At 33.8% G+C, this 61,802-nt stretch overlaps 1 pseudogene; it reads left to right on the top strand.

The window, feature by feature from the left end:
- Positions 1-4,851: 4,851 nt before the first annotated feature.
- LOC124372164 lies at positions 4,852-48,725 on the top strand (annotated as a pseudogene).
- Positions 48,726-61,802: the final 13,077 nt, after the last annotated feature.

The following is a 61,802-nucleotide window of genomic DNA, read 5'->3' as shown; positions in this document are numbered from 1 at the left end:
TTCCTCTTTACCTTCATTTTTGTAACAGGTCATTTTTTCTCTGTGCTCTTGGTCTTGTTTGCCTATTGGCATCATAGGCTATATACACATCAGGGTATTAAATTATCTTTTCCGGTTACGTGATTGATCAGATATTTGCTGTGTAGTAGATTTCATAATAAAGATGTTCTTTGTTTTTGTCACCACCGTTTGCATTTTGTATTCGAGTTTTCTTGAATTTGGTTACAACAATGGGGTTATTTTTTACTTTACCTATGAACAAAATGTATGTTGGGTGCTCTGTTTGATTGTGTTAGAATGAGAAGATATTGTGCCATTTTTAGTTAGACATGGAATTTTATATTTCTTTTCTTTGTGTACCAGTAATAAAAGTGGCGTCCATTGTCATCTATATCCTTCTCCTCATTAGATATTCTTTAAGTTGGACCACTATTTTTTATTTCTATATTAATTTTATTCATATAAATTTTTTGTTTATTTTCTTTGGTTATTTGTTATTTTTAGTTTTATTTTATTTAAATTATGTTTTTATTTCTTGTGTATGCCAGTTGGCCATCAGGTATGTATGCCACTTCTCCAAAGTCAGATCATATTAGACCGAGTGTTCACGTGATCTGAGCTCGAATTTAAGTGCTATCTCGAGGATGTTCTTCTTTTTTGCCAGAAGTGCGGGGATGTGCCAAAGTGCCACCAAACCCCGCTCTGATGGCCAGGGGCATTTCGGATCGTTACTATTTCTGACTTAATTTCAGTTATTATTTAGGCTTTCCTCCCTTTAATATCTATTGCAATACTCCCCTATATACCTTTATGTTTTTATTTTTAAATTAAAATTTTGACAAATAGTGTGAAGTCGCTAAAGTATATAATTATCCGGTCTTTTATAATTTAGTTTCTATAAGTGATTCCCCCCCATCTTCAACATAGTTATCAAAGCATCTGCTTTGTATGGTGCTGTGCTTTGCTCAACAGATGATAATGTGAGTGAGGAAAATAAGGCAATATTATTATATATTATATATATTATAACTCCTACATAGATACAGGGGTAAATAAAATGCCTTGGCATTCCAAATTTAGTCAATTGTCTTTAACCGACCATGTTCAAAAATGTGGGAAGACCCACATGAGAGTGGTGGTGGACTATTGGACAGTATTTATAGCAGTTTTTGGTGGTTTTGAAATGTGTTCAAGTATTAAAATCTTGTTACTTTGGTATTATATGGAGGCCGTTGTAAGACATGTAGTTTTCGTATTAAATCTAATAAAGTCTGTTGTTTCCTAATAATGTAGTTGTTTTTAGTTCCCTTTTGAGAAAACTACTAAAATACTGGCCATACCAAATGCTAACAAGTTTTCTTTTGAGAAGAAATTTGTAATATTTTAGCTACTTATTATTTTCCTAATTCAAAATTTTTATTATTTATTTATTACATGTTATTTATTAGTCAACCCTAGTATTTGATCAGGAATATGTATTCACATGTAAAAATTGTATTTGCTAAAGTAACTCGGTTTCGCCTTGGCCTAACTATTTCCTATACTTATAGCATTGAAAAGAAAAACAACTGTGAGTAATTTCATGTACTTTTCACAACTAAGGAAACAGCTACTTGTAAAAAAACTAAGACAGACTAAATATAAATGAGAAAACTATAAGTAGAATGAGTCACCTATGATGGAAAGAGTACTTAAATTCCAATGCTGGTAGTAAATGGTAAGTATTTGAGTCTGACCCAAATCAGATAATGAAAATCTCAATAACAGTTTATCTGAGGTTTTCTGAAGGAATATTTCAACTACGCTTTGAAAAATATTAGCATGATTTTGTCTATGAAATTACTCCAGAAAAGCAGTAGATGCTGTTATAACATTGCAATATGAATAATATATAATTAAGAAGAATGTAACAAATTAAAATCAGCCTGTCAACAAAAAATAATGAAATTCTTCACAAAAACTTTTGCAAGAAGAAACAATTACTAATTTTAAATAGAAATTCTGGACTATGACAATTATAAGTTTTTGAATCAGTATCCAGTGGTCTACTAGGAGACAATTCAGTTGTAGTAATAGTAATTAGTCATTCTTTATTTGCACATTAAGTATTATATGGGTACAAGTTACACAGTATACAGGTGCAACGTCAAAGACATAAACTATCTTAACTAAAGCTAAAATACATTTTGTATATAAATCTACACTTATAACAGCCTATACTATAATACACCAACAGGTAATATAATGTAAATAAACAAAAAGACGAATTAAAATATTAAAATCTATTAAAAACGGGAGGGTATAGTGAATTAGTTCCAGATATCAAGCAGGTACTCATCCAAGGAATAATATGCCTCCTTCACCAACTTATTCTTTACAGCCTTTAAAATTTGTTTTTGATTGCAATATGGGAAGGTGTTTTGTGCAGCAATGACCTATTCAACAGTGATTCATTTCACTATTAATGGAAGTTTAGCACAACCTGTAGAAGTGAAACATTTTCATTGCTTGCTATAGGAACTAAGCACATCTAGATTATCTGATGCCTTTTCCAATTGACAAAAATTCTAACTAAAATAAATTTATAAAGCTCTACCATGATAGAGGTTGACTAGCCAGGGATTTCTCCAAGCAATGTTCATTTGGAGGTAACGAAATGTTTAGTAACAAGTGACTCCATGAGCTGACAATAACCTTAATGCTTATTGCTACTGATAGAGACTACCCAACTTGGAGGTGATAATGTCCAGCTGCTTAGGAGTTAAACATCTAGATACTGATTTCATTGACCAAAGCAAAGCCAAGTACTTTATTTGCAGGAAGAAATGTCTTTGACACTTTTAAGAATAAACATGTAAATAGTTGTAATTCAGTTGTAGTGACTACAATAGCTTCTAATTCTAACCTAGAAGTTATAATTATTCCTTTCAGATACAATAGGTCAGAGGATAATTTTTATGTAAACTGTACAAATAGGAAACTATATAAGACATTATATGTACATGAAAGCCATAATTTCTATTGTTGATACATGTCAATTTGACAAAATATTATATTAGACATAGTTTACATTTTAATAAGTTTGGTGAACTTAAATTGGCAGAGATAATAGGTGAAACTGTCAGTACTGGTCACTATAAAAAAATGTGTGTTGCTGGACAATTTATAGGTTTTTAGCAGATCATTAACAAACCATACATATTGTATCAACTTGAACTCTTTATAACAATATAAGTTCACCACATAAACTAAAAAATACAAATTAAGCACCAAAGTCCAAATCAATTGTAAAAAAAACTTGAAAGATTATTCATGTTCTCAAACTGGTAGAAAGGAAATCAGTAACATCTGTACTACCATAGTATTTAGAGTTATTTACTCACACATAGCGATTTACTGGAACATGTAAGCTATAAAGGTAAAGAAAGGAAATCAGTAACACCTGTACTACCATAGTATTTAGAGTTATTTACTCACACATAGCGATTTACTGGAACATGTAAGCTATAAAGGTAAAGAAAGGAAATCAGTAACACCTGTACTACCATAGTATTTAGAGTTATTTACTCACACATAGCGATTTACTGGAACATGTAAGCTATAAAGGTAAAGAAAGGAAATCAGTAACACCTGTACTACCATAGTATTTAGAGTTATTTACTCACACATAGCGATTTACTGGAACATGTAAGCTATAAAGGTAAAGAAAGGAAATCAGTAACACCTGTACTACCATAGTATTTAGAGTTATTTACTCACACATAGCGATTTACTGGAACATGTAAGCTATAAAGGTAAAGAAAGGAAATCAGTAACACCTGTACTACCATAGTATTTAGAGTTATTTTACTCACACATAGCGATTTACTGGAACATGTAAGCTATAAAGGTAAAGAAAGGAAATCAGTAACACCTGTACTACCATAGTATTTAGAGTTATTTACTCACACATAGCGATTTACTGGAACATGTAAGCTATAAAGGTAAAGAAAGGAAATCAGTAACACCTGTACTACCATAGTATTTAGAGTTATTTACTCACACATAGCGATTTACTGGAACATGTAAGCTATAAAGGTAAAGAAAGGAAATCAGTAACACCTGTACTACCATAGTATTTAGAGTTATTTACTCACACATAGCGATTTACTGGAACATGTAAGCTATAAAGGTAAAGAAAGGAAATCAGTAACACCTGTACTACCATAGTATTTAGAGTTATTTACTCACACATAGCGATTTACTGGAACATGTAAGCTATAAAGGTAAAGAAAGGAAATCAATAACATCTGTACTACCATAGTAACTTATTTAGAGTTATTTACTCACACATAGCGATTTACTGGAACAGGTAAGCTATAAAGGTAAAGAAAGGAAATCAGTAACATCTGTACTACCATAGTATTTAGGGTTATTTACTCACACATAGCAATTTACTGGAACAGGTAAGCTATAAAGGTAAAGAAAGGAAATCAGTAACACCTGTACTACCATAGTATTTAGAGTTATTTACTCACACATACCGATTTACTGGAACATGTAAGCTATAAAGGTAAATTAGTGCTTAAATGACTCATTGAGAGGATCCAGTGTAATCCTTTACTCAATCAGTCTACTTTTAATCAATGCTTCTATTTATAAAAATGTTAGACAAGTTGGAATATAGCATTTTGGCTTAGCCCATTATAGAGGTGAATACTGCCTCCTGTCAGCGGATCTCCTGTGTTTTTATTAACAAATTCTATTACATTTAATGAAAAATTAGGTATATTGAGCAGGATTTTGTTATTTAAGTTCGACTATAAAAATATAACTCAAAATTGGAAATGTCAAAACATTTTTTTGTTTTAGAGAGCAGATAGATTTGGCCTGTGAAGTATTGAAAACTTTCTTTAAAGTACAAGATCCAGCTGCTATCCTCAGTCAGTATGGCATTTCAATGTTGAGAGCTCTGAACCACCCAAATGTTGAAGTCAAGGAACTAGTACTGCAAGAGGTGAGTGTTCATGTTGATAATACAGAACATATCAACCATTCCTGGGAGTACAGTTGGCCAGTCACTGAATCTTCATAAACATTAATACTCTATCATTAACTCAATTTTTCATTTATAAATTTTTATCAATATCAATAACAAAACTAGAGCCATAAACAAAGTAAATAACAACAAAATAATAAATTTTTTATCATTAGTAAATGAATTAAACGTTTTCCAATATTAATTTTTATTTCAAATGCTTTGTGCAATAAAAAACGTATATTTGAAAATGTTGTATTCATTTACTATAAATTAAACTTCTTTTCAATGCTCCAAGATTCTTCAAAATAATAAATACGGTATTAAAAAATAAAAATAAAAATATAAGAATAAAAATTTTATAAGTTTATATGAAATAATTTGTTTTATTTATGGATTACCTTTAATGTTATTTATGTGACTATATTCATTGTACATTATGTATATTATTTGTTTGTGAATAAAGAATTTCTGAATTTAAATCTAATTCTGCTGCATACCAGGAAAACCTTGACGTTCAGTTTTACCACGAGCATATGCTGATTATTTTTGTATATTAAACATTTAACTTTTCTCAAGACCATTTGGAACTGTACAAAATAAAAATATGCTGGAAAATGACGAGGAGTGAAAAGTAACTATAAGAAACATGTTATATTCTTATTAAAATATTAATTAAAATAACTCTTAGTTTGAATTGTGTTGAGTGACTACAATGTTAGTAACTGATGACAGTAACATTCTTACTGTTCTTATTTCTTAGTTTACCAACTTTATATCTAAAGTTAAACTATTTAGTGCCGAATGTCATTAGTAAAGGTTCTTATATGCATTTACCAACTGTATTTATAAAGTAAAACTTGTTAGGGCCTAATATGGTGTATTAAAATAGTAAAGGTTTTGAATTATTCTTTAATTCAAAATAAATGTATCCACAAGCTCAAAAAAAAAGAATGGTTTTATAAGCACACTGCAATGTTTTAGACTTCTAATCACAGTAGAGCAGCCGGGTTTTCTACACATAAACTTAGCTATGGTGGGAAGGGTTTATTAAATATGAATGTTATGTGTAGCTCTAATTCATCGTACTATTAGTACTATAAGTACATTATGTGTAGAAAGTTGGTTGCTCCACTGTATTTTAGAGATTGTGTCTAAAACATCGTAGTGCACACAATTGTGCACATGATGATACAATGAGAGTACCTCTTCACCTTACACTATATTTTGTAGACTAGGTGTCTCTGATGCTGGAACGAAGTATAGAGTTAATTTTAAGCTTCTTTGTTGCCGACTTTTATTGGATCTCTTCAGACGAAAAGACTCCAGTTTCCAGAAGTCAAGTCTGACAAGCATCAACTCAACATTCATGTAAAATCACTAGGGTTTACACTGGCCTCAAGTTGTTGTGGAATACACACACCGGTGGTGCATTAGTTTTTCTCCAGACATCACTATTGCTTTGTAGTAAACTGCTACAGTCTGTAAATATTCTACATATACTAGTTTCATTATCAATTAGATTTATTGACACAATACTACTAGTCAAGGATGAAGTTTTTAAGTATTCAAATATTTGTTAAGCTTCAGCCAATCATGTTAATCCCGTGCCGACTTCAAAATTCTAGTTTAACATCTGTTGACTGAAATATATAAGTTTTGATTGTATTAATAGTGTTTTGATCTTGTGTGAACCGAATACTTGTCTGTTGTACAGTTAAATCGTGCGGCGAGTGAACCCATGCTTACTCCCAGACTCTGTGAGGAGCGAGATCTGTTGTTGTGCGTGGTGACATGTGTGGGTCATGAGGACAATTCGGTTTGCACGACCCAGTGTCCAGTTTCTAGTCAAGCTCGGTAGCACAGTAGAAGGCACCAAGAGCCTCTTCTCCACTTCCATGTTGGAGACTCTCAACCGTGTTGCCCAGTTTAAACGACATCAATCGTTTCCGTGTGTACGAGGTAATGCATTTACTTAATTAGTGCACTGGTGATACGTACTCTGGGAGCTAGGCTACTTACTGGTGACATTTTCATTCCATGGGATCTTATCTTATTTCCTTTCCAAATAATTCCAAATAAATTTCATACCTTTTTACTTTACAAGCCCCCTTTAACTGACTTCTTGTATTTCTGACACTAGAAATTCAAGTTGTCTTTTCATTTTATTTTCTTTCCATTCATAAAATTAAAATTAAAAAATAATTTTATTGCAAAAAAATTACAAATTATTGACAAAGGTACCTTTCATTGACATCTGAGTCAGTTGAAAATAGAACATTATCTCTACTGCTTACAAAACACAGGCAATAAATAACATCAAGGAATTCAAAATAAAATTTGTTCTATAAGATGAGCTCGTCCAGTTAATAAAAAGGGTTATCTAATAGCTATAAGTAGTATTTATTTAATAAGACATTCTTGTACTTCAGCACCAAGGGTCACAAGTGATTGTATTCCCTCAGTGCATCAACAACTGAATCTCACAAATGTTTAATTAATTTTAGCATAATGCTTAACATACTAATTTATCTTCTCTAATGTTTCTTATTAATTTATTTTAGTATAATTTGTTCTCCCCAGCGACTACAGAATAACAGAGACAGGACATTGCGTGCACTCACACATTATGAGATTTGAAGTCCACCATCTTGGATCGGTATAAGAAGCCCGAACAGCTCTAAAGTTACACGGAAATCTCAATACATGTATTTCAATCACACTGTTGTTAAAATACTTAACACTTATCGATCGCTTTGATTTTTCATCCAATGAAAAAGGATTAGTTTAGGATGATAACAGTGTAATATTTATTAATTATAAATAATTTTAAAGTGTAAAAACAATTAAACAAAGTGAATCTTTCCTATTCAGTTTAGGATTGTGACTTTAAAGAATTGTTCTGTGAGGTTTCTTTTTAATTTTTAGGGTACATATGAAGTATAAGTGAGAGAATTTGAACTAAGGAGTTGAATTTTAGAGATCATTTGATTTTTTATTATTTTATTATATTTTTATCATTTCATTTTTTGATTAGCTCAGTTACTTAGAATTTTACAGTAGGTTGAAGATCACTGTAACCACTGTAAGCACTAAATCCCGCTGCTTCCAAGCATTATTGCCTCCTGATGCCAGTTTGCGGCAGTTCTGAAAAGGTTTAAATTGCTTTCTTAAGTTTTTTTTAGTATATTTTTGTAATATTAAACTACAGTAAAGAGTTTGACCTCCATAAGAAAATGAATACCAGCAAGGTAAAATAATGTGAATTGTATTGTCAACGATAAATATTTATTTGAAACTATACACAAAATCTAGTCCCTAAACCATAGAGATATAGCACACAAAACAATTTGTAATCCCCATTCAATGAATACTTGATAAAATAAAATAAGGTGAAATTGTTGTTGAAATATATGTTGGTTTAAAAAAAGTGTTTAGAAAAAAAATACAATAGGCTACATAATTTCATCGTATTAAATCTTTAAAACCTTACTGTCCCTTAAAAAATGACCACTCCTGTTAAGTGATGTCTTCATTTTTTATACAAACCTTCGTTGACAAAATTTGTGTTGTGGTGTAACCTTATAGTAAGATACTTTCTGGAAATAGTCTTATCAGCAGAATCAAATGATTTTGTTCCGGGATCGAAAAAATGATTATCAGAGAACAAATTAATGCCAACACATTTTTCTGACCACACTCAGCATTAGTTTGTTATAAATGTTTTTTTTAAATATGGAACCAGTTGCATCAAATTACTTTACAGCAGATTCACAAAGCAAGCAGAGATTAGTTACACCTTGATATGGTTGAATCAGTTCACTTGTTTTTACAACTAATCAAATTATGTTTCTTATATGGATTAGGCCTACTTGTCATAAGATTGACAGATCGCTCACAGATAATTTTAGACATAAGTGATCTAACTACATAACCTGCTATGTACTTGATTACATCACAGGAAATATTAGATGTTGAGCCTAAAATAAAAGAACATCTACTTCTTTGTCATCTTCATTAGCTACCAAAAATTGCTAGCTCTTCTTGGCTTATGTTCTACATCCTGGTGTAGAAGAGTCTATCTTCTATTTTCATTCTGCCTTATTTTATTCCAAAATGTACCGATTGTATTAAATAATAATTCTAGGGTAACTGGATTACCGGTGGAAGGAGTAGGCCCAGAAGAATGATAAGGACTGGACAGTACAAAAGAGGCTGCTATCAGCGAGCCGCGCATCGCAGATGGCAGTGTTTGATAACGAAATTGAGAGGTTGGGGTGAGGTAGACCTCCCGTCTCAGTTGATCGAAAGTAATAGTAACGAGTAGTGTTTGAAAGTGCTTAGAGTTGTCTTTTTGCTAATCGTCATCGAAACTGCGGGTATGTGAACTTTTTAATTCCAGTCAATATTCATTCTTAGTTATTTTGAATAATTTTGGGGAAAGAAATATTGTAAAAATTAAATTTAATGAAAATTTAGGAACTTGCCCTTTTGATCTGTGCAATATAAAACTTGTAGATGGAGCTTATATTGGTCACTGTTAAATTACATGAAAAACATAAAACCAATATTTAATACTTTTTATTGTTTTGTGAGGCCTTCCGATATCAAGGATATCTTCTTCAGACACATCACAAAAGATATCCTTGATATCAAAAGGCCTCACAAAACAATAAAAAGTATTAAATATTGGTTTTATGTTTTTCATGTAATTTAATATAAAACTTGTTGGTGCAGTGAGCACATGTATATAACATTTTATATAAAAATACCAAAAGAGTTTTGTGGTTGTTCCAGATGCTTTCAGCAATATTTATATAAAAAAATTCTAACACTGAAAAGAAGTAATATTTAAAGTAAAGTAAAGAAAATTAGTAACAAATAAAATTGAATTTTGAAGATAAATTAAAGTGAAGAATTGCCAGATCAGATAGAGTGTGAAAGTTTTGAATTTTGAAAATTGAATAAAAGACAAGCTGTAAGAACTTTATACATTTTTGGAGTGACGAATATATTACAAGTTTGAATTTAAAAGTTATCAAGAAGTTTTTATTTTAATTTTAAATCCAGTAAATATTTTCAAGAAGAAGTTTTATTTTAGTTTGGACTTTATTTATTTCAGAAGATTTTCGTTTTTCTTTTTTTGAACCTTCACAAAAATTTAAATTTCAAAGCTAACCCCTCATGTGCCAGTAAAACGGTACAAAATGATTACCCCACAACACTGGGTGTAAGGCACCGGTCACGGCACAAGGAGCTGGTGCATTTGCCCTGTCTATGTTATTCTATGGTCGCTGATTCCCCCTGACTAGACTCTAGACTCTACTACTAGTATATTACTATATTATATACTAAGTGAATGCTTCAGTAAATAAACTATTGGTTGCCACAGATAGTGTCTGTACAATTATTTATAATTAAATCCCTGTTATTCATATTAAAACTGTTTGTGGGTCCATTTTCTATTGCACTGTTGCTTATGAAAGTATCATTGTCCTCATTAAAATCTTGATAACCCTTCTTTCTTGCTCCCTTCACTCTTTGAGGTGTATGAGCAACTACCACCTGGTGCCCTGTATTCTTAGGATATTTGGAATATTTCTTGTGTGCTCAGTGTTTTTAAAATTTATTTCCTATCTTCCCTTATTGGCTCTATCTCTTATTTCATAAAAAATTATAAAAAAGAAAAAAATTATTAATCATAATAGTGGTATTGGAACACATGAATGTTTTATCATCTAACTGCTGGACTTTATTATTGATTACATAAAATAATAGTATATAAGGGATTTTCATCAAAACAATACAACATAATTCAAAGTTCCCTTCAAATTTAAACTATGTATACATCAAAGATTAAAATTGTCATCTCATTAACTTTTTTTCAGTAAAATGAACAGTTCCAGATAGTCAATAGTCAATCATCTTTATTTACATATCATCAAGATCTGTATTGGCGTCAGCAAAATAAATAAACAAATAAATAACATACATCACTAAATAGCTACAGTTTCTTGCTTTACAATATCTTGACCAGGTCCAGGGATTCTTTAATGGAGTAGACAGGTCTCTCCATAAGCTATTTTTTTAGTTGAGTCTTCAGTTCTGTCCCTTCTAGGTCTTTCAGTGTTGGTGGCAGCATGTTGAACAGTTTACGCCCCATGTAGAAGTTTTTTGGGTTAAGGTCTGCAAGCGCCCTAATCACTATTTGTGTTGTTCCAGATGCTTAAGCATTCTTGAAAGGGCTATTTTTTGAAAAAGTGGAGATAAGTGCGATCGGTCGAAAATTTACCGGTTTTGTTGTGGCTCCATTTTTGTGTTTAGGTAGATTTTTGAAAGTTTCAGTGCAGAAGGAAATTGGCCAAGGCTAAAGGATTTGTTAATTATGCTTACAAATGGCCCTGCTAATTGTTTTGCACAGTGTTTGACAGCCTTTGATGGGATTTCATCTACTCCACAGGATAATTTTGACTTTAGGGACTGTATGGTTTTTAGAACTTCCTCTTCGTTTGTTGGTGTCAATTCCATATGAGGGTGGTTAAAATTTTGTATTCTGTGCTCAGAGAGAAAGGTTAGGTTTTGGAGCTGTTTACGGTTTTTTTCTAGCATTGTTTCTGCAATTTTAGAAAAGAATTGATTCAGGTGCGTTGCAATTTTTAAAGGGGCTTCTTCGATTTTATTGTGTGTTTCTATGCGCATTATGCAATTATACATGATGACAGTACAGTGATGACATCCTGACTATACTCAACACACTTGAATTGTTCCAGATCATAGTAGAGATCAGTACAGTGTTTTCAACCGGGTCTGGAGGCCAGCAGAACGAGTGGTCTGTTGGATGCAGTGCTGGAAGAACTGAAAAGCGATGACATCCTGACTGTACTCAACACACTTGAATTGTTCCAGATCATAGTAGAGATCAGTACAGTGTGTCAACCGGGTCTGGAGGCCAGCAGAACGAGTAGTCTGTTGGATGCAGTGCTGGAAGAACTGAAAAGCGATGACATCCTGACTGTACTCAACACACTTGAATTGTTCCAGATCATAGTAGAGATCAGTACAGTGTGTCAACCGGGTCTGGAGGCCAGCAGAACGAGTGGTCTGTTGGATGCAGTGCTGGAAGAACTGAAAAGCGATGACATCCTGACTGTACTCAACACACTTGAATTGTTCCAGATCATAGTAGAGATCAGTACAGTGTTTCAACCGGGTCTGGAGGCCAGCAGAACGAGTAGTCTGTTGGATGCAGTGCTGGAAGAACTGAAAAGCGATGACATCCTGACTGTACTCAACACACTTGAATTGTTCCAGATCATAGTAGAGATCAGTACAGTGTTTCAACCGGGTCTGGAGGCCAGCAGAACGAGTGGTCTGTTGGATGCAGTGCTGGAAGAACTGAAAAGCGATGACATCCTGACTGTACTCAACACACTTGAATTGTTCCAGATCATAGTAGAGATCAGTACAGTGTTTCAACCGGGTCTGGAGGCCAGCAGAACGAGTGGTCTGTTGGATGCAGTGCTGGAAGAACTGAAAAGCGATGACATCCTGGCTGTACTCAACACACTTGAATTGATCACAAAAACTTGCCTTGACACACCATGGCTTCCAGTATTTGGAGTCCCATGGAGTTGTCAGACACTTGGCAGAAAAACTGTGTGGCAAGGAAGGAGAAGCTTTCTTATCATATTTTTTGCTTGGTACGATCTTATTTTGTAACATATTAGTTAATATTTAGCTGGTCATTTCATACATTATGGGACAGGCATTCCTATATACTGAATGCAGTAGTTTCTATAACACTAACCACTACTGTGGAACATGCATGTGTTTTCTTCTGTTTGTATATCGCTAATTTTCTCTTTGTGTTACAAAATTTAAAGTTCTAGTAAAATATACAGGGTGTCCAGCAACCATTTGAACAAACTTTGCCACATTGTTCAGCAGGCCAAAACTAACAAATAATGCAATATAACAGGTACTCTATTTCGCTTCGTTTAGCGTCTGTCTGTATGTATGTGTGTTTTGGGAAAAAAATTACTACTCAAAAACCACAACATACAGAATTCAAACTTAACAGTTATGTTAACCTAGTGTTGGTCCTTTTCAGTGAAAAAAATAAAACAAATATCTCATTGCATTTCAAAATGGCGGCCGTTCCAAATTTTCAAATTGTATTAGCTTTGAAACGGTTACTTTGACAACAAATTCACCAGAATAACTTTTTTTAGCGTATTTTATTACCAATTCAACAATTTTTGTTTCAAAAAGATTGAATAACAAATAACTGAGTTACAGCACCAAACGTAAAAACAGGTTAAATCCATGCATTGCAAGTAGGCTACATACAACAATGTAGTGGATTTTTACGAATAATCTTTTTAAGGTTCTTTATTAAAATAGTGAACAATATTATAACCTGAAATTTAATATTTATTTTTTAAATTTGTTTTAAGGTAAATTTAAAAAATGTTCTTAACCAATTGTGAATCCTGGTTTTTAAATCTTAAAAAAATGTTAATAGGGCTACATTATGGTTGGGTATAGGGTTTTCTTACATGGCAATTGTGTGAAACAGCGTAATTAATTCAATGTGTTTGAAAAATTTTATTGAACATGATATTTTTTATTAAGAAATCAATGATTACATTACTGTAAAACTTTCATAATCGTTGCTCAAAGTGGCGTCTTTGTAACTCGTTGCAGATTCTGAAGCGTCGTAAGCACGATTCTCTCACCCCTTCAAAAGGATTACTGTCTTGAATAACTGCAGCAGCCTCAACAACTCTAGCTACTAGATCCATTTCATTCTCTATGGGAGTGGTATACACTAATTGCTTCATGTGTCCCCACAAGTAAAAATCAATGGGTGTGAGGTCAGGTGACCGTAGAGGTCAAGGGACGGGACCTCCACGTCCAATCCAACGATCTCCATACACTTCATTCAAATGTTCTCTAGCAATCAGGGAAAAGTGGGCCGGTGCTCCATCGTGTTGGAACCACATTCTTTGTCTAGTTTTCAATAGGAACATGTTCCAACAGCTCAGGTAAGATTTCCCTCAAAAAAACTTCATAAGTTCAGTCTGTTTGGTATAATGTGTGGCCCAATCAAATATCCGTCTACTATTCCAGCCCAGATATTGACAGAAAATTTGTGCTGAAACTTACTTTGCACAATTTCATGAGGGTTCTCTTCAGCCCATAAATGGCTGTTTCGGCTATTAAATATGCCATCTCGAGTAAATGACGCTTCGTCAGTAAAAAGAACATACCTTAAAAAATCGGGTTCATCAACTAATCTGTGAAGGAACCAACGAGAGCAGTCTACCGTGAGAGGAAAATCTGCAGGTTCTAAGGCTTATACTTTCTGATGTAAGGGCACAAACGTTCTTCATTTAACACTTTCCACACAGAACTTTTGCATACATCCAAATTATGAGCAATAGCGCGAACGCTGGTGGAGGGGTTTTCTTCTACAAATAATAAAACCTCTTCTTCAAAATCAACAGTCCGTACGGATTTTACCCGTTCTACAACATTATTTTTCAAATGTCCAGTTTCCCTAAGACGAATATGAACGGCACCGAAGACGCTATGTTTGTAAATTTTTATAGAAATACGTTCTTGATCCCCAAGATAACAAGCTATCCATCATGGATCAACATTTATTGAGTTGTTTTATGTTAATGATGTTTAAGTAATATATGTTGTAAAAATTCATTTCAATTGAGCCATGTGTCCTTCCCAGAAACATTGAAATAATTTGTTACAGGATGGGTAAACAACTGAGACAATAGTAACAACAGTGATAATAAATAAATTTGTTGTATTGCAGGTTTGGTGAAATTTTTTGGAAATGTTGCACAGCTGAGACCCCAGGAAACTTTTCATGACTACCCAGAAGCCATGACAGCTATTTTTAGAACTATCCAGGAAGACGCAGATCAAAATTTGGTGTTAGTGGCACTCGAAACATTTGGATATATAGCAACAACCACCCATGGAAAATGGGTATTACACAAGAAAGGTACATTTAAAATAAGTATTAATTGATAAGAGTTCATCCTAGATGATTTAATTGGTGTGGCTTTTAAAAATCTAAAACTTTAATTTTATTAAGAAATTATTAGAATTTGCATAGACCACTGATTAAAATTGCAGTTATTTATTAAATACAGTAAAACTCCAACAAACCTAAATGTAATTGAGCATAGAACTCAACACTAAATCATGTAAATATTTTGAGTGTTTTTGTTTTGAGGGGTATCGTTATTTCATAATGTAAACATACAATTAACTGTAAGGAGGAGGAGAGTGTGGAGGAGGGGGAGTGGGGGGAGGGAGAGGTAGAAGGAGTGGGGGTTACAGTTGTCAAGAACGGATCAGGAGGAGTGCAGGGTGGTGGTCGGTGACTCTGTCTGCTCGCTTTGGGGTGTTGTCGACAAGGGTAAATTAAATGTTAATCTATGGTCTGCTGGATAAGTGCAGGGGAGTCATTAAGGTGCAGTTGCCAGGAGCAGATTATTAGGAGTGCAGGGTGGTGGTCGGTGACTCTGTCTGCTCGCTTTGGGGTGTTGTCGACAAGGGTAAGTTACATGTTAATCTAAGGTCTGCTGGATAAGTGCAGGGGAGTCATTAAGGTGCAGTTTGCCAGGAGCAGATTATTAGGAGTGCAGGGTGGTGGTCGGTGACTCTGTCTGCTCGCTTTGGGGTGTTGTCGACAAGGGTAAGTTAAATGTTAATCTATGGTCTGCTGGATAAGTGCAGGGGAGTCATTAAGGTGCAGTTGCCAGGAGCAGATTATTAGGAGTGCAGGGTGGTGGTCGGTGACTCTGTCTGCTCGCTTTGGGGTGTTGTTGACAAGGGTAAGTTACATGTTAATCTAAGGTCTGCTGGATAAGTGCAGGGGAGTCATTAAGGTGCAGTTGCCAGGAGCAGATTATTAGGAGTGCAGGGTGGTGGTCGATGACTCTGTCTGCTCGCTTTGGGGTGTTGTCGACAAGGGTAAGTTACATGTTAATCTAAGGTCTGCTGGATAAGTGCAGGGGAGTCATTAAGGTGCAGTTGCCAGGAGCAGATTATTAGGAGTGCAGGGTGGTGGTCGGTGACTCTGTCTGCTCGCTTTGGGGTGTTGTCTACAAGGATAAGTTGTATGTAAATTATTTGTTTATGTTACTATTAGTGTTGGTAATAATAATTGTATGACGTGCTGTGCTATGGAATTTATTTATAATTGTAATATATGGCTGGGGGATAAGGACTGTATTTTTGGTATTTGTTTTATCATCTTTAAATAATGTAGAGCATCAAAAATGATTGGCTGTTCTCTGATCGTTATCCACCTCTCGGTGTACACGCTGGAACTGGCTTTGCCACACACTAGGATGTGTTGTGAATATATTGTTTTCATATCTACCAGTGACATTGCTTCGGTCAATCTACAAATCCGTTTCACAGCACTAACTTTTTGTGTGTTAAATAATTTTGTATTCTTAAGACTATTTAAATGTAAATGTATTTTACATTAGATCAGTGATGTATTTTTCATCATAAGATAATTAGATTGAGATAATTCTACCATGTTCTCAACAGGGAAAGTAAACAACCTACTGATCCAGCTATAAATTTTAATAATCAAGTTTTGACAAAAGTAACTTTCACATAATTTTTAGGTCTAATTGTAGATGAAAACTTGACATGAAATCTACATATTGACCATGTAGTAAATTAAGTTACTTCAGGAGTTTATGCTTTTCATCGAATGTCCAAATTTTGTTCAATTAATACATTGAAAGCACTGTATTATACACTGGTCGAATCATCTGTTGGCTTTGGTATTGCTATATTATGGTGGTACATCAAAGCAGAACTTAGATTGAATTCTTCTTAAAAAAAGAGCTGTACGAACCATGTTGAATCTAAATTTTTGACGTATCAGTTTGCGAACATTTTTCTCAATTAGGCATTATGACTGTCTACAGTCTTTATGTTTTTCATACCACTCTACATGTTAAACAATTATGTAATGATAGTTTAATTCCTAGGTTTGGTGACAGACATACTTATTTTACCAGACAAAGAAACGAAATTGCCATTGACTCCCATAAGCTAGAATTCTTCAACAACAAACCTTCAAGTGCAGGTGCAAAATTTTTATCAAGGCTTCCTGTGGAATTAAGAGGCATTGATAACTGTTTTAAAAAAGCTACAATTGTTTTTAACAGAGAAACCGTTGCATGGGTTAGTTACCTGATCTATAATTAATTTAGTTCTTTCATAATATGCTCTATATACTTCACCAAAATGTACATACACACATATGTTTTTGAATTTAGTTTCAATTTTAAGTTTATTCTAATGACACCTTTCAATGTATAACCGCTGTATACTTTATTAATAAAGTTATTTTCAATTCAATTCAATATGTGAAATAGTGAAAATAACTCACATTATGCCTTTTAACACACACTTTGGTTGGTGTTGATCAGTTCCTCACTGTTCAAATTGAACTTGTTCAAAACCAAGTCCTTCTGTATTTCAGCTATCCTCCAACCTGTGGATTATATAAACAGCGACTTGATCCTACCTGTGTTTAACTTGTTATACATCTATATATATAAAAATGAATGTTTATATGTTTGTCCTTTATGGAATCGTGAACTATTGGACCGATCATGATGAAAATTTGTACGTATATGTATTTTTCCACGGAGAAGGTTTATAAGCTATGCCCATCCCTTTCCCGATTCAGGATTCCCGCCCCACTGGTTACAGAAATACCCATAAGAAATGCATTGCAGCAAACATATGTTAACGTCTTTTCAAATTTTTTAATCAGCTGTTCTTTTGTAAACATATATTACACTTATAGTTTTAAAGCATAGAGTAAGCTTAAGAGAAACGACAAATTTTGTTTAAACTGTTTCTGCAATCACTGTTAAACATAGACTTTACTATCCAGATAATACAATTCAAATTTGACGTAAAAATTCACCTTTAACTGCAATATTTATTTAATATAAACCATGCTCATGCTTGATCAGAAGAGCAATGCAGATATCATAATTACTATCTTACGTTGGCTACAAATATAAAGAATGTTATAAAATCAACCTTAGTTGTTTTTTTTGACAGAAGTATGGTTCTCAAAACTCCGTGTGTACATATTCTCTCGATCGAGACAACAAAGCAAGCTCAATCGTGGCATCGGAGATATAACTAATTTAATCTAAAATTTATTATAGTAAAAAAAAAAAAATTACTAAGTAATATAAGGACTTCGGTTCTTAAGATTTGCGTGCGAAGCCGTGGGTAAACAGCTAGATAGAGGCAGGAATATGGTACATACCTTCATAATACGCCCAAGAGGCTCACGATGGAACGACTATCAATTATCTCAGCAATGTTTAGAATGTGATAGAAAAAGAATAAGTGAATATAGTGTACTGTTTTCAACGGGAAATTGCGTGCGAAGCCGCGGGCAACTTTTGCAAAAAATTATTGAAATGCGCAGCAAAGCGCGCCGGGCCCGCTAGTTTTATATAAATACTAGCTGACCCGGCCATATATATTCGTATTAGTATGTGCGAATGTAATATAATTTATTCTGTATAGATAATTATCATATATGATAAATATGATAATATTACTAATTAATTACAACATCAGTCCCTTAACGCAGTGGATTCTACAATATCTTTTGTTAGCCAATCTTTAGCTAACACAAACAAATTACTAATTACAACATCAGTCTCTTAACGCAGTGGATTCTACAATATCTTTTGTTAGCCAATCTTTAGCTAACACAAACAAATTACTAATTACAACACCAGTCTCTTAACGCAGTGGATTCTACAATATCTTTTGTTAGCCAATCTTTAGCTAACACAAACAAATTACTAATTACAACATCAGTCTCTTAACGCAGTGGATTCTACAATATCTTTTGTTAGCCAATCTTTAGCTAACACAAACAAATTACTAATTACAACATCAGTCTCTTAACACAGTGGATTCCACAATATCTTTTTGTTAGCCAATCTTTAGCTAACACAAACAAATTACTAATTACAACATCAGTCTCTTAACGCAGTGGATTCTACAATATCTTTTGTTAGCCAATCTTTAGCTAACACAAACAAATTACTAATTACAACATCAGTCTCTTAACGCAGTGGATTCCACAATATCTTTTGTTAGCCAATCTTTAGCCAACACAAACAAATTACTAATTACAGCATTAGTCCCTTAACGCAGTGGATTCTACAATATCTTTTGTTAGCCAATCTTTAGCTAACACAAACAAATTACTAATTACAACATCAGTCTCTTAACACAGTGGATTCCACAATATCTTTTGTTAGCCAATCTTTAGCTAACACAAACAAATTACTAATTACAACATCAGTCTCTTAACGCAGTGGATTCTACAATATCTTTTGTTAGCCAATCTTTAGCTAACACAAACAAATTACTAATTACAACATCAGTCTCTTAACGCAGTGGATTCCACAATATCTTTTGTTAGCCAATCTTTAGCTAACACAAACAAATTACTAATTACAACACCAGTCTCTTAACGCAGTGGATTCTACAATATCGTTTGCTAGCCAATCTTTATCTAACACAAACAAATTACTAATTACAACATCAGTCCCTTAACGCAGTGGATTCTACAATATCTTTTGTTAGCCAATCTTTAGCTAACACAAAACAAATTACTAATTACAACACCAGTCTCTTAACGCAGTGGATTCTACAATATCTTTTGCTAGCCAATCTTTAGCTAACACAAACAAATTACTAACCGCACAACTCCACACACTCTACACGGAACCACTAGCTCAAAAACCAACCATGGTGTGTAGAGCTCTCCGAGAAGAAAATTTAAACCAACTCAAACTCCTTCTTTCAAATGAATCATGGGAGAACCTGACTGAAGCCTCAACGGTCGAAGAGGCATACAACATTTTCAATAAAACCTTAACACAGGCTCTACACACTGCATGTCCTAAAAAGAAAAGTAGACCTAAAAAAAAGTACAAGCCAAAGCACTTTATTGATGAAGAAGCAATCAGGCTCAAAAGAGACTATTTAACATCTCAAAGTCGATTTGAAGTGACAGGAAATCAAATGATAAAGCAGAAGCAAACTTAAAAAGAAAAAGAGCTACGATCAAAGATTAAAATTCTTGAGACAGCAAGCAACCACCAACTATATAACCAGAGCTGAAAACAAGTCAAAGGCTGTATGGGAGGTGATAAACAATGCTCGAAACAAAAAGAAAAGCCCATCAGAGCTCAAACTCCACATAAATGGTGAAATAATAACAAGTCCAAAAATAATAGCAAACCAATTTAACACATATTTTGTAAATGTAGCAGAGGACACTCTGCAAAAAATCCCAGCTTCCGAGAGGAAACCAATACATCCCGCAACCCATGAACCGGCTGAAAATCTCAATATCATTACAGACACAAGCACTAAAGAGGTCAGGGCCACTATCACTGAAATGAAAACTAAGAATTCAGCCAGCATTGATGAGATATCCACAAAAATACTGAAGCTCTGTGCAGATGAACTCACATCTCCCCTTACCGTTATTTTCAACAGATCATTCCGAGAAGGGAGGTTTCCCTCAGAACTAAAGATCTCAAAAATCTACCCAAAATTCAAAAATGGTGAAAAAACACAAATTAGCAATTACAGGCCCAATTCCCTTATCTCGACATTTTCAAAAGTGTGTGAAAAAATTGTCCTAAAGAGACTTCTAGACCACTGTGCTAGAAACAACCTGCTTACCGACAACCAGTATGGCTTCTCTACAGGAAAATCAACCACCACAGCCATAATAAAGCTAATTTAAACCGTAGTAGACAACTTAGAAGCAGGAAAACTAACAACCGCTATACTACTTGACTTGAGTAAGGCCTTCGACTGCCTCAGTCACAGTCTTATCGTGAATAAATTAGGACACCTGGGAGTGAGTGACACTGCAAAAAATTGGTTTAAAAGCTACTTAGAGGGACAACAACAACTCGTTGAACTGAAACATACACACAGAGGAATCACAGAACAAATAAGATCAACACCTCTTCCAGTTCAAAGAGGCGTGCCTCAAGGATCGGTTCTAGGACCAGCACTCTTCATCTTGTTTGTAAATGACTTGCCTCACTATATGGGAGAATTTTGCCTACCTCTCATGTACGCGGATGATACAACCCTGCTACTTAAAGGACAAACCACAGACGACCTGGCAGTATCATCCTACGTTGCCCTCAACATGGCATACCAATATTGCAATGGGAATGATCTGGTCGCAAACCCGACTAAAACCAGCCAGATAGCATTTGGAAGAAGAGCGACCGAAGTTCACATCATCCCAGATGTACGCTTGGAGACACATGTTAAGTTCTTAGGCTTGACTATAGATGAAAAACTCTCTTGGACCCCACACATAGACAATCTGAGTAAAAGACTAAATACTAGCCTATACATGATAAAACAAATAATATCTCTTAGCAACTTAGAAACAGCTAAAACAGCTTATTTTTCTCTATTTCAATCACACGTAAGATATGGTCTTTCTGTATGGGGTGGTACATCAAAACTCAACCTACAAAGAATCCTGACACTCCAAAAGAAATGTATTAGGGGCCCTTGCCGGCCTACACCACCTGGATAGCTGCAGAGATGCATTCAGAGCACAGAAAATCATGACTGTTGTCTCACTCTACATCCAAGAGGTAGTGATGTACGTAGATGGAAACGATCTGCAAAGGAAACAAGGACACTCACCATCACAACACCAGAAACGGCGAGCTTTACATCCTGCCAGCACACCACCTAACGCTATTTGAAACTAAACCATCCTACATCGGCAGAAAAATTCACAATTCATTGCCTCAAGAAATGCACACCAAGAGAGGGAACTCGCTGAGATCGGCACTAAAAGCATGGCTCCTGGACCGACCATTTTACAAACTCGAAGAATTCTACCGTGAAACTCTCATCTAAAACTGCTTGAAGACTCAAAACTCACATTTATTGTAAAAGACACTATTTGTAATCTCAATGATTGTAAATAAAGATGATTCTGATTCTGAATTACAACATCAGTCTCTTAACGCAGTGGATTCTACAATATCTTTTGCTAGCCAATCTGTAGCTAACACAAACAAATTGAATGTTTTGCCCATTCGAGAGCATGCCACATATAACTGCAATACTCCTACACGGATGCTTTTCTACATCCTACGGTGCAAACCTGTATGAAGACTTCTGGTTCGTGTGAATTATATAACCGACACTAACGTTGAGTTTCCCTTCTTCTTAAGATGAAGAAAAACATTGTTAAACTGGTTTATATATGGTCATTGTAATTTACTTTGATATTAGTGTTTTTCCATTGCTGATTTTGCCTCTTTCTGATCAAAAAAATGTATGTACATACACAGCTCTGATAACCCCACTTTTGTAAAAAGAAAAATAATTTAGGTTTAATTACAATGTTTAAATTTAAAGTAAATGTCAGTCTACATTGTCTCTTATATCTGCACTTCTAGCAGTTACCCATTCCTTTGCACGCAATTTAGTAGGTGTTGCACGTGTATGATCATTATCGGCTTGAGTGATTTTTTTTCCAAAGCCAATGTTGAGTTTGCCTTGTTGCCACGATCAAAAAAATATGTTAAAAGTTATATTTTATGGCTATTCTAATTTACTTTGTTAGATAGTAACATTATCTTTTAGATGTAATACTTAATTTTTGATTTAAATGCACAGCTAAAAGTACGTTAACAATGACACTACGCGTTTGTTTCCTTTTTAACTGAAAAAAATTGTTAATATTGTAGAACATTTAGAGCTGGAGTTAGTACATTAGTTCAAAAGCACAGTCCAGCGAATTTTCATCTAGCATAGTTCTTGCCGACTGCTTCAAAGGGAGTCTTCGGTATCAAATTCTGACCATCTTATGTTTTGGGAGATTTTGTAAAATAGATAAGTACTTACCTAATCGCTGAAAACCTAAAACGACGTTAAAAATATTTTCACTCACTATAAATGTAAACAAATTTAAAATAATAAACAATGTTTACACAGAACAGTTGATAACATTAGAAATGCTCTTTTACTTAATATTTCAGAACTGATTTCAGGCCTGATCAACTTCTATTTTGTTGTAAACGTCACACCAGGTTACGTTTGACGGTATGATTTTTAGTTGATTGAGGTTTTTCTGATTATTCTGTTGACATGTTGAGGATGGGAGTTTCAAGTCCTGGGGTTGGACGTTGATTGTGCTGATTTACGCTTTGTGATCAGACAGTCCTGTAGTGATGACTTCTACGTTGATGTCTTTAGAGTTTAAGTTAGAGCATACCATGTCAATAGATGTGGCTGAGGTTGAGGTGACTCTAGTTGGGTGTAGCTCTAGTCTTTCGATGTTATGACTGCTTAACATATTTTCTAGTTTGTTTCTGTTTTGGTTTTGTGTCAGCATGTCTATATTTATGTCTCCCATGATGATGGTAGGGCATTTCCATGTAGGTATTTGGTCTAACGTACTTGAGATTATATTCAGGGCATCTTCAAGGTTCGCACTTGGAGGTCTGTAGACGCCAAGAAGGTATACAGTTTTTCTTCTTCACTTTAATATTGACTGCGTATTGTTCACAAATCAGTTCTTCAGAACTTGTGTCTTACCAAACAATACTGCCAACATAATAATCTTGTTCTTAATGACAGCAAAACACAGCAACTTAAATGGAAAGGCCAAAGAACCAGTGACTACTATGGCTTACCAGAAATAGCTCAAGATAACGAAGCAAAGTACCTCGGCATTATAATAGATGACAAGCTATCTTGGAATCCATACATTGACGATCTCTGTAGTAAGCTTAACTCCAGTATTTCTGCTCTTAAACGAGTAAAATGTTCTTGTAACCAAGATACTACCAGAACAGCATATTTCTCTCTAGTTGAGTCTCACCTGAGGTATGGATTATTAACATGGGGCAACTCTTCAGCAAGAAACAGGGACCGTATTCTAGTTCTGCAAAAAAAAGGCTATTCGAATATTAGCAGAAACTAACTCGTCACGAGTCATGCCGTCAGGCCTTTTGAAGAACTTGGAATCCTGACATGTGGTCTCACTCTATATTTGCGAGGCCACCTGCTACACAATAGTTCAGTCACCTGACCACCCCGGTAACAATCATAACTATAACACAAGAAACGCATATGACTATGTCCTGCCAACGCACCACCTCACTCTGTTTGTAAAGAAACCTACCAACATGGGAAGAAAACTTTTCAACCAACTCCCAGAAGATCTGAAGAGATGTAGAGAAGACAAGAACTTCAAGACATCGCTCAAGAAATCTTTTTACACCCAAGAAGCATTTTTCAATGCCTGACTATTTATGGTAACATTTCTGTACCATATATAAACTTAGCTTCATCACCTTTTTTCAACTCTAACTGTTACCTATTTATATCTTCTTGACTGATTTCAACTAAGCTATTATTGTATATACAATTTTAAGATATGAAATGTACAAATGTTTAATAACGACGCCATTACTGTACTCTATGTCCATGTAAATAAAGAATTTTGATTGATTGAACTGCGTTGCTATGGGGTCAGTCAGAATTTGCTTATTTCGTTTTGTTTTTTATTCTCATTTTTGTTATAGGGCATGTCATATCTATTGCGTTAGAAAGAATACCGCTAAAATTGTTGTAAGACTCCTCTGCATTCGTTGAGCTGTAGACTGCTGTCCAGTTTTTCTGGTGAAGGAGAGCTTTTAACTTAAGCAAATTTCTTGTACTCATGTTTCCTGCGTTCAGCCGATGGTGGTGGGGGTAAGTGGTTATCCAAGTTGATGGTAGAGAGCTGTCCTGTGTGGTCTGAGATTGCTTTGTTTAAAAACCTTAACATGTAGCTTTTCTAGCTGCAGGTTAGTGCATACACAGTCTATGGATGTTCTGGAGGTTGGTGTGATTCTACTGTATGGGAGGTCCAGTCTCTGGATGTTGTAACTAGTCAAGATTTCTGTCATTAGAATGTAGTCATTCTTTTTTGTCTTACTGTCAATATTAATGTCACCCATGATTACTACTGGCTTGTTAGTTGGTAAGCATTCTAATGCGTCAGATACAACATCCAAACCCACCTCCAAGTTTCCTTTAGTCCTGTAAACCCCAACTAGGTAGAGACTTGACTTGCCAAGTTCAATCTTAGCAATTGCCACTTCACATATCACTTCTATACTGTATTCATAAGTGTCAATTGTTTCAATTTGACATTTTAAAGTGTCATTTGTGAATATACCAACTCCTCCCTGCTGATGGTGTTTTCTGCAGTATTCTGCTATCAGTGAGTATCCTATTAGCCTTTTGTTTGACAATGTGTCTTTTGTCAGTCCATGTTCCGTCACGATCAGGTCAGGTTTTAAAATGTTAAGGAGGGTGTTCAGGCGTTCGATTTTGTTTGCAATTCTGTCTGTGTTTTGATGTAGTATAGTAAGGGATTTATGTTTCACCTTCTCTGGCACAGGGCTGTGTTGTATTGAAACTGTTTAGGAATTGATTCCTTTGTCCTAATGGCTGCCTTTGTGGTTGATGTAAAACTTCCAAATTGTCATTAATTCCATTTATTGTGTCGTTCTCATCCATCAAATTGAACAATGAAATCTGCTTTTGTAACCAGTTTCGGGCAATGCTCTTTAAATATTTGGCTAAATGACCTGCTTGTCTGTCCTATGTAAAGACTAGGATAAATTAAACAAGTTTGTTTATAAACGCTGGTTGAGCGTTTTTGTCTGAGTTCTGAGATTTACATCTCAAAATGTTCCTGGTGTGGTTTGTTGCCTTGTAGACTAGGTCTACACCATGGGATTTAAGGTCTTTTTTTTGTGCAATGCTGTATTGTCGGACTGTACTAAATGCATATGTAATTTTTGTCCTGTTTTTCATTTCTCGTCTATTAATAAGTAGTGCCTTTTCTTTACTATTTTTTCCACCATAGTGTTGTTATAACCATTACCCTTGGAAATATGTTTTATGACATTTACTTCTTGGTTGTAATTGCTTACATTCAGCGGTACTTTGAAAATTCGGCAAATCATGCAATTATAAGTGGTCATTTTTTGTGTACGGATGATATGAAGTAGAATCATTTGTTGTTGTATGTTTCTAATAAGTACTATATTCAAAATTATTGTTGGTTTATCTAGAGTGAGGTCTAACAATTCAGTTGATTTGATGTTTAGACAATAGACAAATTCTTTATTGACATATCAATTGAGAATAGTACATTGCATCATATAGTACATATCATGTTTCTGTTTCAATAGTGAAAACAGATTAAGGGCAATTTTGTTTTAGTATTTATTGAAGATATCTAACTGGCGGACATTAAAATCAAACAGTATAATGGTGTCATCTACATATCTATGGTAAAACAGTATTTTATTGTATTTATTCTGATCAGACATTAAGTATTAGTTTTCTATATGATTAAGATATAAATCTGATACAAAGTCAGATAATGAGGAGCCCATTGCCAATCCTTCATGTTGGGTCCAAAATTACCATTAACTCAAAATAGTTGTTTTGAAACCCCTTTCAGAATAAATGAATGAATTAGTTTATTTCCAAGAAGAACTTACAATATATACAGTACATAAAAGACACAAATTATAATTTTTACTATAGAAAGGAACAAATAAAAGTAACTAAACAAGTTTCTTATAATAAATTATTATCTTATATGCCTAAGGACAGGCTGCTCTAAGGCAATGGGTTTACATAGGCAATAGTGGCCTCTCCTTGAACTTAAACATAGTCTTATTGAAAATAACTGTTAAGAGAACTCAAGCAGTCAAGAGGAGAAATTAGAAATGGCTGCCTAGCACTAGTAGAAGAAAACAAGCTTTTAAAAGAGGAAACAGTCAGGCTAAAAACCAAAGTTAGCATTATGGGAGAAAAACTTGAGGAAATGGAAAACTCAGAAAAGTTATATATTGACAAAATATAAATCCTGCTACAGCAAAACTCAGATATTCAAGGTCAACTCACTGAGTACAAGAAACTTTACTTAGAAACACAAACTATTTATTTGGGAAATAACTAAAAACTCTGTCTTCTCATTGATAGTTAATGTTAAAAAGATAGCAAAACTATAAAAATCTGTTTCAATGCTTAAAAGGAAAACTGAAAACCAAGACTGAAAAAAAGCATTCTGAAACACACTACGACTCAAACTTCCTCCTCTACTCAAGATAATCAGGTAACTAGAGACAGTTCCATTGAAATAAAAACAAAACTTGAACAAATGGAGATAGCTATTAATAATTTGACCTCAAGATCCAATCCAAGGTTTAGTGAAAAACTAGAAAACACCGATTACATTACCGATGACAAAGCTAATCCAAACATTGACTTCAGGTAATAGTCAAACCTGTAAACAAAAACTGCAAACCACTTTGACAGATTGCAACAATGTTAGAAATGGACAAATCTCTACCACAACTGCTATTATCGACCTAGCTGAATATATAATTGACAATATGGAGATCAGCAAAACCAACACCAACTTATACCTTGATCTCAACATGAACTCATATTGACTAAACTTCAAAACGTCGGTATTCAACAAATATCACTCAGTTGGTTTGAAAGCTATCTCAAAGAACGAAAGCAAATAGTGGAACTGACACAATCAGCACAATCTCATCCCCTACCATCTCAACATGAACTCATATTGACTAAACTTCAAAACGTCGGTATTCAACAAACATCACTCAGTTGGTTTGAAAGCTATCTCAAAGAACGAAAGCAAATAGTGGAACTGACACAATCAGCACAATCTCATCCCCTACCATCTCAACATGAACTCATATTGACTAAACTTCAAAACGTCGGTATTCAACAAATATCACTCAGTTGGTTTGAAAGCTATCTCAAAGAACGAAAGCAAATAGTGGAACTGACACAATCAGCACAATCTCATCCCCTACCATCTCAACATGAACTCATATTGACTAAACTTCAAAACGTCGGTATTCAACAAACATCACTCAGTTGGTTTGAAAGCTATCTCAAAGAACGAAAGCAAATAGTGGAACTGACACAATCAGTACAATCTCATCCCCTACCAGTGAGAACAGGAGTTCCACAAGGCTCGGCCTAAAGTTTTGTTTATTTTATTTATAAATGACTTTCCAGAACACTTGATAGAAATATTTTTAAATGATCATGTACACAGACGCCACAGTTCTGCTTGCAGCAAATATACATACTGAACAACTGGAAATTAACACATACATAGCTTTTCATATGGCTCAAGAATATAGAATGAAAAATGACCTTGTTCTCAATGAGAAAAACATAACAAATGACTCTAGGCAGTAAAAAGGCGCTTTTAACTGAACTACTCAATATCCAAGCAGCTGATGCAGTTAAACATATTGGCATAATACTTGACAAGAACATGTGCTGGAAAAACCATATAGATAGCCTCTGCCAGGAGCTTAACTCAGCATTGTTTGCATAAAAGAGAACCAAGACAACTAGTATTCATGATCCACAATAATAGCATATCACGCGTTATTCAAAACCCACCTTCGTTATGGAAAAGCAGTCTGGGGTGCTTCTTCAGGTGGCAATTTCTACAGAGTTCTGGTAATGCAGATAAAAGCAATAGTTAATGGCTGGAATAGGACCTAGAGAGAGCTGTAGAAACATTTAAAAAACTGGAAAATATTGACAATAACATCCATTTACATCCTAGAAACCATACTTTACCGCATAACTAAGGATCTTCCAAAACAAAGAGATCTACACTGTCATTACACTAGACAAGCAGGGGATTACACTGTACCAGTCCATAGAACAGCATTGTTGGAGAAGAAACCATCATATACTGGAATGAAACTGTTCAACAAGCTACCAGATCATCTGACATACGACCTAGGATATATAAAGAGAAACCTACAGTGTTGGCTGCAAGATCACGCATACTACACAGTCGAGTTCTTATGGAATGATTAATCTTAATTAGACCTCTCATTTAATAATAGAATTTACTTGTAAAAACTGTTTGACTCTAACACGTCGATGATATTGTTAATAAAGCATATTATCTATTGTCTACGTAATTTTTGTTGTAATATAAAACACAGGATTTGTATCCATATGTTAAAGCTTGATGTACTAAGCTTATTTTATCACTAAATTAAATACTGTAAATGCTTTATTTTGTTTATAAATTTGACTATATAGATAAGGCCAGGTGCCATCTGATCTTGATAACTACATTTCTACTGTTTTCATGTGATAGAAGTTTTTAATTAACCGTGCTGCATTACTAATACTTTTGTTATTTATTTTTCATTAATTTCTTTTTAAAATTTTGTTTTTTCTGTTTTAAGGAATTTACATGAAGGAAATAATGAAACCGGATCATGGAAATAATTTTCAAGTGGCCGACAGACAGCAGAGTACGAGGACTTAATGTATTGGCCAATCTCTTGAGACTCAAGGTAAAAAAACTAGTCCTCACTAATCTAATGATATATACAAAATATTTTAAAACTACCATTCTGCTTTATGTCAAAATCAAGATATACTTTATTCAAGGTCATACATAACGAAATATTTGAGTACAGTCAAGACAAATTAATTTAACTACGAGGGCTATCCAGAAATATGTATTACGCTTGATATAAACAAAAAAAAACAATGTACAGGAAAAGGTTGTATTATATACATGTGAAAGTGACCTTACAAGTTTAGGCACTTATCATAGTGGTGATCTAGTTTTGAAATTTACCGCTTAAGACTTGTAGAAGGTAGGTACATCCTCCCATAGTTCCATGTCGTCATCAAAGCGCAGCGTCGCAAGCCAGGTCTTCATTGTTGGAAATGGGTGGTACGGAGTGAAACATAACCTACTTTCTGGTAGCCCTCATATGTTAAGTATAGTACAGAAAAGAACGAAAAATACTTGTGATAACGATACAGAAAAATTTGAAATAACTATAAGTTCTAACCATTTATATTTTTATAATTTCTTGTTGTCTATTCTCAGCATAGAGTGTCTAAAGAAATGTTTAGAATAAATATAGTGCTTTCTCAGTTAAATATTGCTTTAGTTTGTATTTAAATTTATTGTAATTTTTTCCCTCTTAATGTCATTTGGTAACAGTGTGAAGAATGTTTTACTCATGAAACTAATTTTATTTTTTTGAACTCAAATTTATGTTTAACCAAAACCACTTGGTTCCAAGTGTTTGTTTAAAATTTGGTTTGTTTAAAATAAAACTTCATTGTGATATTAATAATTGACAAACTTTATTGTTTCCAAGACATATAAACTATAAAGATTATAAGCTTTGCAAATAAGTGTTTTACAGTGACTGAATTTTGTTGAACCAAATATAACACTAATTTATGTTTAAAAGTGGCTCATTCCGCATGATAAGTCTGTGTATAAAAAAATCTTAAATAGTTTTGAAAGTAGCGAAATCACATGTTTTTGACATTTTCCATAATGCATGAACTCTCGATGACATTGGATTTACTACATTCTCAACATGATTAGTCCGAGATAAATTATCATCGTTTGTTAGTTCCTAAAATATTGTCTGATTTGTTCTAGCTAGCGAGTTCTAATTAATTTGTATATGCAGGTTTAATTCTTAGTTGTTTTGCTTTGTTAACAAATATGCAAAATTGCATTTTTTTGAATTTAATAGAAGATTATTACCATTAAAAAACTATTACCTGAATTAAAGCTCTACTTGGGGTCGTAGTAAATAAAATTAACAATAATATTTGCCTTTACGCTGACGATGCTAATTTATTAGTGACTGGGAATTTATCAATGAAATAAACACAATTGCTACCCAAAATATTTTTCAAATCCAAAATTTCCTTTCAAACAACGAAACTATTGCTCAATTTGAATAAAATCTAATTAACATGCGATCCTCCAGCCAAACAGCTTGAAGGAGTTGAAAAGGAGAGAGTTAATCATACAAAGTAACTATTGCTCAATTTGAATAAAATCTAATTAACATGCGATCCTCCAGCCAAACAGCTTGAAGGAGTTGAACTGGAGAGAGTTAATCATACAAAGTAACTATTGCTCAGTTTGAATAAAATCTAATTAACATGCGATCCTCCAGCCAAACAGCTTGAAGGAGTTGAACTGGAGAGAGTTAATCATACAAAGTAACTATTGCTCAATTTGAATAAAATCTAATTAACATGCGATCCTCCAGCCAAACAGCTTGAAGGAGTTGAACTGGAGAGAGTTAATCATACAAAGTAACTATTGCTCAATTTGAATAAAATCTAATTAACATGCGATTCTCCAGCCAAACAGCTTGAAGGAGTTGAACTGGAGAGAGTTAATCATACAAAGTAACTATTGCTCAATTTGAATAAAATCTAATTAACATGCGATCCTCCAGCCAAACAGCTTGAAGGAGTTGAACTGGAGAGAGTTAATCATACAAAGTAACTATTGCTCAATTTGAATAAAATCTAATTAACATGCGATCCTCCAGCCAAACAGCTTGAAGGAGTTGAACTGGAGAGAGTTAATCATACAAAGTAACTATTGCTCAATTTGAATAAAATCTAATTAACATGCGATCCTCCAGCCAAACAGCTTGAAGGAGTTGAACTGGAGAGAGTTAATCATACAAAGTTTCTTGAATTATATATAGAGAGTAAATTAAATTGGGATTCTCATTTTGATGATGTCGCTAAAAAATTATTGTCTGGTATTTTTGCCTTGTACAGACTATCAAAATTTTGTAACACTAACACTTTACAACTAGTGTATTTTTCTCATATTGATTCCCATATATAATTTGGGTTAAGTATTTATGGAGGTTCGTCAAAAATTAACATGGACAAGTTAGTAATTTTACAAAAACGGGCAATATGCATTGTGTTACATTGTGTTGGATTGGAAAGAAACTGTCAAAGACAAATGTAAAGAATTAAATATATTAACGATTTATAGTAATTATATCTTTCATTGCATTTCATACACAGTTCAACATTCTATCACCAACTCACTGGTAGGGGATTATCATCTACTGTATATGACATCAGAAACAGAGGCAACTTTGCCATACCTTCCATAGGCTAACATTCTTAAAAAAAAGGCATTTTATGTAGGCATGAAATGTTTTAATAAATTGCCTAGTGATTTAAAAAATGTAAGCAGTACTAATAAATTTAAGATCAATTAAAAAAGTAAATGTTGTTAAAATCTCTATATTCAAAAAGTGAATTTTTTGAATAAAAATAAAGATTATTTTCTTTTTAATATATACATAGTTATAGTTACTCAGCTATAAGTATGAAATGGTAACAAAAATGAATGGATTCTCAATATGATACAGTATTTTACAGTATTTGTTAATTATGAACTATTAACAAATGTATAATTATTTTTATAATTTTAATATATACATAGTTATAGTTACTCAGCTATAAGTATGAAATGGTAACAAAAATGAATGGATTCTCAATATGATACAGTATTTTACAGTATTTGTTAATTATGAACTATTAACAAATGTATAATTATTTTTATAATTTTAAGTGTTTATTTATTGTATGTTATGTTTTTATTTAAATTTTAGATAAGTAACTCATCTTATTTTTATTTTAAAACAATGTTAAATTTTAATAATCGTATTAAATAATCAATTTTATGACAATTTTAAGCGTTTTAAACCATTTATTTATTGTATGTAATGTTTTTATTTAAACTTTAGGTAAGTAAGTTATCTTATTTTAATTTGAAAAGAATGATAAATTTTCATTATCATAATATATAATCAGTAATACTCATCAATTTATTTCTTTTCGCTGTATAATATTTTTATATCAAATCTAAACCAAATGAAATTTGTTGAATATAACTTCAGTCAATCAATCAATCAATCAATCAATCAATCATCTTTATTTACAGTAACATTAAGAAACGTATTGGCGTCAAAAATATTATACAACCAGTACAAATAATTAAGAATATGTGAGTACCAATTACCATGTTGAAATTATTTCCCTTTACAGTACGCGCGCTGAAGGTTCGGCTCCGAGTCAACCGAGCGGACTATGGCGGGGGACGGGTGGATTGCCCGATATAACAACTGTTCTGCAGACATCCGCCAATGTTTGGCCCGCTGCAGTCTGAATATTTATTGTCCCTGTTCTCCCTCACAGTCGAGTATTCACTGTTGTTAGAAGTGGACAAGTTGTTTAAGTGCGTTATACACAATTCATTAGTTTAGTTAGTAGTGAGGTGAATGGGCCATAAACTGTAGGGCAGCGGTGTCGGTGATACATTCCACTTCAGACTAAGTTACGGCTAACCTAAACTATATATCTGAAAAAAGTTAAATATAAAATTAACTTCAGTTCATTTAGAAAAACTTTCCCGCTGGTGAAAGTTTCCTGACCAAAAATAAAAAAAAATCCTCATATACAAACTTTTTTGTATCACAATTTTGGCACAGTTAATTTTAAAATATATTTTATTGAAGAAAAGTAATAAGACATTGAAACTTAATACATCCATTAGCATTGGCATAAACAGGAAAATAGATCTGCGAAGTTTCAGAATTTTATTTGTACAGGAAGTTGGTCTAACCATAAGTTGATTGTCTAGCGAGAATTAAACATTGCCATCCGTGACGGATCATTGGAGAGTCAATGTTTTTATTTGGTTAGTAGGACAACGGCAGGGCCGAACCTTCAGTGCGCGTACTGTACTGATGTGTAGTGTCAAAGAATTCTTTCAATGAATAGAGCGGTCTTGTCTTGAGCCAGTTGTGAAGTCCTGTTGTTAGTGCGATGAGATGGAAGGTAGAAGTCGGTGGCATATCGGGTGTTGTATGTAAGTCCCGATCTCTTGTTTGAAGTATGACAGTGTGAATGTACAGAGCCACAACTGTTAGTATTTCAAGAGATTTGTACATCATGCTAAACTAACTTTTATTAGATGTATAATACCTAACATTGACACCATTCTTTGTTTATGAATATTCAACATATGAATAAAGATTATTTCCATTTTATTTCAATGTATGAAGGAACAAATATTTTATTTCCCAATAATACAAATTAAAACACATATGTACCTTACATTACACTTTTATTTTATAACATAAATGTAGGTAGTAATTATGTTTGAAAATAACACTAAAAAATATAAATATAATTATTACTCTACTAGATACAGTTCCATTAGGGAAAATAGGGTCTGCATGGGCAGGTAAGCCTGTGGATAGACCCAAGCTTTACGGTTTCGTCAATTAGAAGAGATTGTAGAAAAAAATTAATTGTAAGTTTAAAATTTAGAAATTATTAGAAACAAGTAAATACAAAAAACAAAAAGAAAAGCAAAACATTTTAATGTTAGTAGGTTTAGTGGATGAACTTTCTGTTAATGATTACAACAACCTCTTTAAACTAAGAAATAATCAAAATAAGTAATTTTAAAAAGGTCAATAATTAAAAAGCTAGTTTTTAGTGAGTGGGATAAACTTATTAACATCCAGGGACATCCGGATGTAACAAAACATGATTATACATACATACATTAATATAATAAAATACATACATTTCTGTAGAGCAGTTGAGAAGTTTAACAATTAGTAGTTGACAACGATCTAATAACATTGGAGGTAGTAATTACTATATTTCTAGAGTATTTAGTGCTGTAACTATGAGTAATTGGAATAAGTATTTTGGCAAAATTATTGTACATATTAGCACATACCCACGGTTTCGCCTGTAATTTTAGATCAATGTCTAGGAACTCCAAAGTAGAAGTTCATAGATTTCTGAGTGAAAGCACTTGTGATGTCCTATGATATTTTAAAAGCGGAATTAGTCATATATGGTCCATACCCATTTTAAAGTGTTCATGATGAAGAGAACAAGAGGTTTAAGTTTGTATTAAAAACAGTATAGTTTTCTAAAGTGTATGGATATAGATATTGTTATTAAACTAAAATCTAAAATCATAATCAATAATACTAAAACATTTCAATACATATACGAGACAGCTCGTATTATGACAGCTGCGGTGAAGAAATGGATGCGATCAACGATTTTCTGTCAAAAAAATTTGCATTTAGTGTCTCGTATATTGCTTTATGATCCATAATAAACAAATTCGTTTGTTTTGTCTTGCCACGATATTGAAATAATAAGAGTTGTTACTTTTGTTATGATTTTGCACTGTAATGTAAACAAATTGAAATTATTGGTTAAAATAATTAAACATATGGCCGTCCTGTCGTAATACAATGTTTACACATAACAGTTGAATAGGTTTAACTGGACCTTTGATTTCATATTTCACAACTTTAGAGGTATCTAGGGGACGATTGGTTGGAAGGAAAGAAACCTTCCACCAGCGGAGCTTGAATGGTTTACAGACGGTTCTAAAACAATAAGTGGCACTGGAATTAAACATAAAGCTTTATAGTAAAAATGTACTTTTTACCAAATTTTTGAAGTACGGGTACAAAACCTAGAGAAAGGCAATTTGATTCAAGATGCACAATCTTATTTATGTAGTTATGGTTACTTGATTTCAAATATTACTTGTGATCCATTCAATTGTGATGGTGTGGTTGTTGTAGGTCAGTGACCAAGACACAGAGATGTTGGCAGTGGTCAGAGAATGGTTTAATCTATTAGGTTCTACAGACCACGTGATGACCAAGGTAGGAGATATGGCTCAGCAACCCTTCCCAGAGATCAAGTTGGCAGTACTGATGTTGCTGCAAGTCCTAGCTGAGCAGCCATGGAGTCAACAATACATACGTAATACCCCAGGTACACACCTCTCCACTTCATTTACTGGGGCATTATGTTCTTAACAAGTCCTAGCTGAATACCGTTGGAGTCAACAATACATAACTAATACCCCAGGTACACACCTCTCCACTTCATTAACTGGGGCATTATGTTCTTAACAAGTCCTAGCTGAATACCGTTGGAGTCAACAATACATACCTAATATCCCAGGTACACACCTCTCCACTTCATTAACTGGGGCATTATGTTCTTAACAAGTCCAAGCTGAATATCGTTGGAGTCAACAATACATACCTAATACCCCAGGTACACACCTCTCCACTTCATTAACTGGGGCATTATGTTCTTAACAAGTCCTAGCTGAATACCGTTGGAGTCAACAATACATACCTAATACTCCAGGTACACACCTCTCCACTTCATTAACTGGGGCATTATGTTCTTAACAAGTCCTAGCTGAATACCGTTGGAGTCAACAATACATACCTAATACCCCAGGTACACACCTCTCCACTTCATTAACTGGGGCATTATGTTCTTAACAAGTCCTAGCTGAATACCGTTGGAGTCAACAATACATACCTAATACCCCAGGTACACACCTCTCCACTTCATTAACTGGGGCATTATGTTCTTAACAAGTCTTAGCTGAATACCGTTGGAGTCAACAATACATACCTAATACCCCAGGTACACACCTCTCCACTTCATTAACTGGGGCATTATGTTCTTAACAAGTCCTAGCTGAATACCGTTGGAGTCAACAATACATACCTAATACCCCAGGTACACACCTCTCCACTTCATTAACTGGGGCATTATGTTCTTAGCAAGTCCAAGTCCTAGCTGAATACCGTTGAAGTCAACAATACATACCTAATACCCCAGGTACACACCTCTCCACTTCATTAACTGGGGCATTATGTTCTTAACAAGTCCTAGCTGAATACCGTTGAAGTCAACAATACATACCTAATACCCCAGATACACACCTCTCCACTTCATTAATTGGGGCATTATGTTCTTAGCAAGTCCAAGTCCTAGCTGAATATCGTTGGAGTCAACAATACATACCTAATACCCCAGGCACACACCTCTCCACTTCATTAACTGGGGCATTATGTTCTTAACAAGTCCAAGCTGAATATCGTTGGAGTCAACAATACATACCTAATACCCCAGGTACACACCTCTCCACCTCATTAACTGGGGCATTATGTTCTTAGCAAGTCCAAGTCCTAGCTGAATATCGTTGGAGTCAACAATACATACGTAATACCCCAGGTACAGACCTCTCCACTTCATTAACTGGGGCATTATGTTCTTAACAAGTCCTAGCTGAATACCGTTGGAGTCAACAGTACATACCTAATACCCCAGATACACACCTTTTCACTTCATTAACTGGGGCATTATGTTCTTAACAATTCCTAGCTGAATATCGTTGGAGTCAACAATATATACATAATACATTAGGTAAATTCCTATTTACTCTTGTTATGTGGGTCATTATTTCCTTAACAAGTCCTATCTGAGCAGCCTCGGACTCAACAGTATATATAATAATCATTTATTTCATTCAATAATTTACTAAGTATAATTTACAGTAACTTTTTTCGGAATTTACTGACCACTGTTACCAGTAATGTGGCCAGTGTTATAATTTAATAATAATATTAAGACACTTAATCTAGAGTCAAGCAATTTAAATAATTATTGAAAATTGAGCCCCCAATTGTGTTGTTTTCTTTTTATTTTATTTATTTTTTAATGCTATTGACGTGAACCAGAGCTAATAGGTTGGTATGAATATCCAAATATTGTTGAATAACGCCGGCCAACAGTGATTTTATTTTTCATTGGTTGCCCAACCTGTTAGTTACGTCAATGAGAGCGTCTTCTGTTGATTTTCCCTTTGTAAACCCAAACTAGTCTGTACTGAAAAATCTTTTATTATTTAGGAAAGAGACTAGACGAATTATTACAATCTTTTCAATAATTTTAGAGAAAACTGAAAGAAGGCTTATCGGTCTTAAATTGTCTAATTTTATTGAATTACATTTTTAAGAATTGATACTACATGCTCTGTTTGAGTCATGGCTCACACAGATGCCGCTCAACGCGACTGCCAGGTCGTTAGTGCCGGCGATCACCACCTCGCAGCAGTGCCGGGGCTCACGCAGACGCCGCTCACCGCGAGTGCAGGCCGATGAGTCTCCTAAACGTGTCCAGCGATGTGGCGGGCGTGATTGTCCCCTAACCTAACTATAGTAAATAAAGTAAAGAACCCCAAGTACAAGAAGTTTAGGTTCGTAACGTATGAACATAGGTTAAGTGAGACAGTAAGTAAAGTAGAAAACCAAGAAGATTGTTTTATACGTTAGGTCCGTTCTCACGAACAATTCGTAGTCCTCACCTAACCTTACCAGTACCAATGAAAGTTATGGTATCAGCGCACCGTACGTCTAAGCGTTGTGATTGTAACTTGTAGACTGACCAACGCTCCTCTGCTGTTCAGTGCGTTTAACGCTTTTGGGCAGGAGCGTATGCACGAGGGATTGAACATGCCACAACGTGTCAAGCGCCAAATTTCTCTTGGCTCGATAGTAATAATAATAATAATAATAATAATAAATGCGTTTTATTTTTTCTCTTTTTTTAAATACATGTAAATACAGTATACACAAAAATATACAGATTAAAGAGAAAAAAATATACCAACCCAAAAAGAAAATAATCTTGCACTTGGGTGGGAGCCATCATCAGCTTCTTAATTTAATTTAAGTTCTATTATAACAATATAAAAATACAACAAATAATAATAAACAAACTAAAATTACTCTTAACCATCAAATTAACACACATTAATTAGAGAAATCCAACTCACCTTCAATATAAAACATACATTTACAATTTATAAAATAAGAACAAAATATTTTTACTGAACAACTAAATATAAATTTTCAATATCTTTAACACTTCTACTCAATAACCAAACCTTCAGCCTCTTTTTAAAAATAAATATAGATCTATTAATTTTAATTTCACTTGGAATTAAATTAAAAAACTTATAACGTAAAAAACACAAAAGATTTTTGAAACAAAGAGCAGTTTTGGTTTAGGCAATCACAAATACTGTTGATTACTGAGTCTAGTAGAATAACCAGAGTTGTCAATAACAGGTCCACTGTTACCACTTAGTATGAAAAAAAATTACTAAAACTTTAAAAACATATAAATATCTTAATGGTAAAATAAAATTTCTAACAAAAAGCGGAAACGAATGTTCTCTAATATTAGAATTACATATCAATCTTATAAATTTTTTCTGAAGGACTATTAGACTAGATAAATTTGAAACATATGAACTACCCCACAATGACAATCCATACTCCAGCCTAGAATTAATCAAAGAAAAATAAGCCAGTCTCATAACTGAGGGAGGACAAACTGATTTCAAATGAAAAAAATGCCCTAAGTGATGACCGTAGAGATTTTTTCAGAGAACCTATATGAGGTTTCCACGATAAGTTTTCATCTAGAATCAAACCCAGATACTTAATCTGACTACATTTATTAAATTACGCCACAATTACACAGATCCTTGCTGCAATTTATTAAATGTATTCTTAAGGCTGTGCCAAAGTTGCCAGATTGGGACAAAGAAAAAAATCATATATAATGTTTTTGATACATTCAAGGATAATTTATTACAAGCAAACCATATAGATATTTTATTTAGGTCATCCTGCATCCTTTGAATATAATTCATCAACTGTTGACGCACTATAGGAAAATGCTGTGTCATCAGCAAATGCTGTCACCTTACCATTGAAATTTCCAGAGTAAAAGTCATTAACAAAGATTAAAAACAAAATAGGCCCAAGAACTGATCCCTGGGGGACTCCAAAATGTAGACTTTCCAAGCAGCTGGTGCTACTGTTTATTTTGACGAATTGCTGTCGACCAGTTAGGTATGTCTTAAACCACTTCAAAGGAACACCTCGAATACCAGCAGATTCCAATTTATTTAGCAGCAAACCATGATTAACGGTATCAAAGGCTTTACTTACATCTAAAAATAAACCAGCCACTTTTTTACAAGAAATATTATTCAAACCGTTATATATATCTTTCAAAAAATGCTGCAAAGCCAGCTCTGTACTGAGTCCCTCTCTAAAACCAAATTGAACTTTAGAAAAAAAATTATTTATTTCTAAAAACTTTATGAGTCTAACTTTAACTAATTTTTCTAATAATTTTGACAAAACTGGAAGTAAAGAAATTGGACGATAATTTTCTACGAAAAGCCTGTCTCCTTTTTTAAATATAGGTATTACTGTAGCAATCTTAAGCACATCCGGAAAGCATCCTGAACTAATACTTTTATTAAATAGATTAAGAAGTACAGGAGACAATTCTTCTGACATTTTAAATATTAAACCTTGATGATAACAATTCATCACCAGTACTTTTACTCAGCGAGAGAGACTTAATTTGTATTTTTAGTTCTGTCAGTGTAATGGGAAATAAAAATAAGGAACTTTCGTTAATAAAAGGTTTAAAATTTGTTAAACAAAGGTGCTTAATATCATCGGTGATATATTGAAATGAATCAACTAGGTTATTAGGAACATTAACAAAATAATTGTTTAAAACAGTTAGCAATTTCACAACTATCAGTCATTAGATTATTATTGTTCTGTAATGTTATTTTACTACTACTTGATGAATTTCCTTTTATAATACCATTGACTAGATGCCACAGTTGTTTTGAATTGTTTCTGTATTCTTGGAACTTATTAATGTAATATCTTTCTTTAGCTTGTCTCACCCATGTTGATAATTTATATTGAAATTTATCAAAATTTTCCTTATTTTTTTGTACAGGGATATTTTTTTTAAATGATTTATATAACTTATCTCTAACAGCAAAAGCCTTAGATAATCCAACACTCATCCATGGTTTTAACATTTTAAATTTAACATTAGTTTTTTCTGCGGTATTAGTATATTTATTGTTATCGATCAAAGTAGACAATTTATCATAAAACAAATTAAATGCCAAATTAACATCAGTGATCTCCAAAATATCAATGCCAAGTCCTTTATAATCAATGAAACATCCATAATGAACTCTTCTTTGTGCAATTCCAAAGTGAGTGAAATCCACTGTGCACGCCACTGATCTGTGGTCAGTTACATTTGTTTCAATCACTGATACTTTGTGAGCTTCATAAACCTTGGAACTAAACCATATGTGATCTATACATGAGGAGGAAATACCCTGCACTCTCGTATCTAAGTCAACAAGTTGTTGAAACCCAAGACTAGCCATTGAATCCAAAAATTCATCACTAAGGCTATTTTCCAACTTAATGTTAATATTAAAGTCACCCAAACATATGATATTATCATAATTAATTTTTGATAACGAGCACGTCAAGTCAAGAATGACATCCCTTGCCAATGATATATGCCAACGATATAAACCAAGAACATAAAAAGAAATATTATTTAAACGACATGAGACCAAAACCACATCACAACCAGGTATATCACATTCACACAGAACCGATGTTATAGACTGATGTATATAGACAATGACACCACTACTTCTCACAGCAGAGTTGCAAGGTGAAAATATTTGATAACTATTAATATTATATAAAACAGCTTCTTTCTCACTTACCAACCAAGCCTCAGACAATACAATTACTTGAGGCTTTACCTGCAAGCAATTTAAATAAGCAATAAATAAATCAAAATTTTTGTTTACACTCCTAATATTTGTGTGCCACAAATAATAAACCCTTTTTCTCACTATAAAAATTTATTTACATCATTAATGTAAATACACATACATTACACATACATTAGATGATCAACAGATCATCTTGTGCAGGATATTAAACTGTCTTCTGCTTTGTTTATAAACAAACAGACAGCTCAGCATACCATTTTCTTAAACTAATACAGTTTCGTTTGAATATTTATAAGTTGTACATTAATAGGATTATTGTCATACAATTAATAAAATGGTTAAAAATGTCCAAATAAAATATCCTTGTAGCATATGTAGTAAAAATGTCAGTAAGTGTAGCAAGGCTTTGTTATGTAGCAGAAACTGTTCCAAATGGACTCATTTTAAATGTTCTAATCTAAACTTAGAAGAATACAACAAATTCTCAAAATCAAAAAAATTGGGTTTTGTGAAAATTGTTTAGAACCAAATGAAGAAGAACAAGAAGCAATTTTATCACATGATATAACTAATACATTGTTAAAAGAGGTAGAGAAGTTTAAATAAGGTTTGTAGTAACCCTTAACTGTGATTTGGAAGAGGCCTTTCAAAAAGTACAAAACCTTCAAATAGAAAAAGTTACACTGGAAAAATTTGCTATTAAAAAGAGAGGAAGAAATAATTAAGTTAGAAAGTTTAATTAATAAAAACAAGGTTTCCTTGAAACAGAACATTACTCAGCCATCGGAATTTATCTTACCTTTGAGTAACAGTTTTCAGTTGCTTGGTGAAAATACAGATATGTGTAAATCAGCTGATTATCAAGAAAGTGATTTCCCTCCTCTACAAACCCCTAAGTTCATCTCCAGAAAGCCGCAACGAAATAATCTAATCCCAAATGTTATCAGGGCAGTAGCTTCCAAACACAAGGGCATAAAAAATACTGTGGTGCCTGCGAAAGAGGCAAGAGACATCCTCTCTTCAAACAAAAGTACAAGGGAAAACAAAGTACCCTCGAGGAGGAAGTGCACTGATAGTAACTATCAAGCAAATATTGACAATACACTAAATAGAGTTAGTATGAATGACCAAAGTAAATTTTTGATTTGTTCTGACAGTCATGGGAGAGATTTTGGCTTGGTACATTAACAAGAATCAAAGAACCCGAACTGCTGTTGGGTTTGTGAGGCCAGGTGGTAGGAGCAGTGAAATTCTAAATCACAGAAATATTACAAATGAGTTAAAAACCAAGAATGATGTCCTGGTGATTGTTTGTGGCTCTAATGATATCTCTAAAAATGAGGCTGAATAGATAGTATGGAGAGTACAATAAAAAAAACTGGGAACAATAAAATTATTCTGGTTGACTTGCCAATTAGATACGACCTCCCGCTGTGGTCAAGTGTTAACAAACTGCAAAGAAAAACTAATATTGCAATAAAAGAGCTATGCAGTAAATATGATAATGTATCTATTGTGGAAGTAAGCAAAGTAATGAGACAGCTGCACACTCGTCATGGATTACATCTAAACTCAAAGGGGAAAAAATGGCTAGCCAAGCAAATTTGTGACGCTGTTGTGGAAGTACATGAGGAAATTTCAACACCTATTAGCAGCAGCCCAGTGACTATTGAAGAGGTACTCAGAGAAGCACCTACACCATCACCCCTACCATCATCCACCAGTCCAGTCATTACAGCGAGTACACCACAACTTTTTTTAGAAACTTTAGCCAACAAGATGAAAGAAACCTAAACTCGGCCAATTCAACCTATGTAAGAACTTTAAGTAATGATGTTCACAATTTAATATTAGCACCCCCAAATAATGACAAGATCTCAAGAAATTCATTTAATATCTTATTTGGAAATGTTCAATGCTTGACTAACAAAGTCCTAGAAATAGAAATGTGTTTAAAAGAAATAAATTACTCGGTACTGTGCATAGTGGAGCATTGGCTTAGTGAAGACAATTTTGAACTCTTTAACTTCACAGGTTACAAACTCGCTACAATATTTTACAGAGTCTCCAGTAGTCACGGAGGTTCTGGTATTTATGTAAAAGAAGATCTAAAAGTAAAAGAAGTTGATGTTAAAGAATTTTGTGTCGAGATGCAATTCGAAGTTTCTGCAGTCAAACTCAGTGACCAAAAGTTATTAATAGTATCCTTGTATAGGCCCAGTGGTGGAAACAATAAAATTTTTTTTGAAAAATTGGAAAATCTACTGGATTATTTGATTAAATTTAAGATTGACATAGTGCTGTGTGGCGACCTGAATATAGAAGCAAATGGGAACAATACTACAACTGTAAAGCTTCATAATCTCTTGAGAACTGCTGGCCTTTATTGTTCCAATTTTAGGCCAACAAGAGGCTTAGCCTGCATTGACTACACAATAACAAACATTAGACCATCAGACTGCAACGTTAATGTCCTTGATCTTTTAATATCTGACCACAGTTTTTTATCCTTTAACATTTATGATCGGCTAATGGCAGCTTCAAAAGAAGTTACACAGGTTCAACGACTTGAAAGACCTTTCAGACCATTACCTGGGCCTGCAGTTGAAGATTTTAAACTTTGTCTACAGAATATTGACTGGGGTGTAACTCTTAAAGGATTAAGTGCTGAAGAAATGTATAATAAGTTTCACAATGTGTTTATAGGCTGGATGAATATTTATTTGCCAATGAGGAACTCAAGAACAAATAACTTCAAGAATTACCATAAACCTAAAGGTCTGCGCAACTGGTTCACTCCTCAGTTGGCAAAAATGAAAAAATGGTTATGTCACTTTTATATTTCACAAGCGACTGAAGATCCCAGGGATGCTAAAAATTATAAATTGGCCAAGATCAATTACAAGAGTGCTCTAAAACAAGCTAAATTTCATGCTAACCAAGAATTTATTCAGTCCTCAAGCAACACTTGCAAAGCTGTGTGGCAAATTATAAAACATGAGACTCAACCGAAAACAACAACAACATGCTACTCCGGATGCTGAATACTTCATTTCGGTAGTGGATGAAATCCGAGAGAAAATCCCCGCAGCAAATACAAAGCCAGATGAGCTCCTAGAGGTGCAACATTTACCTTCACATCAGTCTTTCGCCTGGCAGCCTATAGAGTATAGTGATATTGTGAAAGTAATTTTAAAGTTAAAAAGTTCCAAAAGCTGTGATATTTATAATGTTTCAAATAATTTAGTGAAATTAGTGTGCAGTGGAGTGAATATCCCTCTCACCATGTGTCTAAATGCGATGCTTAAAGAGGGAATCTTTCCTAGTAAATTAAAAGTGTCAAAGGTTGTGCCAATCTTTAAGAAGGGTGATCATAGGAGTGTTAAATCGTACAGACCTATCTCTCTGGTACCAGTTTTTTCTAAAGTCTTTGAAGCCATCATTAAAACCCAGGTTAACTTATATTTTGAAACAAATAATCTCTTTAGTTGTAGTCAGTTTGGTTTTAGAGCCGGGATGTCGACAACCGATGCAGTTGGGGGACTTGTTTCGGGCGTCTTGGCTGGTTTCGATGCAGGCTTTGACACCTGCGCAGTTTTATGCGACCTCTCCAAGGCCTTCGACTGTGTCGATCACGACATCCTGTTGAGAAAACTTAAATTCTATGGTGTAACAGGCATTCAAAATTCTTTGTTTAAATCCTACCTCAGTTATCGGCAACAAAACATTTTTACTAATGGCAATCTTTCTAAATCTTCTGAGGTAAAGTTTGGCGTGCCACAGGGATCAGTTCTGGGCCCTACTTTATTTCTAATTATGGTTAACGATCTTGAGTACAATGTGAGTTATAAATCAGTAATGTTTGCTGATGATGTCACTTTTTTACAACAGTAAATAATCAAAATGAAAGAGAGCTTAAACTAAGATGTATGATCGATGAAGCAGATGAATGGTATAAATCAAATGTTCTGTTGTTGAATTTAGAAAAAACTCAAAATATGGTTTTCTCCTTAAGAGTCCAAGCTGATTGTAATGATAATGTGGTTAATTTACTAGGTATCACTCTGGATTCAAAGTTGACCTGGCATTCTCATATAAATAATGTATGTAAAAGATTGAGCAGGGTCATATATCTCTTGTACCATTTGAGGCACTGTGTAGACAAACACTATCTTAGAATGGTTTACTTTGCCCTTTTTCAAGGTGTAATCACATATGGACTATTATTATGGGGTAACTGTAGCAGTATAAATGAAGTATTGATTATTCAAAAGAAAGCAGTCAGAATTCTCAACAACGCCCATTGTCTTGAGCACTGTAGACCCTTCTTTATTTGCAGTAAAATACTAACTGTTATAAATCTATACATTTTATCTTGTCTACTTTTTACAAAAAATAATGTTAATAATTATGTCCTCAATGAGCATGTTCACTCTTATGCTACTAGGAATTCTCACCAAATTCATGTACCTTTTGCTAGGTTAAGTAAAACTAAATTATCTTATGAAATTGTTAGCATAAGGCTATTTAATAGACTGCACATTTCTGCTCATTATAGTAGCTTCAATAGTTTTAGAAATATTTTATACGATTGGCTGTTGAACAATCCTTTTTACAAAATTGACGAGTTCTTTAAAAGTGATATATCTAGTCTAGTCTTCCAAAGTTAGTCTGTAGGTAGTTTTAACTGTATATGTTAATTGCTTTTATTTTTATGTATCTGTATGACGTAGCCTATTGTACAAATATGTATTTAATGGCCAAATATATGACTTATGACTTAATGCTCTCTAAAAGTGTTGAACTAGACATTTACAATTTACAACATTTTTTACATTAAAAACAAGAACATAATCAGTTATACAACAGTAGACATAAAAACACTAGTAACTTAACCACAATGATTTCATACACACATACAAATAAATATACAGAAAAATTACTTACTTGCAATTGTATATGTCCATATAGTAACAGCTAGATTTACATTTAAGAAACATTGTCTGACACAATACAAATCAAGAATACAAATAAATTTTTCTAATTAAATTATTATTCTGTTACACACCAAAATAAACATAAAGTTTTTCTTCTAAGCTTAAAACGGAAATGAATTATTTGAATCAGAAACACAATGCATAAAATTAAAATAAAATGATGCTTCTCAAAACAAGAAATATTTAAATATAAAAATAAAACAACAATCTGAATCCTTATCAAAGGAGACAAAACAATATGTGAGGAAAGAATATTGATTTTCTACAACATGGCAATAAGAGAATTTTGCTTGAGGTGATGAAATGGCTTGCTGAAGGACCTTGGTAGTTGGTGAAGATAAGAGTAAAAATATAATAGTAGTGATGGCACAGATTACATTGACTGAAGTTATCCTTAACCAACACAAGAACATGTTTGAATCTGTCCTTTGGTCAATCCACACGAGCACCAAACACGAGAATCCAGTTTCCAGAAATGCTCTGTCCAAACTTGATTGTCTGTCCATCTGTTGACAATTTACTTAATTACCGTTTCTCAATTTTTCCAAATCCTGTATGCTGGCTATTTTTACTGCATTCGAGTCTCTGTCCTTTCTCATGAATATTTTTGAGTTTGATATCCATAGGTACTGATAGTTTTTTTCAACTTTTACCAATCTTGATTCATATAATAGTTTTTTGAAGTATGGAGTTAGATGTTCATTAACATACACCATAGTTTCTGGTGCATCCCTCACAAATACTGTACTTTTTAACTTGCACTGTTTTGCTTTCTTTAGAACACAGTCCCGTTTCTGGCGGTTACTAAATTGAATAACAATAGGGCGAGGCTTTTGTGTATTTTTTGATGGGAGTCTGTGTGCGGCCTGGATGTCATGATTTAAAACTATAGTTTTCATCGATAGCAAATTGCCATATTATTTACCAGGTTCAAAACATTTTCACCTGGTAACTCAGGCACACCATCTATCTGGATGTTGCTGTTCCGCCCATACTGCTGTAACTCCTCAAACTGAATTTTTATTTGTTCCACTTCTTTTTCCAACTTTAAGTTTTTAGCTACTAAGTCGTTGTTTTGTTTTTCAATTTCATTCATCCGATTTTCGACAAACTCTAATTTTTCCACAAAGTCATCAATTTTTTTAGAACAAAAGTCAACAGATATTTCAAATTCATTAAATTTATCACAAATGGATTTCAAATGCTTTTCAATAGTACTGCTGACAACTTTTTCAATTTTTTTCTCCAGATCCTGAAAAAAGTTCTCTGGAATATTTTGTTTACTTACATTTGAATGTTCCTGCAAATCAGTTGTAAAAGTACCACACTTGAAATGCTCCCAGAATCCTTCTTCAAATTCCTACATAAAACACAACAGTAGACATCACGGCGAACATTACCCATCTGTCGCCACGATTTTTCAGCAACTCCCGTACAATTGTAATGTAACTTACAACTACTAACAGCACATTTAACATAGTCATTATCGGGTGGTAATTCATCTCCACAAGATGAGCAAAGAGACATGACTTAAACTTTGAGGTTAAAACAAGAAAGACCACTGAACTGTAAGGCAGCTGAGCTGAGACTCAAGTTGACTGAAGCAAACTTGTTATGTCATGTTAACGTTAAGTATTGTCGTAGAAAAGTCGAAAACAAATTATTCAATAAGATTTGGAATTGACGATCGACATTGATAAAGAAATTACGCTGTACTTTTACAGTACCTCAAAATGTACAATAACCTCGTGCTGGTAGGTGTCCAGTTGGGAACAGAGCAGAACCGCGCTACTAGCCTGGCTGCATACTTACGGCCGATAGTAAATCTCAAGCTACCTACAGAACCTGACCTCTCCCCTACTGGTGACATGTCTGTTTGTGGCTTTCAGTACTGCTGGAGTTGCTGTTGGACATAAACAGTGACTCGACAATGTTCGAGAAGACAGCGAGGTTTGCAGTTTGCTCTCCCCTACTGCTTGACACGTCTGTTTGTGGCTTGCAGGACTGCTGGAGTTGCTGTTGGACATAAACAGTGACTCGACAATGTTCGAGAAGACAGCGAGGTTTGCAGTTTGCTCTCCCCTACTGCTTGACACGTCTGTTTGTGGCTTGCAGGACTGCTGGAGTTGCTGTTGGACATAAACAGTGACTCGACAATGTTCGACAAGACAGCGAGGATTGCAGTTTGCTCTCCCCTACTGCTTGACACGTCTGTTTGTGGCTTGCAGGACTGCTGGAGTTGCTGTTGGACATAAACAGTGACTCGACAATGCTCGAGAAGACAGCGAGGTTTGCAGTTTGCTCTCCCCTACTGCTTGACATGTCTGTTTGTGGCTTTCAGGACTGCTGGAGTTGCTGTTGGACATAAACAGTGACTCGACAATGCTCGAGAAGACAGCGAGGTTTGCAGTTTGCTCTCCCCTACTGCTTGACATGTCTGTTTATCGCTTTCAGGACTACTGCAGTTGCTGTTGGACATAAACAGTGACTCGACAATGCTCGAGAAGACAGCGAGGTTTGCAGCCTGCTCTCCCCTACTGCTTGACATGTCTGTTTGTCGCTTTCAGGACTGCTGGAGTTGCTGTTGGACATAAACAGTGACTCGACAATGCTCGAGAAGACAGCGAGGTTTGCAGTTTGGCTCTCCCCTACTGCTTGACATATCTGTTTGTGGCTTTCAGGACTGCTGGAGTTGCTGTTGGACATAAACAGTGACTCGACAATGTTCGAGAAGACAGCGAGGTTTGCAGTTTGCTCTCCTCTACTGCTTGACATGTCTGTTTGTGGCTTTCAGGACTGCTGGAGTTGCTGTTGGACATAAACAGTGACTCGACAATGCTCGAGAAGACAGCGAGGTTTTGCAGTTTGCTCTCCCCTACTGCTTGACATGTCTGTTTGTGGCTTTCAGGACTGCTGGAGTTGCTGTTGGACATAAACAGTGACTCGACAATGCTCGAGAAGACAGCGAGGTTTGCAGTTTGCTCTCCCCTACTGCTTGACATGTCTGTTTGTCGCTTTCAGGACTGCTGGAGTTGCTGTTGGACATAAACAGTGACTCGACAATGTTCGAGAAGACAGCGAGGTTTGCAGTTTGCTCTCCCCTACTGCTTGACACGTCTGTTTGTGGCTTTCAGGACTACTGCAGTTGCTGTGGGACACAAACAGTGACTCGACAATGTTCGACAAGACAGCAAGGTTTGCAGTTTGCTCTCCCCTACTGCTTGACATGTCTGTTTATGGCTTTCAGGACTGCTGGAGTTGCTGTTGGACACAGAAACAGTGACTCGACAATGCTCGAGAAGACAGCGAGGTTTGCAGTGATTGAGAGTTTGGCTGAGTCTCCAACATCTGAAGCAGTATTTGGGGAAGAAATGGTAAAACAGTTTAAGAGATTTACTAAGGAGGGAGCTGTATATGTTCAGTTACAGACAGAAGTAGCAATTGAAAAAGCGGACTAAGGAAACTGGCTGTAAAGTGTAAAACAATATTTTTGTAGAGTGCTGTTTACAATAAAATATTGTATTTAAGATACTGAAGTGTTTATATACACGTCATATGATAAATATAAGTTTATTTTTTATGTTAAAAAAATAAAATTAGCTTTTGGTTAGTAATATTGTTTAATTTTCCTTTATAAATTATTAAGTAAATACATTTTTGCATTATTGTGGGTCAATTTTCAAATTTGTAATACAATCTTAGTTGTAATGCTCTGCTGTAGGTTAAATAAGAACTTTGTTAATACTTCCAATGCTTCGGTGACAAAATTACACCACAGTAATTACAAAGTAAGTATATAAACAAAGGATCCTAACATTTTAGGATCCTTTGTTTATATGTTTCGGTCTCTTAATATTGCTCTATGTAATAACATGTGTGTTTCCAATAATCTTTCTTTAATATTCTGTGGTATTTGGAAAGTAACCCAGTGGGGGAAAAATTATAAAAATTATCGAGCAAAGTCCAACACAGCACTGTAGTCAGCTGAGTAGCAGGTAGTTGGCAGTCCTTTTTTTATTTATTTACCAATGGACAATCCATTAGAAAACAATTTTCAATAAATAGACGACTTAGCTGGTTAACAATTATAAAAAGAAATAGGGAATATTACATTGGAATATTTGACAGTAAGTATGTACTATTAGATCTAGTGAGTGCATTACAAATAAATAACTATGGTATAGACAAAAACTACAAATTCAGGCAATGGATAACAGCGACAATAATGATAAATATTTGGAGAAATAACATAGAGAAAATATTAATAAGATATAATAATACATGAAAGATTATCAATTATTGGATAACAATAATAGATTTTATGAACGGAATACAACAATATAAGAAATGTAAGATTAAAAAGCGGTGATCATTATGCTTGTCTAGGACCATCTGCTAGGAGACGATAGACTTCTTTCTGTAAGGCAGAGAGGAAGGAATTTTTTGTCCAAACGTTGGAAATGGACTAGGGTGGAATTTTGAATGTAGTTTGTCCTTGCGTGACATTGCCAAAAGATGCGTCTTGAACGTGTGACAAGAAAACATGGAAAGTTAATAGCACCAAGCATCTCTGGGGAGTTGAACTGGTTATTAAGAAATTTATGAAGAAAGACATCTTGAATCGCTCTTCTTGTTGACAAGGTATGGAGGACGGAACTATCTGTAATCTGTGTGACAGGAACTTCTCTGTAGTTTAGACTCAGTCTTGTACCGACCATTCGTAGAAAGCGATTTTGTACGTTCGTTCTGACTTTTATCGATCAAGGTGACGGTAAGGAGTCTAGAGCACTGCAGCATACTCGAGGTTAGATTGAACGAGGGATTTAAGAGAATTAATTCATCTAAAATATATTATTATTAATTTGATGGTTATTTCAGAGAATTATCTCATTTTAAATATACTCTTAATATACTAGTATATAGTATAATATACTATATATATATATATATATATATATAAGTAGATAATAATATGGCGGTTCTGGACCACTTTTTGGGACAGCCCAAAAATCAATACAAATACTGTTCAATACACCATAAATATGTAAAAACAATTCACAATACAATTTACTTAAATAAACTATGGTAAACTGTATTCAAGCAATTTTTCATGACAGTATGACAACATAAATTGTGGAATTTATAATACTCGAATGTTGAATTTAGAATATGTTGGCATTACCGCTGAGCGAGAAATGTTGGTAGCACTGCGCGGCACACAGGAGAACAGCCTTTCCCGTCCAGACCTCACACTAGTCAGTCATATTTAAATTTTACTCTATACTTTTGATCCAGGAATGTTAAAAGTTCACTGTTTACTGGTTTAATATCGCATTCTCTTCATCTTCAGCTCTATTTGGAACAAGACTTAGTGAAATTAATCCGTAGTGACAAGTTCAGTGCTTTATATTCTACAAATTTTAATGAACAGATATTTCTTAAATAAAAAATCTGTTCTACTAAATAGTCACCAAACAACATGGACTCTCCAAAGTCTCTACAATTTCTAGCATTTCAAGAAGTTACCAAGGGAAAAAATTATAAAGAGTTCCAAGAGTTACCAGAATATTGCAAACTACAATTGATATCAGCATTAAATTTAAAGGACTTGGATTCCAAATATATTTCAACACGGATAGCTCTAGCGGACATGTATGAATTAATTTCAAAAGATCTTGGAAAAAGTTTAAAAGAAAAACAACAAACAGAATATTTTAAGCAATTTTGTATGGAGTTTTTTGGGCACTATTATAACTTTATCCACCATAATTTGATCAAAACTATGAAGGATTGGAGCTACAGAAGTGTTTATGAAAGAGGATGTAGGAATTATACAGCATTACTAGAGACTCTTTGTCAATATCAAGATTTATCAATAAAATTCATTAAACAAAACAAAGAATTCTTGCTTTTCGTTTTTGATGACATTTTGGATGAAATGAAACACATTAATGTTCGTAATATTCCTTGTGATTCTAAAGAAGAAAGAGAAAATCTAATTCTTGAAAAATTCAAGCGTTTACATGGCGGTTGGAGCCCCGAGGAGTTGGAAGTATATTGATCAAGCCACGAAATAAATCCTTATTCTACAAAGTTAATTGTTATAATTTCTTTATCTTTAATAGTCTTCTTTCCAGTAACAATCAAGTGTAATTTTTCATTTTTGTTTAATTCTTTAATCTTTTTTTCATCCAAAACAGTCAAAAATCTGTTCGGCAAGTGTACTTTACAATCTTCCAACTCGGCAATTATTGTAAACCCGAATTTATCTTTCATTTTCTCCAAATTCAAGATTCTATGTTTTCTTCCTTTCTTTCCAATTCATTTAACTTCTTATACTCTTTAAACTTACATTCTCCAATATCATTTAACTCTTTCAAGAAACTCCATTTAAATAGAAAAAATTTAAAGACGGAAAAAATGAAATTTGCTAACAATCACTCGAGAAGTCGGGGAGAATGTGAGTAAAACCGCATTCTTTTCACGAGGTTCTTCGTTTAATTTCTCCAAATGTACTATAAAATCATCGAGGATTTCTGGCTTAAAGTCGTAGACAAATTCAACATCCAGATAATGAAAAAATGCAGGTAAAATCTTCTCATAATAAACGTGTGTATCGATACCTACAAACCTAATGTATTCTTTGAAAAGGAAAATAATTTTTTCAACGGTTCTAAGAGATAAGTAAAAATTTTTATTTATTTTCTACTTCATACAGATAAGGGTTTAGAGTTTAAAAATAAAGAATTTAACGAAGTTTTGAGAAAATACAACATTAAGATTTATCATACTGAAAACGAAGAGAAATCAAGTATTGTAGAGAGATATAACAGAACTCAAAATGAGAGAATGAAAGTAATTTTTGAGATTAATAAAAACTTTAAATGGATCGATATTCTTCAAAAAATCGTAAACAATTATAACGATACAGTTCACAGCACAATCAAAATGAAGCCCAAAAGTCAATGATCATGTAAGAATTGTTAGTAAAAAACAAACATTTTCAACCAAATATAAGAACAATTGGTCAAGAGAAATCTTTGTGATTTATCAAATTAATAACACAGATCCTGTAACTTATAGTATAAAAGATTTAAAATAATGAAGAAATAACCGGAAAGTTTTATGAATATGAATTGAGAAAGTCAAAGCTATAATTTTTTCTATATAAATGGAGTCTCAAAAGAAATGTACAAAGTGTCAAGAATTTAAAGATTTTGAAGCTTTTTATAAAAATAAGAATAAAAAAAGAAGGATTAGGTTCTATGTGTAAGGATTGTCGTAGTAAATATGAGAGAGAATTATACGAAAAAATAGAAAAATTAACTTTAGAAGAGAAAGAATGTTGTATTTGTAAAGAAATTAAGAATATTTCAGAATTTCACAACTGGCATTATAGTAAAGATAAAAAACAAGCTTTTTGTAAGGATTGTGCTAGAAGAATTTTCCGAGAAAGTCAAAATAAACCGACTCATTGCGAATGTGGAAGAGTTCTTCAATGGTTACCTAGTTATGCTAAACATTTACAAACCAAATATCATAATTCGAGAGTTTAACATTTTCATCGTGTAATAATTTTTTCTATATAAATGGAGTCTCAAAAGAAATGTACAAAGTGTCAAGAAGAGAATAGAAAAGACTGTTATTGTAAGGAATTATACGTTAAAATGGACAAATTAACTTTAGAAGAAAAAAATTGTTACTTTTGTAAAGAAATTAAAAATATTTCTGAATTTAATAACTGGCAGTATAGTAAAGATGCTTTTTGCAAAGATTGTGCTAAAAAAATTTTCAGCGAAAGTTATAAAAACGAAATGCCTTGTGAATATGAAAAAAAAGATTTTACAATGGTTACCTAGTTATGCTAAACATTTACAAACAAAATATAATAAATCGAGAGTTTAACATTTTCATCATGTAATTTAGATATTCTATAAATCAGTCGAGATTCTGCCATATTTGTAGTAAAATGATTTCCGTTGTATAAAATATTCAAAGATTCTTTCATTTGGTTGTAGAGATTTATACTATTTGGATCTCCATGTCTTAATAAAATTTCCATTTCTGGGTAATCAATTTCAAGTTCTTTCAATCTTTTCGGTATTTCTCTCTTTTGAGCTCTGATAACGTAATAAGGATATTCCCACATGTGATTCTTCTTAATTAATACAAAAACATGGTGTTTTTTCTTATCAAAATTTTTACATACCATAACTTTTTTCATTAATTCCATTTTCAATTCTTGATTCTCTATTTTCAATGATTTAAGTTGATCTGTTATTTGTAGCTGTTTTAGTTCATCTTTTAATTGCTTATTTTCGTTTTTGAGTTTGTACTCACCAAATTTTACGAATACTTGGCAAAACTTCTTTTGTAACCCATTTTTGAAATATTTTTGCTTCTGATTTATTAGATCTAAGAATTAAAGAATAAAGTCCAGATTCACCAACAAAAATAGTGTCAGGATGAAGATTTTGAAAGAGTCTATAGGATAGACTCTTGTAATTTATACATTTAAACGCGGTTTTCCTCGTCTTTATCGACATTATTTATGATAGCTTGTCTCGTATTTTCATATTCTAATACTTCTGCAACATCTTTAGCCTTAAACCAGATCTCATTATTTTCGTCAACAATCGTTACAATGTCTTTATTATTGAATGTAAGTTGATTATTGAGTAGGTCTACAACTGACTCCATTTAGATAGAAAGAAATTTAACTAGTTACTTGCAATCTTAAATATATTGTTGTTTTACTCTCATTATTTAATAGATTTCCTTCAGAGTCTTGAATAGTCAGAACGATTTTTTGAATTCTTTTAATATTTTTTCTAATTGGAATATAATCGATTTCATTTGGTTTTTCACTGATTTTTGATCCATAAGCAACATTGGGAAAAAAGTGTACAAAATTTCAGATTCTTTGTGTAAATGTTCGGTATGATTTTCAAAACTAGGTTCAACGAGATTGCAGTGCACTTCAATTACATCAAACGTCTAAATTTTGGCGTTTTATTTCCTAAATATACCTGATTTGGCTCAATAGTTTCTTGAACAAACCCTAACAATTCTACAATAATTGCTGAAAAACATTATTCTTACTGGTGATTTTATTTGAATTTTATTAGAGAGATAATTTTTTTGCATTTCAAACTTGTTTTCGTCAAAGTTTAAAGATTTATCTGATTGTTTGAATGTTTTCAGATAATTTTTAAGGGAATTTTTTATTTGATCGAAAGTATAATATCCTTTGTTTAAACCATAGTATTTTGTTATGTTCTTCTCACTAAATCCTATGCAATAAGGAGAACTTTCACTAATATTTATTACAAAGTTGTCAGAATAAAAACCGCTTAAACCGATAAAATAATTTGATTCTTCCTCTAAGTGTATAGGATGTTCCAAGTTTAAAAATAATTGAGAGCTTTCTGAAGTCAACTTGAACAGCTTCATTTTCGCAAGCGTTGCTTCAAGATGAAAATCTTCTATTTAAATGGAGAAATTTTTAAAGCAAAAAGATCAGATAAAACTTCAAACGTTTGAAGAAAATAAGAAAGATCAACCAATCAGATTGTTAATTGTTTGGTTCAAGTGGATGTGGAAAAACAACTTTATTATTGAATTTTATCTACAATAGGTTGATTCCTTATTCCAATTTGTATGTTTTTAGTAAATCTTTAGAACAAGACGCATACAAAAAATTACAACAAAGATTCAAAAATATTGAGAAAGAACTTAAGTAAAGAAATATCACATTTTTTATAATGCTTCTGAGGACATAGTTCCGTTAAGCGAATGTAAACCCAATTCGTTAATCGTTTTTTGATGATTGTATTTTGGAAAATCAGGACGTTATTAAGGAATATTTCGTAATGTCTCGTCACAAAAACATATCTTGTATCTATCTTTCCCAATGCTTTTCAAAGGTTGATAAACAAGTTATTAGAAATAATTTGAATATGTTGTGTGTTTTTAAGCAAGACGATCACTATTCGAGAAAGATTTACAACAATTATGTGGGATCTGATATGAGTTTTAACCACTTTAATGAATTATGTTATAAAATTTGGAAAGAAGACTATGGATTTTTAACTATTAATTTAACTTTGAAGCCTAAAAATGGTAAATATTTGAATAAATTTTCTAATATAAATGCTGCTCAGTGGTCTCGATAAAATATTTGTTACAATTATTTTTACATTATCTTTACTTTTTATTTACATTAATGAAAACAACTGAAAAACGGTAAAATCTGTTACGTTCCACGTTCACGTTCATGTTTCACGTTTCGTGTTCACGTTTTCACGTTCGTGTTTCACGTTCATGTTTTACGTTTCGTGTTCACATTTTGTGTACACGTTTCACGTTTCGTGTTCACACGGTCCACGTTTCAAAATTTTCCTAAATAAATGGCGAACGTAACTTCTGAAGAGGCGAAAAAACTTGATCAAATCGAAAAGAAATTAATCAAAGAATTTAAAGAACAGATTCGAATTGATGAAAAAGAACAAGAATTTATTCAAAAAATTAATCAACCTGTAACTTCTGCAATTAAAAATGTTGAAGGTAAAATTGAAAACGTTTTAAGCGATAATCAAAATTTGATGAATTTGGTTCCAGTTGTACGACAATTTGCCGATATTTCGATACCAGAATCTGAGTTTGAAATTGCCAAAATTACCATCGTCAACACCATTTAGACCTAGAATCATTGAAGAATCTACAATAGTTGAACCAATAAGTCCTGGAACAACGGATATAATAATTGGTGAAATTGGTAAAAAATTTCTTCCTAGAGCAAAGGATGATAAATTTGGTTTGTATTGGGATAAAAAAAAGAAAAGTTTTTATGATTGGAAATTTAACCCGTTAATTTTGAACATAATGATATAATTATTGAAGATAAAACATATAAAAGGAACTCAGGGTTTATGGAGATTATTAACAGACAATGATGTCCCAAAAGACAATTTATATTCTGAAGAAGATTTGCAAAAGTATACAGAAATTTTATGGGAAATCTGACTCAATTTACAAAAATAATGATCCATCTACTAAGAAGCCTAAGTCAAGTAGAGGTAAAAAATATATGAAATTAATTAAACCAATTTTGGGGAAAAACGAATCGAAGGATCAGGTGTAAGAAAATACAGTGATAATAAGATTGAGTACAGATATATCAACGATTTGACAAAACTCGATGGAATTATTAATTATATTTATGCTCAAGAAAAGGCTGGAAACAACAATTTTTTGAACAAAAAGAAAGCGATTAAGGATTTTATTTCGAACAAACTTGATAAAATGATTGAAAAACCTGATGGAATTAAATATTTAAAACGAGTTTTGCCGGCAATAAGTTCATCTATGATTGAAGGTAGCGGACTTTTGAATGATTTTATCAACAATTTACCTTTTGAATTACACGTAACCAACTTATCAGTATCTGGGGCCTGGCACAAAACTCGAAAAAAGACTAAAAAGAGGAGATCCTGGTATAAATAAATTAGATCAAGCTGCTATGGAACACGATATTTTTTTATGCAAAACATAGAGACACAAATTCCAGACATATAGCAGATAAAGTTTTGCAAGATAAGGCAATGGATAGATTTTTATCAAAAGATGCTAGATTAGGTGAAAGATTTGTTGCGCTTCCAACAGCTGGAGCAATGTTTTTGAAGAGAAAACTAGGAATGGGAATCGAAGAGAACTTGAAATTTTAACTATATAAATGGAGGTGAATGTAAATTTCAGCAAAAATCAGAAAGAAAAAATAAAATCCGCTTTTAAGAAAAAAATACCCGTTAGTATTCAATTTAAAATAGATCAACTAAATAATGGTGAAGATAAGATATTTTTATTAACAAATAGACAATACAATAAACTCGAAAAACATAAGAAAAACAATAAAGGAACCAGAATAGAATTTTCTTATAATCAGTTGAAAGAACTTAAAAATGGTGGACTTTTGAAAGACTTATTAGATTTTGGAGAAAATATTCCAGTTGTTAAAAATGTTGTTCCTTATGTTCGTAAAGCTGCTCCAATCGTTAAAAAAGATGTGATTCCTATTGTTCGAAAACATTTTAAATTGGTTAGATAAAGAGTTGGAAGATGTTACAGGATCTGGATTAGATGAAAAAAACTTTGAATTACGTGAAATCAAACATCGGAAAAAAAATTTGAACCCTTAACATTCGGAGAATTGGAAGAAATCTGCAAAAACATTAAACATTTTAGAGGAATTTTTATGCGCGATACATTACCTGAAAAAGTTAAGAAATTTTGAATGTGGAATTGTGAATTTAGACTCGATTATGGGAAGTGGAACGCATTGGTATATATATATATATATATATACAATCTTTCTTAGATGAAAAACTATTATTTTATATGTACAGCAGCTTATATATAGAAGAAATTTAAAATAAGTATAACTAATAGAATAAATAAATATAACAATACTGGAAAGCCTACATGGGCAATCTGCCTGTGCGTAGGCCTAGTTGCATCTAAGCCGCCAACATAAAATTTAAGTAATACGCTGGATATGTTAATAATAGAATAAGGTAAAAAAAGATAAAGGGATGTATGTCTATTGCTTCTTGAATTTTACTGTAAGTGATAGTTTTTATTCAAGCGGTGGAAAAGAAATGAAATAAAAATGGCATGTGTGGTTAAAACTAAATGATCCATTTATGACAGAGTGAGATGAGAGAGAGAGAGAGAGTAAGTGAGTGAGTGAGTGAGTGAGTGAGAGTGAGAGTGAGTGTGAGAGTGCTCGCTTTTGCGCGTAATATATAAGGCTACTTGCTGATACCCTCGCTTTTGATGATTTGAATTTATCTGGTAAGAGATAGTTGTGTACGCATTTGTAATGCTCTGTTATCTCATCATACAAAGTTCTCTCGAACTGACGAGCATCACTCACCAGCCTCTTTTTTTATAGAATCAAAACACCTTTTTCTAATAATTGTAGTAAGAAGTCTATAACCTTGTTGCATCAAAATGTACAATCTGTTGCCTCTCAAAAATTGGGCCCATTGAAGCCATTCTCCACAGTAAAGATGTAGATATAGCTTGATAGAGCATTGGCTAACCCCCGACAAGCGGAGCGGAGTAGTTTTGAATATACAGGGATACTGGGTTGCTGATAATTTTACTGTAGACTTAACCTCTCTAGAGGTGGTGTTTGTACACTTGTCAGTAACAGATTCCCTCATCTCGTCTCAGACCACCAGGTTATCTCTCACCTCAACTACGAGAAGCACTTTGAGTCCTCTGTTGTTGTTGTCCATGTTTCTGAATTTGACATTACTGTCACTTTTACAGATCTCCAGATGGCGACTGTGACGTTTTCATTGAGAGACTGGAGGAGGCTCTTGGAATACTTATGAGAAGCAACAGAAATATTATCATATGCGGAGATTTTAATATTCATTTTTGGGAAGAAGCTGACAGGAAATGTGTTTCAACTATTAGATGTTCTCAATAGTTTTTTCACTGAAAATTCTTATTCGAGGAGTGACACGTCCTTGCTCTTCTGGTGGCTCGTGCATTGATAACGTCTTGACTAACATTGAGGTCCGATCAGGTTTCAGCCGAAATAATACTTCCTACAGCCTTATTAGACCACGAAGCCCAGTTGTTCTCCGTCTCAGACACCTCTAGTTTGACTGGTAGCAGTCCGAAGATGGTAAAGCGAGAAGGTTCTCCTCAATAAACGTTGATAGATTTTTCTAGTCTTTTGCAACAGGTTAACTGGAACCAATATGTCTTCCCTGATGATAGGGAGGATATTGAGGTCCAATTTAACCTCGCTTTTACGCGTAATAATCTGTAAGGCTACTTGCCGATGCCCTCACTTTTGCGCGTAATTAATCTATAAGGCTAACTTGCTGACGCCCTCACTTTTGCGGGTAATAATCTGTAAGGCTACTTGCTGACGCCCCTCGTTTTTTGCGCGTACTAATCTATAAGGCTACTTGCTGATGCCCTTGCTTTTGCGCGTAATAATCTGTAAGGCTACTTGCTGACGCCCGTCTCTTTTGCGGCTAATAATCTATAAGGCTACTTGCTGACGGCCCCCTCGTTTTTGCGCGTACTAATCTATAAGGATACTTGCTGATGCCCTTGCTTTTTGCGCGTAATAATCTGTAAGGCTACTTGCTGATGCCCTCACTTTTGCGCGTAATAATCTATAAGGCTACTTGCTGATGCCCTCACTTTTGCGCGTAATAATCTATAAGGCTACTTGCTGATGCCCTCGCTTTTGCGGGTAATAATCTGTAAGGCTATTTGCTGATGCCCTCGCTTTTGCGCGTAATAATCTATAAGGCTACTTGCTGATGCCCTCGCTTTTGCGGGTAATAATCTGTAAGGCTACTTGCTGATGCCCTCGCTTTTGCGGGCAATAATCTGTAAGGCTATTTGCTGATGCCCTCGCTTTTGCGGGTAATAATCTGTAAGGCTACTTGCTGATGCCCCTCGCTTTTGCGCGTAATAATCTATAAGGCTACTTGCTGATGCCCTCGCTTTTTGCGGGTAATAATCTGTAAGGCTACTTGCTGATGCCCTCGCTTTTGCGGGTAATAATCTGTAAGGCTATTTGCTGATGCCCTTGCTTTTGCGGCTAATAATCTATAAGGCTACTTGCTGACGCCCTCGTTTTTTGCGCGTACTAATTCTATAAGGCTACTTGCTGCTGATGCCCTTTGCTTTTGCGCGTAATAATCTATAAGGCTACTTGCTGACGCCCTCGTTTTTGCGCGTACTAATCTGTAAGGCTATTTGCTGATGCCCTCGCTTTTGCGCGTAATAATCTATAAGGCTACTTGCTGATGCCCTCGCTTTTGCGGGTAATAAATCTGTAAGGCTACTTGCTGATGCCCTCGGCTTTTGCGGGCAATAATCTGTAAGGCTATTTGCTGACGCCCCTCGTTTTTGCGGGTAATAATCTGTAAGGCTACTTGCTGATGCCCTCGTTTTTGCGCGTAATAATCTATAAGGCTAACTTGCTGACGCCCTAGTTTTTTTGCGCGTACTAATCTATAAGGCTACTTGCTGATGCCCTCGTTTTTGCGCGTACTAATCTATAAGGCTACTTGCTGGACGCCCTCGTTTTTGCGCGTACTAATCTGTAAGGCTACTTGCTGATGCCCTCGTTTTTTGCGCGTAATAATCTATAAGGCTACTTGCTGACGCCCTTGTTTTTGCG

The sequence above is a fragment of the Homalodisca vitripennis genome, unplaced genomic scaffold (genome assembly GCF_021130785.1).
Source record: "Homalodisca vitripennis isolate AUS2020 unplaced genomic scaffold, UT_GWSS_2.1 ScUCBcl_2680;HRSCAF=7687, whole genome shotgun sequence".
In the NCBI taxonomy this organism is placed as follows: domain Eukaryota; kingdom Metazoa; phylum Arthropoda; class Insecta; order Hemiptera; family Cicadellidae; genus Homalodisca; species Homalodisca vitripennis.
The sequence above is the reverse complement of the archived record's forward strand: the minus strand, read 5'-3'. Positions and strand labels throughout refer to the sequence as shown.